We start from the raw sequence: 72,089 nt of genomic DNA on the forward strand, positions 1-72,089 counted from the left end.
ATGTTGTACTCATTAGGGGTATCATAGTGGCCCGAAGGCATAACCATCATCAAAGGTGAAGCTGTACGACGCTGGGTTACATCAGTGAAGAAACCATGGTCTATCACCCGAAGGTGCAGCTGTACGACTCTGAATTATGCCAGAGAAGAGGATATAACATATATATGTACATGCAATGGGTCCATCACCCGAAGGTGAAGTTGTATGACTCCGGGTTACGCCGTAGAAGAAACATATACATATAACATATCACACCGACACTAGCCTCGGGCTAGTGAAGTTGGGGGTATGTCATCAATATCATCAACTGTGTCCTATGGCCATAGACATCTATATACCCAGTTGTGTGTATGTGCTGTATGATAACCCACTAGATAAGTACCTAAAACATACCTCAAAACTCATATCCAATCACCGGAGCTCAAAAGCTCAAAGCCACAACACATAAATCCATGATAATTCACATCCGTAAATCCAGAGAATTTCAAATATGTAAATCCAAAGATTCATAACCTTTAGTAAAATGTCAATTCGATAAATCATTAATATTTCCTTAAAAGCAATTTAATTAATTCATAAGAAAAACTAATGAAAAGTCCAAAAAAACTTCTCTTTTAACGAAAAACCCTTTTTAAAGGTGTAGTGAATAGTGCCAGTTAAAGGTGTTTGTACCATACTTGACCAATCCCGAAACTACTGAGCACCGATCAACGTTATACTGTCAAGGACTCATAAGAGTTTCCCTCCAACTAGGAGGCCAATCACAGTGCAACATGTGTCAACATCAGAAGCCAATCATAGCGCGACACGTGTCAACATCAGAAGCTAATCACAACACGACACGTGTCAATGTTAGAATGAAACTAGAAATTCTCTTCTATAAATAGAGATCATTCTCTCACAATATTTCCTAATGTTATTTGTACTAAATCATTCACTTGTACTCACTAAAGGAGAGCTTGAACCTATGTACTTGTGTAAACCCTTCACAATTAATGAGAACTTCTCTACTCCGTGGACATAGCCAATTTGGGTGAACTACGTACATCTTGTGTTTGCTTCCTTATCTCCATCCATTTACATACTTATCCACACTAGTGACCGAAGCAATTTAGTGAAGGTCACAAACTTAACACTTTCTGTTGTACCAAAGTCTTCACTGATTTTGTGCATCAACAAAAGGTAAAAATGTGGTTTTTCGTTAAAAGTGAACAGTACCAAGAGTGTTTTGTTAAAACTCTCAAATTCATAAATCTCCTCAAGTCATAATTATAGAAATCCATAAAAATATAATATAAAACATACCCAAAACATGAAATATGAAATGCATGCAAACCTAATATTTTATAAAAACATGCAATTAAGAAGGGGTCCACTCACATATATTTTGTTGCCTGGAAGCCTTGCGAACTCAAGAGAATGATATCATTTCCCATCGATGCACCTAAACACATATAGAGGTCATTTAGTAAAACTCTACTAAAACGGTCGAATCTGGGAAAACAGATAGCGGATTTGGATTTGGCACGTCGAAACCTAAGAAGGGACCTTGGGTTACCCCACGTGATGCCACGCGCCAAGATTGGTCATCGAAAAGTTCACCGGAAAAGTTACCGGTGCCATCGTGGACGACGGCGAAGCATAGTACCTCTAGTGCACGCGCCTGCCCACGCGTGGACTAGAAATTTGGAATTTAGGTTCTAGTCGGGCCAGATCTTGGGTTTTGGGTTGCTGGGTTGGGTTTGGGCTAGAGTTAATGGGCCTAAGGTTTGGGCCGGGTTAGTAGATTAGGCTTAGTTGGATCCAATTAGGTTGGGCTGGTTACATGGATCAGGTTTTTGGTGTACCGGTCGGGTTGACCCGGTTAGGTTCGGGGGTTGCCAAACCCAATGAAGAAGAAGGTCGGATTCTTGGCCGAGAAATTCTCGACTTCCTATCGAGCTCAAATCTCAACCAAACTTTGCAACTTAATACATCAAATTGAAGCCTGGGAGACAAGGAATTGAAATGTACCTTTGGTTTCCTCGACCGTGGTTGGAGTTGGCCGGAAAAGAGCTCGAAAGCCGTCGGATTAGCTGAAAAACTGGGGAAGTTTCCCCTGAGGTATTGCTGCATCCAAAACTATCCCACACACGTCAAAACTATCCTAATCATGCCCTAATACAAAATTTAGGAAGTTTGGGAGGGTTTTAGAAGCTCACCGTCGTCGGAAACGGTGAAGGTTCGTTGAAGAATTCGTTGAACAGTGGTAGTGCCACTGTGCAGTGAGAAAAAGAGAAGAGGATGAGCCTCAGCCGTCAGGGGTCATAATGGGGAGGTCTAGATGGTGGTGGGGGTCGCTGGAGTGTGAGCCATGGTGGTAGTGAATATGGTGTCGTCGTTGTGCTTGTGTGCATGTGTCAGAGAATAGGAGGGAGTGACAGAGAGAGGTGAGAGAAATATGAGATGGAGCTAAGGGAAAAAGAGAGAGAGAGAAAGAATTAGGGAGGGGGAGGACACATGACAGAAGTAGAAATGGGGTGTGGGCCCCACAGCTCACAAAACAATACACCAAAATATCTCCCAACGTAAAATTACCAAATTGCCCTTTACGTTCGTAGGTTCGTAAAATCTCCATCTCAGCTCCAATTTTGATTCCGCTTGTGCCCATGTGTTAATAGCGATGAGCACTCCAAGGATACGCCAAGAAAACGCATCTTATGTAACACGACGATACGATCAACAAAAGTCAACGTTTTGCCTCGAAGGGCATTTCTGTAAATTCACACTTTAAAATTATAAAAACCGTAATAGTTGGGGACGGGTCGTTACACAATCCAAATCTAGCATTTCATATCGGTTTCCTTCAATACCTTATTTTAAGGGTTAAACAGGCTTTAACTTCTCTGCACATTATGTACTAGTGTTGTGTTCGTTTCAACGAAAATTTTATAACTTATCATTGTCCATGCAGTAGTGCATTGACTGAGTAGCATTACTACAATATACCTTATCAGCGGCGAAACAAAAACCGACAAGAAACCCAATTTCTGTCGGAAATTTAGCAAAAATCCGACATAAAACAATGTAATGTCGAATAGCGACACTAATGTTGGCATCACAAAAGGGCTTCAGTGTCGGTTTGTACGCTTAATTCGTCAGTACGCAACGTCGGTTAAAAGCGACACTGACACTGACATCAGTTTAAAGCGACGCAAACTTCAGCATTACGTCGGTTTAAAGCGACGTTAATTACCAATTTAATTATAAAATATCCAAACTACCATCGGTTTTGACCGACATTACATAACATATGGATACATAAAATAATTATTATGATGTCGTTCATAAGCGACACCAAATATATTAATAAAAAAATCATTTTCCGTTTTTAATTAATAATAATTAAAAATTATTATATAAAAATAAATCCCACCATATGTCAATGAAAAAACAAACAATTTTAAGCAAACTTCATATTAAAAATAAAATTTCTACCAACTATATATTAAATTTAAAATTAACTACAATTCCTAAAAATGTACAACTCATACAAATTCTTCCCGAACTCTTGCAAAAGATTTTGAACCAGTTGTGTGGTTCATAGTTTTCAACTGCCAATTATGCTTATTTTTTTCGGCAATCTCCTGAAAAATAAAAGAATTTATTAGACAAATTTCAAGGTATAATAAAATAAATCATGAAACGTTTACCGTTGTTTTTTCTTTATTCCAGTATGCCACCATCGAAATATTTCTGTAATCTTTAATCTCTGCCGCTACATGTTTCGAAAATGCACTAGAATTATAACTAATGCATTTTCCAGACGAATCAAACGAACAAGGCTGTTCTTTCCAATTTGGAATTGAGGGTCCGTATCTCTGTTGAGTTGATCCTTATAAATACAGAAAAAACAATTAAAAACCAAGAAACAAAAATAAATTTTCAATTTAAGCATAAAACTAGTTAGAATACAAAACAGAAACTAAAATTAATAATCATAATAATTTCAAAATGAACTACCTTTGAGCTCTTCCTCTTCGAAGGGAAGTTCCTCATAATGTTGATCTTCAAAATGGTGATCCATAGCAAATGGGGAAGGAGAAGAGGAAAACTTGAAAAGGAGGAAGAAAGGGACGCATAGATGAAATGGGGAAGCAGAAGAAGAAAGTCTGAAATTGGGGGAGAAATGAAAGCACGGATGAAATGGGAAAGAGAGGGGTTTAAATATGGGTACTTAGTTTGCGTCGGTTTAAACCGACGCCAACTTCTGACACATTTTTTGAAATTCACATAGCGCTGCTTTAATGAAACTAGCATCGCTTAAAACCGACCCAAACTTCTGACACACTTTTTGAAATTCACATAACGTCACTTTAATGAAACTAGCGTTGGTTAAAATCGACGCCAACTTCTGACACACTTTTTGAAATTCACATAGCGTCACTTTAATGAAACTCGCGTTGCTTTAATGAAACTAGCGTCGGTTAAAACCGACACTAAGTTTCTCCATCCATGTCCTCGTGCAAAACAAACGGGAAATTTCCCGCCTAATATTTCAAATACTATAATTATATATATATATTAATTTTATAATTTTATAACCCTAAAAATACTATAATAATTATATATATAAATTTAACAATTTTATACCCCTAAAAACTATAATAATTATATATATTAAATTAAATTTTAAAAATTGGTGACCATTGGATCGGCTTAAATATACATACCATTCAATTTCTTAAGTGTTATACGTACAAAATAAATAAATTTAAATCTACTTAATATATATATACACACACCGTTGAACTTGATGGGATACGAATTGTATGAAACTAATTTCAACGATCCAACAGTCAAACTTGTTTGTATATGCTTCGAGATTGCATCATCAAAAAATCGCAAAAAACAAACATTCAGAGATCAATTAACGAGACAAAACTTTTCGATGGTTATAAAACGAAAAATCACGATTTAACGGTTATTTTAACTCCGATTTTGATGATTTTTTATAGCTACACTCCTTAACCCTAAATGAATACAATGAATGAGCTCAATCTTCAATTTAAAATATATTACATTATTGGATACCACAAATTCTTATATTATACTTAATGAAAGTATAAATAAACTCTAAGTGTTAGTGAATCTATCATTTTGATGGGATACGCATTCTACGAAACTAATTACAACGATCCAACCGTCAAACTTGTTTATATATGCTTCGAGATCGCATAAGCCAAAAATTGAAAAAAATAAACATTCAGAGATCATGTAAGGAGACAAAACGTTTTTACGGTTATAAACGAAAAATCACGATTTAACGGTTATTTTAACTCCGAATTTGATGCTTTTTTACAGCTACACTCCTTGATCCTATATGAATACAATGAATGAGCTCGATCTTCAATTAAAAATATTTACACTAGTGGGTACCACAAATTCTTATGTTATACTTAATGAAAGTATAAATAAACTCTAAGTGTTAGTGAATCTATCATTTTCATGGGATACGCATTCTACGAAACTAATTTCAACGATCCAACTGTCAAACTTGTTTATATATGTTTTGAGATCGCATACGCTAAAAATTACAAAAAAACAAACATTCAGAGATCATGTAAGGAGACAAAACTTTTTGACGGTTATAAACGAAAAATCACGATTTAACTGTTATTTTAACTTCGATTTTGATGATTTTTTTTACAGCTACACTCCTTGATCCTATATGAATACATTGAATGAGCTCGATCTTCAATTTAAAATATTTACACTAGTGGATGCCACAAATTCTTATGTTATACTTAATGAAAATATAAATAAACTCTAAGTGTTAGTGAATCTATCATTTTCATGGGATACGCATTCTACGAAACTAATTTCAACGATCCAACTGTCAAACTTGTTTATATATGCTTCAAGTTCACATACGCCAAAAATCTCAAAAAACAAACATTCAGAGATCAAGTAATGAGACAAAACTTTTCGACGGTTATAAATGAAAAATCATGATTTAACGGCTATTTTAACTCCAATTTTGATGATTTTTTTACAGTTACACTCCTTGATCCTATATGAATACAATGAACTAATTTGATCGTTAATTTAAAATATTTACAGAAGTGGATACCACAAAATCTTATGTCGTACTTAATGAAAGTGTAAATAAACTCTAAGTGTTAGTGAATCTATCGTTTTGATGGGATACGCATCATTCGAAACTAATTTCAACGATCGAACCGTCAAACTTGTTTATATATGCTTCGAGATCGCATACTCCAAAAATCGCAAAAAACAAACATTCAGAGATCAAGTAATGGGACAAAAAATTTCGACGGTTATCAAGGAAAAATCACGATTTAACGGTGATTTTAACTCCGATTTTGATGAGTTTTTACAGCTACACTCCTTGACCCTATATGAATACAATGAATGAATTCGATCTTTAATTTAAGATATTTACACTAGCGGATACCACAAAATCTTATAGTATATTTAATGAAAGTATAAATAAATTATAAGTGTTGGTGAATCTATCGTTTTGATGGGATACGTATTCTATGAAACTAATTTCAACGATCTAACCAACAAACTTGTTTATATATGCTTCCAGGTCACATACGCCAAAAATGGCAAAAAAACAAACATTTAGAGATTAAGTAACGGGACAAAACTTTTCGACAGTTATAAACAAAAAATCACGACTTAACGGTTATTTTAACTCTGATTTAGATGATTTTTTACAGCTACACTCTTTGACCCTATATGAATACAATGAATGAATTTCAATTTAAAATATTTACACTAGTGGATACCAAAAAATCTTATGTTATATTTAATGAAAGTATAAATAAATTCTAAGCTCTATCATTTTGACATAGATATTTAAAAAAACTAAAATCTATGTCGCTTAGAACCGACGCAGGCTTTAAAACATTTAAAAACAATACTTTGTGTCGCTTAAAAGCGACACCAATACTTTGTGTCGCTTAAAAGCGACGCCAATACTTTATGTCGCTTAAAAGCGACACTGTTTTGTTTAAAGCGACGCTAGTATTTAAAATTATTAAAATATATGTCGGTTATAGGCGACATTAAATGTTTACGTCGGTTTAAAAGCGACGTAGACATTTTATGACGCTTATAAGCGACAGTAAATCCGACTTCATATTCAATTAGTATCGCAACTGTCTTATCTACCACTATATTATATTAAACCGACGCCACCTATTGACACTATAAGGCCCTTTTGCAGTAGGGTAGATTTGCATGAGTAAATTTTGATAGTCTCAGTTAATATAGCCATTCAAACACCTATGGTTCCTATATGTTTTGTAGAAAAACCCTAGATTGGATTACAACTAGGTTGAATTGTGCAATTTGCTTCACATATGTAGTGTGTCTACTGTATAGCACCCTTCCCAAAAACGAAAATAAAGGCAAGGAGCTTTTGGCAGCAACATGCAAATCTTTGACTGGACAAAATGGTTTTGCACAGTAACAAAAATTCCTCCTGCAAAGGAGCTAGCCGGACAATGGAAAGCCCACGAATGCCAGTCGTTTCATGTCAATCATGCATGGTGTTTTAGCTTTGACCTTCACCTTTCAGCCCTTTTGAGGTTTTATAGCTTTTTGTTTTGTTTTTCTAAGTGCTTCTCCCTTTTAGCTTATGGACCAACCACTAATTCTCTTCCATCTTGGCCGGACAGCTCGCATTTTGTATGCTTCACAGCTTTAGGCTGATAAGAAAATGGTTATTTTGTGCATTGTTGATGTCTGTATGTCAAGGCTTTTTGCACAGCTTTTGAGTTTATCACAAATTTACGTTCATGTTTGCATATACAAATGAATTCGTTGGATTTGTATGAAGTGCATACGATACGACACAATGAGAGTTAAACTCTTGTGGTTAAGCAGATATATAAAGGACAATGTTTGACTATTTAAAAATGAGGGAGAATTTCTCCTCAAAACACTTTATACATAATTTACAGATATTTGTGCTTATATGATCGAAGTTGTTAATAGTATTAATCATTCTGTAAAGATCATCTCTACAAAACATAGATAAAAAATGAGATTGTTTAGTCATCGAACAATATAAAAAACAAATGGACGAATTTAATAAAAGAATTATGAACTGTCTATCTATTTACTATAGTTGATTGACTAAACGACTTTATTAATTTTAATTGATTTTTTGCAGAACTAATTTTAATAAAGTGATTAATAATATTAACGGTCGGTTTTAATTATAAACATGACGATCCGTAAGCTGGTCACAAAAGTGTTTGGAAGAGAAACTCCTTGTCATTTGAGTAGCCAAGTTAACTCCAGCTATAAATGTCCTATCATCGAAGCTATAATTTCTACAGAGTTATATATATATATATATATATTTTTTTTTTTGTTAGTACTCTTTGAAAGCGACTATCGACTGATAGACTAAAGTACTAAAAATACTTATGATTAAGAATTTGGAGAAGAAATTCTCTTAGGTAAGCAACCTAAGAGCATTTCTAATGGTGTAGGCAAACAAAGTAAGCATTTCTAATGGTTTAGGCAAACATTTTGCCTAATGACTCATCAAATAAGGTTTGCCTACCTATTTGTCTGTAACTTTGGAGATGATGTAAGATGACAATCAAAAGAGTCTGTGGACCTGGTATGGCTAAGTCAACATTTGGGTTGTAATCTAGTTCTTTACAAACCCGGTCACATGGTTGCAATTTCTGGGAGCCAGTTCGTCGAGTACAAGCAAATTGCTTAATCTTTGAGTTAACACGTGAGCGAAGCATCGATCCAACAGACAATACATAGACATAGCATCCCACCAAATTTTGGTTCTAGTCCTTTTCACATATAGTTTCTTATTTATAGGGTGGTGCTATCCATAGACTTTTTCTACTTTTTACACATTTCTCTTAATTTTAGGCATCAGATGAAATGAATTGAAGAGAGAGAAATTAACAAGAGGTGGGCGAGGGATTAAAAAGAGTGTGTGGATAACACCGTCTCTTTTTTTAATTGTGTTTTGGTGAGACCGTTTCCACCATTTATATATGTAGCAGTAAGTAAATTTTCTTTTGCTACATAGTTATGTTTTGAGGTTTGATCACTTGTGGTTCCTAAATCAGGCGAAACTAATAAGCTTCAAAACCATTCAAAGTGACGTTGAGCGCAATGTTGTGTAGTATCAAATGATGAAGATGACGTTGAGCGATTCTGGAGTTGAGGAACCAAATTGACGAGTTTTGTATAATTTATAGACCATTAGGATAAACAAAACACTTTTTTCAAGATATGATTTTCATTAACTATATTGTCATATCCCGGCCCGGGGTGGATCACTTCCCGGGCCCGCTTCACCACCATAGCATGATATTGGATACTCACATGTGCGTTCACAACATCAATTCACATATATATATGCATCAATATCCATAGGACAACCGATGTGACCCACTCAATTTTGTTTTGCGCCCCTCTAGGTTCTTGATAGCAGAGCTTTGGTGGCCACGAGGAATCCAATGGTGTTCTGACAGAATTCACAAAAGTAGAACTCACCCTCGGGTGTTTCATCTTAGTAATTGTATTTTTTTAAAGCTTCCGAACTGTGTAAATGGTTACGTCACTCTCACGTGACGGCCAGCATACCCTCATTCAGGACGGGGTGTGTCATATATCAACAACATAAATGTTAATGTTACTCTTCAATACGCTTACCAATTGAGTGGTAAATAATATTTTCATCTACAATTAAAATTCTCCTGTATTTGATTCCCTAATTCCTCATAACCAATTGTAAATAAATAAATAAATAAAGCCTTAACAAAGGGTAGTTCTTTCTTTTTCCCTTTGTTCCTTCAGTAAATGGTGAAGATTTTTCCTTTTCCATAACTTTAGCACGTCATCTTAAATCAAAAGCCATGAGATAAAGATTTACTTCTTTTAATGCAATGCAAAAAGCTCACCATTGCCAAGGCTCTCCAAAACATTGCTGTCCATGACAAGGGACTAGTCAAAAAATCAACCAACCACCCAATTGTTTTAAGCACTATCTTCTACAATAGGGACACTCGTTTTAGTCTTTTATACATTTTTGTTTAATTTTGACTGTTGTTTAAGTTTGGTTTATTTAGTTTCAGCCAAAACTAAAGAGGAATGTTTAAGAAGCTGAAATGGGTGTACGAAAATCATCTCTCCAGTAGACACTTATACTAAACTTACTTTTTGACACATATTTTGTAGGGTTCATTCTGTAATATTTTTTTAAGAATCTGAAATATATGTATTTCAATGCATACCATCCTCACAAATAAATTAGATAACTCTAAAATATAGTTAATAAAATTGACAAATACGGTTTAGAAAAGAAACACTAAAATGACTACTGTTGATCCAATGATCATATGGTTTGAATTTGGATGATATTTTTTAGATATAATCTTTGAACGAAGGCTTAAAAATTAAACGGTTGAACTATCGAAATACATTACGAAGTCAGCCTTATTTATAGTCAGATCTCCCCAGCAAAAAGTCAATAACTAGATTTTCTGGGATATGAAATAAATACAGCTAGCTAGAAATATATAGACATTTTTGGCTTCCTCTCAGCTACTAGTTTTTGGTTCAGCTTTCCACAAACCCCATTTGTGTTAGTAGTCTCACTCTACCCTCTCACTGTGTTTTTTGTTTCTTCCAATCAGATTTTATACTGTTTCACATTTAATGCGTTTATTGGATGTTTCTATCAGCTGGGTTTTTTTCTGTTCAGGCACTTGTCAATTTTTCAAGTGTGGCTGCTTCTGCATTTAATGCTGTTTCAGTGAGTTCCTTGGAAGTGGACAAGCCAAGTTTTGATCTTACTATGCAGGAAGTAGAGTCCAAATTCATGGAGGGAGTTTCAAAACACAAGCGTTCCAACAGGTAGCTTTTTCTTCTTTGTGTTTTTTTTTTCTTTACCATTATTTTTAAATTCTACTTTTAATTTTTCATATCCTTCTTCTGTAATCCAAATAATGGTTAATTTTTCCTTAATTTTTTTTGCAAATTTTTCCAATTGGACATGCAATTTGTATCAATAGCTGAACTGGTTTTTCCTGGAGTAAGAATACGGTTATTAAAAACTGAAAATGAAATGGTTATCCAACTACTCTAGATTTTCTTCGTTGCGTATTTTAACAAGTTCTTTTGTTTACTGACAGTGAACCAGTTAAAAGAAAACTTGAGAAAGATGAAGTGAATCAAACCCTCCAAGCTCCTTACAGATTGAAAATGGTAAGAGGTTTTTTTTTAAAATGTTTTATTTATTTGTCTTTATTTGGAATTCTTAATTTTTTTTTGCAGTAGAGTAGCTCACTGTCAGTAGTAGACAATGTCAGATTCTGTGGTAAAAGAAACTCTCTTATTTCTTGCTGGAATCACATGCATTAATTCCTGTTCATTACTCAATTTACCCTTTTCTTTTTACTTATAAGTAATCCTGTTTTGTTCCATACAAGGAAATGGGAAGATACTTTGAAACTATGGAGATGCACCCCACTAGTTCTGATGTTCAAAGTTATTTAAGTCAGGAGGTAAATATTTCAGCTTCTAATACAAGTAAGGTGTTCTTTGATTATATATAGTGTGCATTCAATGATTTACAGTTTCTTTCTTTTGCAGATTTTGGATCTTCGAAAACAGTTGCAGAACCAATTTTCGGTACGCCATGCTTTAGAGAACGCATTGAGTTATCGCCCGTTGTCACCTGATGCTACAACTGAAAACTCACTCCCTAAGGTAGGCTGTTATGTGCTTTAGATGCACTTTATCAGTTTAGGTGTTTCGAGTCTTCGTTTGTATGTTTGTATGCTTCCTAAAGAATTTGGAGATCTGATGTAAACCCTATCAAGATGGAAGAACAAGATTTAAGTTGTTAACTTAGACACTAATATGGTAATTACTCTTTGAGAAAAGGCAAATAAATGATTTTTTAGTCATGATTCTAGAGAGTTTTGCTATTTTTAAGATAATCAGTTGATTTTCCTCTCCCTCGACTTCAGTCTACCACGGGCCTCATTAAGGAAATTGCAGTGTTAGAGCAACAAGTTGTGCATTTGGAGCGCCATCTTCTTTCTTTGTACCGAAAAACGTTTGATCAACAAATATCATCTGAATCGAATGTGGCTGAACGACTCAATTCGTCTCCATTAATCACACGTAAAGGGGTTTCCGCCGAAGTTCCTGGACAAGATGTTACACAAGAAAATGACAATACAGTCACCAGCTCTAATGATCTTCTGTCTCCTCGGCATTCAACTGGAAATTTATTAAAGGAATGCAATGACATATTGGACCAACAAAAACTGTTGGATTCAAGCATTCATCGTTGCTACTCCTCATTGTCTCAGCATTCAACTTGTTCCATAAGAACTTCTCCTAGAACAAAATCTCGAGCTAAAGCTGTAGACTCATACCACTCTTTACCTTTCTCAATGCTAGAGGTAACGGATATGAGAAAATGTACCAATTGGAGGCTATTCATTTCCCTTTTATTTGTCCTTCGTTGTTCCTTTAATAGTTATTATAGTTGCTTGCTAATTTTATGTCCCTCTAATGTGTGGTTTCGATGTTTTTCTCTGCAGCAATCTCAGAGTGCAACTACAAGTGTCTATCCGATGGAACATTATGAAACCTATTTTTCTGATCATGTTCCGGAGACACCAAACAGCATCTCTGAGGAGATGATTAAGTGCATTTCGGCCATATATTGTGAACTTGCAGATCCACCTGTCATCGATCATGATGACTCTTGCTCCCCAATCACATCTTCATCAACGTATGACTTTTCTTCACACAGTCAAGGTGAAAAGTGGAGCTCAAAACGCCGAAAAATTCCATTTTTTCATTCACATTTTGATAAGCCGTTGCAATCTGAAGGGACAGAGGAAATGAGTGGACCGTATAGCAGAATGCTAAAGGTAGAATGGATCTGTAGGGATACAGATAAGTTAGAAGATGTTGAACTCACACTAAAAAAATTTAGGTACGCCAATTGATGCTGAACCCTCAATTGATTTTCATTATTCCATTTGTCAGTCCAGCTGTTATGAATTTCTGGAACATATCGGAACATGGTTATAATTGAATTCCGCAGAAGGGTTTTCGTTAGAACATGTATGAATTTTGATGGTGAAAACTGTGCAAGTGCAGGTCACTTATCCATCGGTTGGAAGGAGTTGATCTCAGAAAGATGAAACATGAGGAGAAGTTGGCCTTTTGGATTAACGTGCACAATACACTCGTCATGCATGTATGATTCCTCAGCCATGAAAGAGTACATAACCTGATGATTTAATATTTTTATTTTCCTTTTGCTATTTTCCTTGAGTCTTTGCGTATATGCAAATCATGTTATCTGCTATCTTCAGGCATTTTTGATATATGGGATTCCACAGAATAATCTGAAAAGAGTTTCAATGCCGCTCAAGGTAAACGAACTTTCTCTCACAAGTTTTGTAATAAGATATGTTGCACCATTCTCCTTACGAGCTTTTGCTTTTTTGCAGGCGGCTTATAGTGTAGGAGGCCACACCATAAGCGTAGACATGATACAAAGATCCATTCTTGGATGCAGATTGCCCCGTCCTGGACAAGTAATCTCTCTTTCCGAAGAAACTAGTTCATATTGTATCCTGTTATTATTTTCCTGGTATACCATATAAACCAATTAACTTGTTAGTTTACATTCTTCTAGTTCCCCATTTATAACCTATTCCTATTGGTTTAGACTTACAGTGTTTATTTCCCTCCAGTGGCTGCGGCTGTTGTTTTCCATGAAAACAAAATTCAAGGTTGGAGATGCCCGAAAAGTGTATGCAATTGAGCACCCTGAACCTCTTTTGCATTTTGCACTCTGTTCAGGAAGCCATTCGGATCCTGCGGTACACACCTACGCTGTTACTCCATCTGCATTTTGCACATGATGTTTCTATTCTTAACCATAGGCTTCTAATACATTATACATCGCATTTGCTGTTGTTGTTCAGGTTCGCATGTACACATCCAAGGGAGTGTTTGAGGAGCTAGAAACTGCAAAGGAGGAATACATCCAATCGAACTTCCTAGTGCACAAGGAACAGAAAATCCTTCTTCCAAAAATTGTGGAGTCGTTTGCAAAGGATTCAGGATTGTGCTCTGCTGATTTGGTAGAGATGATCGAGCATTTTATGCCTGATTTTCAAAGAAAAAACAATCAGAAGTTCCAACACAAAAGAATCTGGAAGGGAATTGAATGGATTCCTCACAACTTTACTTTCCGTTATCTAATTTCAAAAGAAGTAGCATGGTGATCTTTCGCAAAGAGTAAGCGAACGAGTTGATTCTATGACTAGTTTCTTTGCTTTTGTCTCTTTTTCGCCATGGATAGCATGAAGAATTCAGAATGATTATGAATATGACGCTACGCTTCCTGAAGCGATGCCCGCTTTCTCAGCAGAATGATGATCAAATGCGCTCAAGGTTGTTGAGCTTGAGATGGCCTGACACGAAAGGTCTTGGATTACGAAGAACATTAGGCAAACAAGGGGGTTGGAAACTAATGATGTATTGTGTTCCTGTGAGCTTGAGCTTGTTTGATCAGCGGTCTTGTTTGAGTGTCGTGCTGATGACCCTGCGTTCATTAGTCGTCGTCTTTTAAATTTTTTCAGGACTTTCGTTTGTATAAAGAAAATGCAAATGAGAAGGTTGCTAGCATTTTTTTTTTCTTTTGTTTAAGAATACGTGTTTGCCAAATACTATATTTCCAGTCTTCTTAATGGGCCGTCTTGGATTAGAACTTAATGTAAAGACCATTTGGGCTAATTTGTTTGAGTTTGCTTTGATGATACATTATTTGGTTTGTAAATTTGGTTTAAAATTTTAGTCTTTTAAGTATTATCCATTCAGAAACGTGTCATATATTCTTTCACTTATGTTATAATACGTGTGGAGTAAAAAATAATTTTAAAAGGGAGCATTTTGATTTAAGTGCCTTGTTGAACTGCTTCTTTGATTAAACATCTATTACTTTTTAAATTTTGATTAATCTTTTCCTTACTATTTAGGTGCCACGCATAATTTGCCATCATATTTAATGGACCAATTAATTCTCAAATGATTATCCAAAGTTCCTACAATTTAGTAGATATATATTCCAGTACTCAATTTCAGCAAAAAGTCTTTAATTATAAAACCTAGCAGACTTGATATGTTCTTCTACTGATATATACCTCAACTTGTCAATACAAAACCTTGCTTGTTCGTCCTAAAAAAAAAAAAAAACACCCTTGCTTGTTAAAAGGTTCCAATTGCTAGCACTGCATATCTCTTTGAGAAAAAAAAAGAGAAAAAAAAAATTCAAATCGGCATGTACAAAGAGAGGCATCCTAGTACCGGACATCAGGCCACATTCCAAATGCCATTCAAGTTGAGCAAATTGCTCAATGCCTGTATACAAATTCTGCAATGCTTAGAATGCTAATTTTGGTACGTTATTTAACTTAGGTGTGCTATAGAATGCTAATTTTGGTACATAATAAACTATTATGACAAACCATTGGTACATTATACAATTTCAAGGTACACTAGAATGCTAATTTGGTACGTTATATAATTCCAGAGTACGCTATAGAATGCTAATTTTGGTACGTAATAAACTATTGGTACGTGATATACTTTCAATATGGATATAGAACGTAAATTTTGATGCGTTACAAACTACTCATATGTTATACATTTCCAACTTGAGTACGATATAGACGGCTTATTTTGGGACTTGCTAGTAGACCTGTAAACGGGTCGGGTTTATTGGGTTTGAACCCGACCCGTTAAGTTAACGGGTCACCCGAACCCAACCCGTTAAGCTAACGGGTCACCCGTTAACAATTATTATTATTATTATTTTTGCATAAAGTTTATTTTTTGTTATTAAGACTTTACTAAAATTACTAAAATATCCTCAACTAACGGGTGTTAACGGGTCCTAACAAGTCTAACGGGTTGACCCAAAGTGACCTGTTATTTAACGGGTTCACCCGTTAGCGACCCAACCCGTTAAGCATCCACTCCAATACAAATATTAACGGGTTGGGTCCAAAATGTCAGGCCTACTTGCTAGTATGTTGGTAAGCTATAATATATGTTGGTACACTATGAAATGTTTATTTTGATATGTACCAATATGATGGTATGTTATGAATTCCCCAAAGTGATTGTTACCAACTTGACAAACTTCTACGAGCCTTTGTAAAAAAATAAAATAATAATGGGCAAAAACAAATGTTTCTCTCCAATGGTATATACCAATAGTTTGTATATAAGGTATCATACATCATTGGAATCAAATTCAGTTTGGGAGTGTTTACATTCATTTTAAACATAGCAATTATGTACGAACAAACGTACCAATTATATACAAATAAACTTATCCCTGCAATGTTTACGTACCAATAATTTGTAATACCACAATTTTAAGTTTGTTTAGTTTCATATTAAGCATACCAACTACATACCAACAAACATACCTAAATAGCAAAAAGAAAACTAAACAAATCAACTATAATATCTACGTAATTAATTGTACCTATTAATATTGTGTTCACTAGTCAAATGTACCGAACAAACATAGCCATGAACGTACCCACACTACACAACAGAAAAACTAGGAAGTGTAAACATAAATAAATAAAAATATATATTTTGAAATCCAGAACCACATCAAAAGTTAAACATATCAGTAAAGAGATAAAAAGTGTAAAGTTTGTTTTGATAGTTCCTAAAATAAAGGCAATGGGTTTTGATACTAAGTTAATCTCGATAATGCCTAAGTAAATGCTCCATGAGGGCAAATTGAGAAACCAATACATAGCATTATGAGTTTAAATATATAAAAATGACATGTAAATAGCTTAAATTCAATTATGCTGACGTGGCCTCAAATTAAAGCACCTTAATCAAAAGTTCAAAAACTTTAATAAAAAAAATTAAAATACCCTAGATGTTTAGTCAAAACATTTTAAAAATGGAGCGGTAGATTCTCATTCCTGTAGACGACAAATGGATATATATATATTTTTTTGAAAGAAGAAGACAAAATTACTCTCATTAAATGGGCAGGGACCACAAATATTCCACACACAATTTAACATTCATGAAGGCTTGAGCAGCTGACTACGACTACATCAAACTTCCTTACCCATGGCATGGAAAAGTAAGAGGAATTAAAGATATGATTAATCACCAAATCCTATTTTTAATACATTACTAATTGAAAATCACCTTAAACAAGTAAGGAATATCCCTCACAATCAATCAAGGATGTTACCATCATTATGTCAAGATATTCTCTCTTAATTAATATCTTGGATAAGTCTTTCCTCATCCATCCTACGGATCCTACGGATGACTCACCTTGACTAATGAGAACTCTCCACGTGTAGGGTAAAACCTTACACCTAGGCCGACCACCTCTTTAAAAATACGCCATCTCCACCAATTTTTGTTAAGCTTTTTCTATGCATACAAATCCTAAACACTCACTCTTTTAAGAGAAATTGATTTAGATATCGAAGATCCATTGGCCAAACCCCCACCTTGTGGCGTGTGGCTTTGGTCTTTGATCAGAGGTGTTATTTGTTTTGTAAGCATAATTTCGTCAAGATTGAAGACAGCAAAAATTTGCTACCACAACACGTAAATATACTGGTTTGTGTTTCAAATACATTGAAAAATTGCAACTCACCAATACAAAACTACATGAGTAAAAATCTGTACTTTTAAGCAGTTAAGAGGTTTTACCATATGGGTAGTGCTATTCACACACCCATTTTTACCTCCTACACACTTTGTTAATTTTTTGTCAATTGATCTTCTTTCATTCGATCCAATGATCAAAATTTGAGAAGCTGCGTGAGAGGTAAAAATGAGTGTGTAGAGAGCATCACCCTTCTCGTATTTGAGGCCACAAATTTTCCTTTCCTTTTTTGTCCATAAAATTTACTTTACTTTTCAAATTTACCCTCGTTAATGCTTCATTGCTTGTGTATCTGCTATGCAGAAAGATGATTAAGAGCAAGTTGGTAAAGTGTGATGATGGAAGAAGATTAGAAGTGCCCCCTGAATGGTGACTCTCTGCTCTTTATTTCCTCAAAGGTTTTCTTCTACTTCTCAAAGATTCCATCTTTCTTGTGTTTTTGGTGCTTAATCTTTACCAATGGGTAGAAAGTAAAAACCACTTTGCTTTTAGGGGTTAAAAGTTTACTGTTTACGGTTTCAAGTTTTGGTTAACAATTGAAAACTACCAAATTTATCACATTTGTGGGTTTTGTGACTTTTGTCTGTGTTTGGGTGTCATGAAATGTTGTAATGTTTTTGTCAGATTTGATGATCTTTTAGTACTTGTATGTTTTTTTAAGGATTGTAGTTCTATGTTTGTGCTTAGCATAAATTTTGGATGATATTTGGTCCATTAGTATCATAATGTTAAGTTGGGGTAGTTTAGAATGAGATGACAAGCCTAATTAATCCCTTGAACGCAAGATTTTGTATGCTTAAAGATCATAACTTTAATTTCATGAGATAATATCTCTAGATCTTGATGTGTTATATGATTTAGGGACTCTGGAAATGAGGTTATGCTTGTGTTGATTCCTTTCTGTTTGTTGTTTTACATTTTCATGAACTTCCTTGGCTTCCAGTAATTGAACGCGTGATCTCTGATTCTCGAAGTTACTACATTAGTCTGTTAAAGTATGTTTTGTGATCTTTGAACTAAAATATTTGTTCTTTTCGTTAAGTCATAAAAACCACATATCCTCCCAAACAAGGTCAAGGTTGAAGAGCAACAACTGGAGAAAGAGAACTCTATGAGTCCCCAGTACAATCAAGAGCAGGAAAATAAAGGTCGGTAGGATCAAGGAGATGGAGGCCATGGTTCGTTCTCCTCAGGTTTAATTTTCCATTCCATTATATGCAATGTCTTTCTTTTCTTGCCTTAGCTCTTGTTGTCAAACTCCAAAATTCAATATGCTTTTATATGTAGCATTCATAAAAAGAGTGCGGGTGACAATTGAGAGCCTCTGCACAAGGGAAAGCAGAGGGTGGAGGCTACCACCAGAACTCCGGTTCCTCCCTCAGCTCAGCAGTCTAACCATGCAATCCACATCAAACCAGAACCATTCAACGATTAGGAATTAGTTAACTTTCGAGGCTTGGCAACGGTTCCGAGGTGTCATGCTTCATTGTTTGAGAGGGTCTGCTTGCCTCATCCAGATTTAGCCGTATGCCCAAATAGGTCCTCTCGATGGCATGAGTTTGCTTATGGGAAAGATGCTGTTTTTCCTCACTTCAATAAGGCGGAGAGAAATGACACACAAGGGAATGGAGAAGCTCCAAATACTCTGGGTGGAGGCCCAAGGCTTGGGATTTGATTTGTCATGGTTAACTCCTGTTATGAAGTCCGTCCAAGGCACAAGTTCAGTTTTGGAGACGGTTTCGTAGTTGCAAACACGCAAGGAGGGTTTGAAGGACCGCAAGAACAGGCTACATTGCCAACTAACAACACTTACAATGCAGCTGTTTGAAGTTGACAAGGAGCTTGCTGCTGTGGATAAAATAATTTAGGGTAAATTACATTTTAACCCCTTAGGTTTGGGGTCGATTTCAACTTCTTACAACATCTTCAAAACATTTCAATTTCATACATTTACTTATCATGTTATTTCAATTTCATACATCTGTTAGAAATTTCGTTAAGTAAACCGTTAAGTGATGATGTGGCAACTATGAGATTCATATTTGTGCTGACGTGACTGTCAAATTAGTGCCACATGGAAAAAATAATAAATTTGTATGCATTTAATATATAATAATTTACCCTATTTGTTTAAAAAAAAACAAATGAAACCCATCCAAAAAATCTTATCCCTTCCCTCCACTCTCTTCACCTCCCCTCCCATCCAAAAAACCCACCCCACCCCCATCTCCCCCACATCCCCCCAACCCCACCCCACCCCACCCCACCCAAAACCCTAGATTATTTTCAAAACAGTAGGGTAGCACTTCCCCATGGTCAAACATCCTGCAAAACAGCTAAACCATCCAAAAAATATCAGATCGGAATTCCAAACCGGCCGATAATTGATAATCTGACACTCAATTGGCTCAATCGGAGTTGATTTTCCGGCGGATCTACATTCGGACAAAAAACAACAAAAATCGGAATTGGAAAACAGTGTCGTTTCGGTATGCGAGAGAAATTGTACCTTCAAAGCTTCTTGTTGGTTGGTGAGTGAAATGTAAACCCTAGCAACAGCAGCGATGGAGTGGCATGGGGAGAGCACAAAACCCAAAAAAATCCAGATTGTTTGTACCCAAAACCCAGATTTTTCGATTGATTAGAAATAATTTGGGTTTTTTGGATGGGGTGAGGGGGTTGCGGGGGAGGTGGGGGTGGGTTGGGTTTTTTGGATGGGAGGGGAGGTTAAGAGAGTGGAGGAGAGGGAAAAGGTGTCTGGGAAGATGGGTTTCATTTTTTTTTTTTTTAAATTTTTTTTAAATAGGGTAAATTATTATATTTTAAATGCATAAAAAATTATTTTTTTGCCAAGTGGCACAAATGTGGATTCCATAATTCTAACGGATGTATAAAATTGAAATAAAATGATAAGTAAATGTATGAAATTGAAATATTTTAAAGATGTTTTAAAAAGTTGAAATCGACTCCAAACCTAAGGGGGTAAAAATGTAATTTACCTAATAATTTAGCATGGTAACCAAAAGCTAGATCAATTTCCATATACCGGCTTGTGAATGCTAATTAGCTGATTTAGACAAGGGTAATTAGTGTAGTTTTGTGTTCTAAAACTTCATTGTTGAGAGGATTTAGTGCAAGAGTACTAAAAAAGGTTAGACCGTAGATAAAGCGGCTTCTTGAACATTTATGTTTATTTTCGAGCATTTTGAAGGTGAACTAATTTTAAGTGGACGTATTCAGTCGTGATTTTATATAATTTAAAGAAGTTTATAAAAGTTTAGATGTATTCAATCCTGTCATTTTATGCAATCCATTGAAGAACAAGACACTCTACATCTTCACTCACTTATCCATTTATTCAAATAATTAGCAGTAACACAAAAAAGAAAATGCAATTTTTGCCATTAATTTGCATACACATAAGTGGACCTTCACCACGCCCAATGGACTTATAAGTGCAATTGTTGTGATATTTTGAATGTAGGGCTGGGTGGTTAGCATACTTCCTCCTTTTTATTTAGAGCAAGTAGAGATCTAGAGCTCGTTTGGATGTACTTTTAAAATGATTGAAAGCGTTTTTTGTGAAAAAACTTTTGGAAACAATCCTTAGTAAAAATGCTAGTAAATTCTGGAAAAGTACTTAAAGTGCTTTATGAAAGAAGCACATACCTAGTCTTCTTGTAGAAAGCACTTAAAGTGTTTTTGGAATCCAAAAATATTTTCTCTGAAAGTACTTTTAGTCATTTTAAAAGCACATCTAAATGAGCCCCTAGCCAAGAGGAATTTAGCCCTTTTTTCCTTTTTTTTTATTGTTGTTGTTCATTGTTCATATTAATTTTGTTCTACAAGCTTCCTCTGGCTTAAGCATTGAACTCATTCATTTTTTTTCAAAAGATATATAGGTGTTTTGGGACAGGTAATTTAAAGTTAGACTCTCACTTATGTTTTGTACTCTTGCATGTCTCTCTTTGTTTCTCTAAACTTATTTTATTCTTTATTTTTTATTTTTTGAGAGGAAACGACAGCGATTTTATTCATATTAAGAAGAAGGTATACAATCTTCAAAGAGGATATCTTGGATTATATCCGGAGGTTCCTCAAACCAATGAAAATTAAAAAGAAAGACTAAGGTTAACTTGGCCAATCTATGAGCCGCACCATTGGTAGAACGAGGAATGTGGCAAATTTTAGAGGAACCAAAGCCCTGCAGACTCTCCCGGACCTCATCCACCACCAAATACATAGAGGAAGACCCCATCCTCAAGCTCCCAACTCCCTGAACAACTTGCAAAGCATTAGTCTCTGGGAGAATACTTTGAAAATCACGTTGCATAGCCCAACAAAGACATTTTCGAGCAACCAACAGTTCAACCGTATAAGGGTTATTAATGTGAGATACTTGGCGAACGAAACCTCCAGCATAGCTACTGGCTTCGTCACGGAAAACCACGCCAATCCCCTCATTTCAGTAGCAGCACAAAAGGCGCCATCAACATTGATTTTAAACCAACCAGTGGGAGGAGGAGACCATCGGGAAGTCAAGTGTAGAGACCAAGGTTGCGATGTAGGTTGGGCTTTGGTAAAGGCATCAAATTGAAGATTTGTGGAGTAGCTAACTAGAGCCAGATTCTCAAGCTTACCATCCCATAACAAGGCATTCCTGGCGCGCCAAAATTGAATGAATTAGCATCAAGAATAAATTACAAAGAGTGGGAGAAAGAGAACCAATAACCGCAGAAAACCAATCCCAAATGAAGGAGTATGCCAAAGGTTTCTGGCCCAAATTCATGTTGGAGAAGAACACTGCTTGGGCAAATGGACAAGCACTAAACACATGTAGCGCTGACTTCGAAGAGGAACTACACAAAACACAAATATTGTCCACCGCCACCCTTTTTTTCTCCAAGTTCGAACGAGTAGGCAGAATATTGAGACAAGCCTTCCAAGCACATATTTTGTCCTTTCCTGGGACCAAGGCTCTCCAGATTTTGTTCTAGATAGAGGTCTTAAGTGTGCTTTGATTGGATGGGGAGGCAAGATCACGTAAAGAGATGGCAACCTTATAGGCACTTTTGACAGAAAACAACCCCTTAGAATCATAATTCCACATTAGATGATTCGAAGGTAATCTGCCACTTAATGAGATTGAGAGGATCCATGCTGCCTGACAAGGAGGAAATAAAGAGCTAATGAGATTAGTGTTCCAAGTGGCCGACTCTGGGATAATCAATTAGGACACCCACTCCACATCACAACTTGCAGGGGGATGAGAGAAAGGCCTAAAAATGTGAGGTCAATCAAGCCATCTGTCATGCCAAATATGGATAGAACATTCATCCCTACCCTCCATAAAGAACCACGCTCCAAGATAGAATGGGCTTCCAGAATGCCTCTCTAGCAAGCTGATGGAGCCACTCCCAATGGTGCATCTAGAATGTGTTGTGCGGAAAATATTTGGCTTTGAGAAAGTGAGATGTTAGAGAGCTTAGGTTTTGGAGAAGATACCAGCCTTGCTTAGTAAGAAGAGAAATGATAACTCATATATTTAATGCATTTATACCATCAATTTCTAGTCTCTTTGTGATGTTTTTTAGTTAAACTGGTTGCATTTTACCTTATTTTGTGTTAGTGTGCAGTTACATGTACTTTAGGATTAATTTGAAGGCAAAGAAGAGAAAACATACCATTTTTGGAGCTAACCCTTATTCAAACGTGGAGAGAAGTTTAATGGTCTGTTTTAAAGCCCAAATAAAGTTGTTACTTGTTTTGAAGTCCAAATAAAGAATCCAAAGTGAATTTGGCTAGTTAGAAGACCAAGAGCAGAATGTGAAATGAATTGGAATATCTAGCCTGATTTGGAGGAGCCAAATAAGAAAAAATGTTCAAAACCTTGGCATAATGGTTGGGATCACCTTGCAATCAACTGCAGCCTCATTTAGCATATAAATAATTCAGATCACGTTTACATAAGCCCCCTTGGGGGACGCCCATAGCTCTCTCCCTCTCTCTCTCTCACTCTCTCTCTTTCTTTTCTTTCTTTGGCCTTTCTTCCACAAACAAAACCTTATTTCCCTTCACCATCTGTTGCCATCGAAGAAACCACGTTATCGCGCTATTCTTGGAGAAGTTCAACATAAGAATTGCTTTAAGGGGGTTTCTTCTATGAACTTTAGTTTCACTCATGTTGTTCTTGATATTTATATATTTTGTAATCATGTTTTGTAATTAAGTTCATTGTTGGGGATTTAACTGTAACCTTGCAAAACTGCTCTTTGTTATTAAGTTAAAGTATTCAAATTACCAATCTATGTTCTTGTTTTATTCATTGATTTTATAGTTTAATCTTAATGTTTGATCACCATTAGGGCTGCTTATGAATTATTTGATCAAGGTTATAGTACACATCATACTTAATCTTGGTAGACATGTGAATGATTGAAAAAACTGTTATGCATACATCTTGCCATGTGATTTCTTTGGTTCTTTGAAGTTTTCTTATTCTTAATGGATTCTTATTTGGTAATCTAAGTTGAACATTACAACTAGGTTGCAGATTAGGAGTACTTGATCTCAACTACACATCAGATGGATGTTCATAAATGAGTAAAATGAACCCTAGTTGCAAATTGGAGAGTTGATTGCATTTTGACTTAATTTTCATGGAATTGACTTGTAATGGTGAAATCAGTATCCCTAATTCCTTTCCCATCGTTTCTGAATCATTCTATTATTCATATTTGCATTCTCTTGCATTTAAGTTACTTTACTTCTCAAATCAAAATCCAATCTCAATTTGTTAGTTTCATTGTTTATTTAGGGTTTACATAAATTAGTAATTCGTAGAGGTCTAATAAGTCCCTGTGGTTCGACACCCTTACATGTGCCACTATACTATCCTTATATTTGCACTTGAAAGGAACACAACAAGCAACATTAAACTCATAGAGCGAACGGAAGCCAAGACCACCATCATTTTTCGGATGACACGTATTATCCCACAAGAGAAAATGAATGCACCGGGAGGATTCACCCTCATTATGTTTACTTTCTCTTATATTTATCAGTAATGCAAAAAATATGTCATGCCTTAGTTATAGTTTACTGAAAAACATATGCTAGAATTTTTTTATGGACATACTAGGATTTTGTTTGTTTTTGTCTAACAACATTGTTAATTGTCTTCATATGTTCATATCAATTTCTTTTGTTTTTTGTTACACCATAGGTTCAATAGCAATGACGTAGGCGGTTTTGCTATACAAATATGTTTTTTGTTGCACCATAGGTTGAAACATGAAGTTTAAAGACACATTTAAATCTAATTGTGCAAACATTCATACAATTTTGTCTTGATGCATGTATATATTGTGGTAGTAAAAATTTGTTATCTTCAGTCTTGACGAATGTGTAGTTATAAAAAAGATAAACACCTTTAATTAAAGACCAAAGCCGCGCACACCCACGAGGTGGAGGGAGTTTGGCAAATGGATAAGTCAGTTTCTCTGAAAACGAGAGAGAGTTTAGGGTTTGGTTGCATAGTGAAAGCTTACCATAATTTAGTGGAGAATGCAATATTTATAGAGACCGACCATGTGTGTAGGGTGTGCCTTGACATGTGTTGGCATCTGATTGGCCAAGGTAAGTCATCCGTTGGGTGGATGATGAAAGAATTGTTCTAAAGATATTATTTAATTAGATAATATCTTAGGATTATCTTGTAATATCATTGATTGGATATGACTGTGATTACTTACTTGAAGAGGTTGATCTCCAATTAGGAAAGCATAAAGATAAAATTTTCTAACTAATCATATCTTTAATACATTTGACTTTTTTCCTTGCCATGAGTAGGGGAGCTTGATGAGGTTGTAATTAGTTGATCAGACCTTCAAGGATGTTGAACTACGTAAATTAAATGTGGTCTTGGCAATTTAATCAAGCCATTCTCATATTTCGGGAGGGTAAAAGTCCACATATCAACTCTAGGTTTTTTCGAATTATTTTCACAGTAAAAAGAAAAAAGATTTGTGTGCTGCATATAGCATGCCATAATGTAAAAAAGGGTTTTTAACTTTAATCCTTGAAAAAGATTGAAATTTGATAAAAACCTTGTGTTAGATTACATATTGGTTATAATCTCTTGACGCGTCCTTAATTCAGACTAATTAATGTGTATTTTATTCAACGTCTCCCATTAAATATTTTTATTTATTAATATACGCATTTAATTTATTTTTTGGCCGGAAAAAGTTTTTTTAATTTATTAATTTTATTGAACATTCTTCAAACTTGAAAGACTCAATTAATGTACCTAAATGTATGTATTGAAATGTATTATATTAAATTAATGTACCTAAATGTTAGTACTGAAATATATTATATTAAATCAATGTACATAAATATGTATACCGAAATACATATATTAAAATGTATTCAATGATTTAATATACCTAAATGAGGAAGACAAAGTGTCACATCCCGGCCTGGGCCCCCACCACATCCCGGGCTTGACTTCGTCGTAGCACGATATTGTCCGCTTTAGGCCCCGACTACGCCCTCACGGTTTTGTTTCTAGGAACTCACACGAGAACTTTTCAGTGGGCCACCTATCATGGAATTGCTCTCGCGCGAACTCGCTTAACTTCGTAGTTTCGATGGAACTTGAAGCCAGTGAGCTCCCAAAAGGCCTCGTGCTAGGTAAAGATGGGAATATACATATAAGACTTGTATGATCCACTTCTCTGGGCGATGTGGGATCTTACACAAAGTATATCGAAATATATTGTACAACAAAATATATTAAGTTTTTTTTTGTGTCAAAGAAAATATATTATGATGAATGAAATGAAAACTATAATTATAATGAAAGAAAATTAATACATTAAAATTAGAAAGAAAAAGAGAAATAATTAAAACATCAAAATATAATTAATAAATGAGGTGATTAATGTATCAAGGGACTAAAATTAGATTTTGCATTAATGTATCGAGGGGCTAAAATTAGATTTTGATCTTACTCATGATTTTAGTCTAAGAGTTATCTTTGTCATGGATTAAAATGAAGTTTTCTATATAAAAAAAGATATTTTAACGCGCAGGAACACGTGGAGAAATGTTAGTTTTAATAAAAAATCTATCGATTAAAATAATGGTTGTTGAATTTCTTATTGGATCATTTTTTATTTCTCCCAGAATCTAAATACCACTTCCCAAAATAATCTAATTCCTCTAAAATGGAAATTGAATATTATTTTTCTTTTGTTGTGTGGCCTATTCTGGTTTGATTGGTCCTTGTTTAGTAAACAGAGGAATATTCTGTAATTGAAATTCTTTGTTTTGATTATAACTACAGATTAGTAAACATGCAATTAATCATACCAATTAATAAAAAAGAGTATCTGTGCTCCAGTAAAAAAATGCAACACACTGCTCTAAATTAACACATAATTTGTAACAAAAAAAAAAAAAGACTAAATACATACTATTTTGTATTCTTTAGTGGGGAGTTTTGGCATTTCATTGGCAAAAAAAAAAAAACAAACAAAAAAAAGAGTGAAGGGTCACTAATAATCAAATAATAAAAAAGAGAGAAAAATAATGGAAAATGATTCTATCTCATCAAATCTAATCTAGTGGCATGTGAGAGAGAGAACACCAGAATCACTGAAAACGGTTAAACCCAAAACCAAAACTCCAGTACGGTTCTATTTTGGCGGTACTGATAAACCTTCCTTTCCTCTCCTCTCCTCTCCCCAATTGAAACAAACCAGCCAAACCCTTACAATTTCCGCCCCTTCAACTCTCTCTCTCTCTCTCTCTAGAAAGAAAGAAGAGATGGAAGAAGAGGGCATTGGGTTGGTTCTGGGAAGAGCCACAGAGCTGAGATTGAAGATCAGCAACTGCATCCACAAAGCAAATCACCCACCACCCAAGAGAGAAAATGGATTCCACGCCGACGGCGAAGCAGCAGACAAAGTAGCAGAAGAAAACGAAGAAGAGGAAGTGGAAGAGGAAGAGGCACATAAGCTTTTTAACATCTGCGACGCCCTCGAATCCCTTGAGAACCAGCTCTCTTCCTTACAGGTTTGTTTTTCGCCTCTAAACCCAATTTTCTTGATTGAGTTTTCTTTAAGGAGGGAGAAAGATTACAAAAAAAAAAAAACCCTAATTTTTGCTGCACTAGAATGTCATTTACGATTGGGTAACTTAAAGTTTGAAACTTTACATTTTTCATGTATGTAATTATTGTAGTATGCTGTGTTCAATGCTTGAGTTTAGGGTTTAATTTCTTTCCATGTTGGTTTATACATGAACTATTTCTGAATGCTAAATTGCTGTTGTTTCGGTTTGTTTAAGAAAAACAATTACATCAAAAAGAGGGATGGGGGGTGTCGTTTCATGTACAGAATGTTCGAAAGATGTGTCTCACTGGTAGGATACCGATACCCCAATTGTTATATGAAATATATTATTGCTCACACATATGAACCACGGAGTTGAGGATGAAGTGGGTTCCCTCATTCTGGTACCGTAAGGCATGTTTGTCGTTGGTTACAGCAGTGCTCAGCCTATTCTTCGGTGATGCAGGGCTTACTGGGGCTGAGCCCTTGTCTGTGCTTGCACACACCATTCGTTATCCATCAATGGAAATTAAATACGTGGCTGAGTTTGTGTACCCATCTATGGGAACTTTTATATGCTAATTATTTGCATTTTCATGTTAATGTTTAGAAATTGAAAATTAAGAAATGGCATCACCTCCTATATCAGGTCTCGTAATGAAACTTACATCCTATGAAATCACTGAGTGTTGTGCATGCACAGGTTTTAAATTTGTGAAACTGCGGAAGACTTTGCAAGTACCGTGTAATTGGGGCTTAACTTTTGTTTGGGTTTTTTTGGTTTTTGGGGGGGGGGGAAGAGATAAAAATAAAAATTAAAAAAAACCCTAATTTAACTGCACTTGTTTGTCAGATGCAATTGGGGCTTAACTTTTAAATATTTAGTGTCATTTATGTGTATATATGTGTCTCCTAGTTTGCTCTGTTAAATGGGGTGGCTTATGCTTGACTTTGGATTTAATTTCTTTCATAAAACTGTTACTTGGGCATTATTTATTAGGATCTTTAACAGTCTTCATCTTTGCACCATCACCTCCTATAACAGGTTGGGTAGGATGTAAGTTTGAGATAACCGAGGCTGCATTTGTCACATAGGATTGGCTTGGTTAGGATACTCACTAGATTCGAAGAATATGGAAGGAAAAAATGCATGACAACTTCCAAATGTTTTCAAAGTTGAAGGTAGAAGATAGAGTAGTCGTGAAAGAATATTATCCCCTTTAAATCCCCCAAAAATGGAAGGATTAGAAGGGTTACTTTCCTTCATGAGTACTCATCTTCTACCTTCAACATGGACAATATGTGGAAGTTTCCATCCATTTCTTCCTTTAAAATCTAGCGAATTATTTTAGGAAAGTTGCATGTGCAGAAATCTACTTGTAAATCACTTATGACATGAAGAAAATGTGTTTCGTTTTTTAAGCCTAAGCAAAACATAATGTCAATGTCATCATCGAATTGCTAAGCAAATTTTTGCATCATGTAATGGCCATAGCGAACAAAATAGAAGTCAACCTCCCATCGAATTTTTTCTTCTCCTTGTGTTGAACCCATTCGAGGCAAAATGAAAGAATTGAAGGAATCAGATAATTGAAGTTGAAATCATCAATATGTTTATTGATACTCCTTATATAGGCATACAAAACACTAAGATAACTAAGCCCAAAAAGCAGATCATTAGTATTCTTTCCTCGAAAGATCAATCATCAAGGCTTTAGATATTTTACACAACTCTATTAGAGAGAAGCCCAATGATTCAAGGAACCAATGATTTCAAATTACAAAACTTTTACAGAACCCAATACCTATAGTTGGCTAGAAAGGCTGGACTTGTGGTTCATTGAACTTCCATGCAAATGAACTACATGCTTGTCATTTTTGTGCTCACATTAAATTCCAGAGAATTCCTATTTAACCATGGAGGAAGGCATTAGATTTATGTTTACGGAGATTCGTGAATTAGTAATTGACACGTGAATTTTTGGAAATTCTTGAGTCTGAGACATACTGTTCTACATATTGTCAAACCCTTTTATGAGGATGAATGAATTGAAATCTTTTGTCAGCTCTGGTGAGTGATTTTCACGCGCTAGTATTATTTTCAACCATACTGATGCATTACACAAATTATTTGCTTGACATAAATTATTCTGAGTGTCTACATTCCATCTGTTGCTAAGCACTTCTGATTGAATTCTTATTGATGTCCAAGTGTTAACATGATTTTATCATATTAATCATTTTTAATTAGTGATTGGTTGCCCTTTCCAGGGAAACCATACTGCCGGTGAGTTCATCATAATGTTTTTTTATTTATAATTAGAGCTATATTAGTCAAGAATGAACCTGTTTTATGTCTTGGGAAAGTGACACCTTGGATTCACCTATTATTGGAATTTTGAAAATATATGAACATTTTAATGTTTGTGGAAAACGATTTTATAATATAGGTTTTGAATTTTGTTTTATTTTATTTTCAGGCTTTGCAACAGCAGCAAACGTATGAAAGGGAAGTTGCCCTTTCTGAGATTGAAAGCAGCCGCAAGATGCTACTCGACAAACTTAAAGAGTACAAAGGGGAGGAATTAGAAGTGTTACGTGAGGCTTCTGCTTTTGCAGGTGAAACAGTAGAGCACAACAATGATCTTTTGCTTCCTCCATATCCAAGCCGCTCTCCACACACTCTCTCTGTAGAAAATGGCTATTTACCACCTGCACACAAGTCTCCACGAAATGGGATAAGCTGTGGTGATCCGACCAATGGAGCGAAGAAGAATTTGAGCGAGACAGATAAGATGCAAAGTGGATCCAAAAACTCAAAAGGGTTGGGATTTTTCTTAAGCACCGCAGCCAAGACCTTGCTTACTATTGTTGGTGCGGCATCTGTATTAAGCCTTACTGGTTTTGGGCCTAAACTTGTGAGAAGTAATGCCATTTTCAAAATATCCGGTCTTTCTCAGCAACCACAAACTAAAGAACAGAGATCAACCATTGAATGCCCCCCTGGGAGAGTCCTTGTGGTGGAAGATGGGAAAGGGCGATGCGTTGTGAAAGAGAGAGTTGAAGTTCCCTTCTCTTCAGTTGTTGCAAGACCAGATGTAAACTATGGGTGCGGTTAAACGTTTCCTCCTTCCATCTTTTTGTATATCTTGTTTCGTTGTCATAAGCTGTAATAGAGATCTGATCTCTAATGATCCGAGCTGTCCTAATCTTTCACGAGTAGTGCTTCCTAAGCATAGAAGTAGTTCAGGGTATTTGGAGGGTGCTTGGTTCTGGCCGAACTTTTTAAAAATGTACAGTGGAAAATCTGCTGTTTTAAGATCCAATGATTGCAGCGTCAAGTCTCGAGTCTGATTGTTTAATTAGATAATGGTGGAGTAACGAAACCCAACTTCGATTTTACGTACTGAAATTTGTTCTGGGTTCATCCGTTGTCTGTGTGATCTTCCGTATGGAGTTGCTGTCTGTGTGATGCTCCGTATGGAGTTGTGATTGGTTACCTTCTGTGAGCTTAAACCTTTGAGGTTTCTCTTATGAACTGCAGATGTTCTTTTACTAGCTTTACTCGTCCCCACCAATCTCGACTAATAGTTGCCATGAGAAAGTGGATGGAAGTGGGTATTGCTATCCCCCAGTCGTAACTCTGACGAAACACCTCGTGGTGTTGGTTCTCTCTCATGGATTCTTGTGTGGTGATTGGTTATCTGCAGATAGGGGTGGTATTGGTACGGTTACTGTACCAAAATCCATGTACCAATTACCATACCAAATTTTTTGGTATGACAAAATCTATTACCATTACTGTGCCAAAGTTTCGGTATACCGAATTTCGGCATACCAAATAGTTTGGTTGACATGGTATGGTAATGGTAATTACCACTTTGTTTTGGGCCGTTCTTTTGGGCCAAAATTTGATTTTTTTTCCCAAGGCCCAAACGTGTTTTGGCCACTCCCTTTGGGTTTCTAAAACTTTTTTATTTAATTATGAGAATTTTATAGAGATTCATTTAAGAAACAAGAAGTAAATAGATGGAAGAATTGCTGAAAGAACCCAATATCCCTAAAAAAAATAGTACAAAGATTCCTAAATTTAATTTCTACATTCTTTAAAATTGTACAAAAATTAACTTGATAGACGAAGCCAGAGAGAAAGACATCCCAATTTGATGAAGGAGAAGATGAGATGGACTCCGAAGAGAGAGTCACCGAAACTGGAGCAACAGAGATGAAGTCGGTGGTTAGATGAGTGAAAAGATGAAGAGTTGTAGCACAAGAAGGCTTATGGTTTTTATTGGGAAAGTAGAGATTAGAGGGTGAGATGATTGGTTAAATGACTAGGAAAAAAATATAAAGTGCATATATAATGATAATAATACCTAAATATATATAAATAAATAAATGATATAATATTAATAGTAGTGGTACGGTACGGTATATCATTGATAATGGTTTTGAATACCATTACCATACCAAAAATGTATGGTACGGTATTACCGTACCATTACCAATGGTACAAATGTTTTGGCACAACTTTGGTATGGTACGGCTGGTAATTCGATTGGTATGGTAATTTGACAAAAAATTCCACCCTACTTGCAGAATCATTTAATTGTGCCTCCAAAAGAAAAAAAAAGTGATTGAGCCCGACTCAAGACAGTGAGTGAAAGGCGTGGCAAGAGAGCGAGTTTGACTCGTGAACGATCGGCAAGTGAATGACTGATTCTTTTGCGCAAGTACTATTGCAAGAATAGCACTTATAATAAGCACGTATACACAAACAAGCTTGAATCATGTTATATTAACGGGTAGTGTTGTTACTTATAGTCGAAGCTACACATTGGTCAACAATAACACAACAGTCGATATTCAAGATTTCGTTTAACCTGTAGGCTAGAATAGTAAACCTCACCCTAATTCATCATTTGCTTGAACTCCTTATCGCATTTTAAGCTGGATTAGTATATGAATTCCCTGGTTACTTTCTTTCCGCATGAGCAAGCCAAGCTACTCACTAAGACTGCCTCATGCCAAGCAGCTAACTTCGAGACAACTAATTAAAGGCGGACAAAAACTTGGAGTTAACAAGGGCAGTCATTGGCTAAAAAACAAATCGTTTCAATCAATTGACAAAGATAAAAGGAATACAGATAAGAATGATCGGGTATGAGATAAACAATAATCTATACACCTATTGGTAGTCCTGTACCTTGAGTTTCTAGGTATGAGAAGGTCCTCTATTACAAGTAATTTGGAGAGGAAAATGATTTTCACTTACCTTTTTTTGCCTCTCACACACCTTGTTTAATCATAGCAGGCCTTTGTGTGGAAATCATCTCCCATTTAGAGATCATTGTAGATAGGAACGAGTATGTTTAAGTACAGGACAAAAGAATAACGGTGTTGACATCTTAAACCTTTTATTCGATATATATACAAATTATAGACTATCATAATTGTAACTCATTATCCAATCCATAATGATTTAGCATCTAAACCCTTGATATTTACACCTCGGCTTGTCCATTGCCCTGCGGATACCGAGGCATGGACATGTGTTGCTTGATGCTATATTTTTTGAAGAACCTCGCCAAGTCTTTGCCCAGGAACTGTGGACCATTGTCTGTGATGATGGAGTGGGGGATGCTGAAACGAAAAATGATGTTCTTCCATATGAAGCGCTATATGTCAGTCTGGGTGGTTGTAGTCATGGGTTCGGCTTCGACCCATTTTGTGAAGTAGTTGGTTGCTATGATCATGCCTTTAACCCTAATGGCAAGTAGCATTGGTCCTACCAGGTCAATCGCCCATTGCATGAATGGCCAAGGGCTCGTTTACGGGTTGAGTTCACTGGCAGGTAGTGCGGGCACGAGCTTGAAGCGCTAACAGCTGTTGCACCTTTGTACATACTCCTTGGTGCCTTGGTGCATAGTTGGCCAGTAGTAGCCTGTGTTAAGAGCTTTTTGAGCCAGAGAGCGGCATCCAGAGTGGTTTCCACAGATGTTTTCGTGGATTGAGCTTAGAATCTTCAGGTCATTGGGATACGATAGGCAGCGAAGATGTGGTCATGAGAAGGATTTACAAATGAGCACGTTGTTCCACGTGTAATAGCATGCTGCCTTCATCTAAAGCTTTATGGACTTCAGTCTGTTTGTGGGGAGTGTTTCGTTGACTATGTAGCGATGATGGGATTCTGCCAACTTGGAGTTATGCTGATCTGCACCACCTCGACTGCTGGTTCCTTATCTATGCTCGGCTTCTCTAAGTACTTGACTGGGATGAAGCGCTTGAGTTGATGGTCTAAGGCAAAGTCTAGGCTTACTAGTGCGTCTGCGTAGGCATTTTCTGCTTGTGGAACTTGAGTGAGTGTGTACGCCTAGAACGTCGCTAGCTGCTCTTGTACCTTCGTACTCCCCTGAGGTTTGGTTGGTGATCAGTTGGGAATCATAATGGATTGCAAGCTTCTTTAGTGCTAGGTTTTTCGCCAATCAGAGACCTGTTAGTAGGGCTTTATTCTCCGCTTCGTTGTTTGAGCCTTGAAGCTTAGAGTGATCGGCTACACTAGTATTGAATTGTCTAGGGTAGTGAGAATTAGGCCTGCTCCCAATCCTTGGTAGTTAGATGATCCGTCGATGTGCAAATGCCAGAAATCTCCTGCAGGTGGGGCTGGTGCGGCTACAGTGTGCTCGACTGCCTTTGGGGCGTTTCTGGGTTGAGTTGTTGTGCTTGTCGAAATGTCCGCCAATTTTCACGCCTTTAACGTCTTGAGTCTAGATTGTGCATAATATCGCATCATGACGATGATTACATACGTCTGAAGGTACAGTTTGTGTTTCTGGGTTGCAATAACTAGCGCTAAAATCAAAGTCTTGATTTTTGGGTATCTAGTTTCTACATCAAGGAGAGCTTTTAACTGTGTAATACAGATGGTCAGGTCCTTAACTCTTTTCGTATGAGGATAGAGCTTATTGCTGCTTCAGATACCGCTATATATATATGCATAGGTCTTTCGCTGCTTCCGGCTTAGATAATAGAGGTGGTGATGTCAGGTACTTCTTTAAGTCTTGTAATGCTTTCTCGCATTTCGTTGTTCCATTTGTCTCACTATGCGTCCTGATTGCCTTGAACAAAACTTGTATCGGTCGGTAGATCGCAAGAGGAATCAATTGAGAGCAGTTGCTCGTTAGGTCATACCTTGGATTTTCTTTAGAGTGGTGAGGGACTTCATATCCAGGATCACTAAGATCTTCTTTGGATGTGCATTTTACGTTGTCTGATCACTTCTTAGGGTTAAGGAGATGTGCTCAGCGTCTTCTTCGGGTTTCCATCCTGATTCATCTGCTAGGGCATTGTCGACCTTGACGCCATCTTCTTGACCCATATGTTGTGGTTGCTATTTGGTGAAGGTAGAATCATCTTTTTGCACTTCAGCTGCTACTGTTGGGGCGAAAGACTTTTTCTTCGACTCCTTAATAACTTGGTGTACATCTTAGGTGATGTGCCTTATTTCGTCGGGGATTGGTCCCCGCGTTTGCTTCTTGGCTTATTTTTGTCATTAAGTTGTTTATCGTTCACCTTCTTTTGAGTCGGCTCTGCATCTTTGTGTTGCTGCTCAGGCAGCTTTTGGGAGCGTTTGGCTTTATCCCAGATGGAGTGCTTTTTTTCCAAAACATAAGAGTCTGCCAGGGTCAAGTTCTTGCCCATGATTAATTCTGCGAAAAATGGGTGATCTGTTGGGAGCCTCTTTCGGAAGGCTGAGCATGCAATGCTGTCATCGCATCCGACAATCTTTACCTTCTCCACCTTGAACTTCTTGACGTATGTGCGGAGTGACTCATTCGGGTCATTTTTCATGTTGAATAGGTGGTCAGACTTTTTCTTGATTGAGCGGTATGACGAATATTCCTTAGTGAAAACCAAGGAAAATTGGATGAAGTCCCGAATTGAGCATAGCGGCAGGGTGTGGAACCAGTCTTGCGCCTTGCCTTAGAGTGTGATGGTAAATATTTTGCATATGAGAACGTCATTGCTGCAGTAGAGGGTCATGATGCTTTGGTAGTGCATCAGGTGCCTGTCCGGATCTTCATCTCATTTGAACAAGATGAAATGTGGTGGGCTGAACTTCCATTATGGCTCCGTCTGCTCGATCTCTTCTGTAAACGGTGACCTATTCATGTTGGCCACGTTTCTACGAAGGGTATCGTTAGTAGTACCAATGCGTTGGAATTCGCGTAGCTGCTCTGCTACTAGCCTTTGTGCTTTTTCCTCGATTTGCTCCTGGTGGGGGTAGCGGAGCCTTAAACTGCCTCTGGTGTTGACCTGTTGGTCCATGTTGCTCTTCGGTATGTCCTGCTCGTTTGTGTTAAAGTCGCGATGCATGTGGTTCGTTCTGCGCTGGTCGTCATCGCGCTTGGCGAGGGCTGCTAGTGGAACTTGAGCTTTATTGTTCTTGTGCTCTCCTTGGTTCGCCATGTGGCTGCCTACTCCGGTGCCTTGTAGGATGATCTCCTTGTGGGCCTAGCCTTGTGTAGACGCTTCGCCTGGAATGCCCTGAGTGCTTGTCAAAATGTGGACCCAACCTCGAATGCACACTGATTCGTGAGCCAAGTCGGGAATGAATGATTCTTTGCCCATCTAGGAGAGAAAAAAAGTTTTTCCAGGGGCCCAAATGAGAGTGCACATTACCCGAACACACGGTTTGTGGAGGGTTGAACGGCTTTTTGAGGGGACGTCGCTGGAATGAGGCACATTTTTTTGCCCTCGTTCTGCTTTATGACACCTAGTCAGGGGCGTGCTGTGTTTCGATGCACTAAATGAGCTGGTTCACCAAGGTGGTCTGCTGCGTGATAGCACTTTTCAAATTAAAGACCTGCTGGGGCAGGTGGTGCTCGCCATTTGGATTGGAAGAGTCTGGATAATGGGCGTCTTCATTTGTGGTGGAAGTGTAGTGGATTGCAGGTACAAAGCTTGAGCCCAAAACGGGCATTCTTGTAAAAAAGTGGGGTGAAAATAACCCTGAGTCGATTGAGGGACTGGTGGTTGAAATCTGGATCGCCGAAGGTGGCCTCGGATTCAGATTGGATTGGGCCACGGCTTGCGTGACCGGAAGGGTCGCAGAACAGCCTGGTTTAATGGTTGAGCCATGCATGTGGGTGTGCTGGACTCACGCGTGTGGCGGCATACTTTAGGCCTGCATTGCGCGTTAGGCCAACGCTTGCCCTTCTCGAGCCTAGGTTGCATTTACAACAAGTGGAGCTCGGTGTTGGGCTTGAGCCATGGCGGCTTGGGCTGCCTGGCTGGCGGCTTGGGCCTCTTGGGCTGTCTGGCTGGCGGCTTGGGCCTCTTGGGCTAGACTTGCTGCTTAAAGGTCTTGGTCCTCCTGCCTAGGGTTTTGAAGGTTGGGCTGCTGCAAGGGCAGCGGGGCTACTGTTTGTGCCGCGGCTGCTGAGTCACGACAACGGTGGTAGTACGGCTCCGCAGCAATGGGGCTCCTCCTGTTGTCGTGTTGATCTTTGAGGATCGTCGTCATGGGGCTATGTCATCGTCTCCATTCTAAATCATTGTACGTACGGGGTTCCGTTCGTTGTGGTTTCTAAATTTCCTACCATTGTATCCTTTCTCCAAGGATTGATCAAGAAAATTTTCTAGGAAAAATTAATTGATACGACGTGTGAGAAATTCAACATAACAGAAAATTCAAGAAACAAATGCAAGAGGCTTCTTCAAGTATTTGAATTAGCTCTCAATGAAAGCACTAATTTGTCGATGCAAATTTCTACCGTCTTCAATCTTGACGAAAATAAACCTGTAAAACAATTAACACCTTTGATCAAGGACCAAAGCCTCATGCGCCCACGAGGTGGGGGGGGAGGGTTAGGCCAATAGATCTTCGATGCCTAAGTTAGTTTCTCTGAGAAAGTAAAGTGTTTAGGGCTTTTTAGGGGTAGCAAAAGCCTTTGAAATTTGGTAGAATATGAGGTATATATAGGGGAGAGGGTCGGCCATAGTGTTAGGGTTTTACCTTACACATGGCGGCATCCTATTGGCCAAGGTTTTTTGAGAAATATTCTCAAGTTATTAGATAGGAAATAATATCTTGAGATAATGGAGTAATTATCCCTAATTGATTTAAATTGAGATTACTTACTTGATTCGAGTCAATCTTCAATTGGGAATGTATTAAAGATAGGATTTGGGTAATTAATCATCTTCTTCAATGCTTTGACTTTTTCTTGCCAAGGGCAGGTGAGTTGTGGGCAGTCGTATTCAGCTACTAGGACCTTTAGGGGTGTGAGCTGCGCGTGGGAGTATATGAGGAGCTTGCCCATTGAATGAGGGAAATCTTGTCTTTTTTAAGCAAAAGTCTACGTGTTGTCTCTACAATTTTTGGGATTATTTTTGGCTCCGTAAATATTTCCAATTCATTCACTTTGCACCTCTAATAAACTCGCTTGTTTACTTATGGAAATATTCGCTTGTACACATTGTTCAATCATCGCCTTCTTTGCCTTCGAATCCAGGCGATGAGATCGAAATAAGTGTGAGACACTTGCCATAAGGTGGTTGTGCCCTTCATTGAAAATTGTTACGGCAAACTTATCACGACTAGTCACCTTATACAGCGTATGTTTTGCCTTGCAGTTACTTCTATTATCTCCCCTATTACCTTTCCATTTGATTTAGGATTAGTATCCACCCTCTTTTTGCCTTGTTTGCTACAAACAAATTCTTTCCTTACTAGACAATCACATTGACTGCAATTTTTATTACTATGTTCTCGAACCCTAAACCTGCTGCAAGTGCATAATTATCGTAGAAAATGAAGTTTGATTTGTGAATGTATCGTTCATCCGACAAATCAAACTCAATTTTCAAATTTGGTTTCAATTCATCCTCTAAATTTGGTACTATAAATTCATCTCTCCTTGCACCAAATTCATCTCCTTCATCTACATTCTTTCTTTCCTCTATACTTTCGTCTTTTCTAACTCATCCATCATCGAATTACAATTCAATAGCTTGCAGCTTCAAATGTACACAAGTACAACACAAAACCAGTTTTACCCGTATATATCTAAAATCGAATTTCAGGATTTTAAACGATATCCAGTGGTAACCAAGCATTGTGGAATCAAGTTCCACAAATAAAAAGTATCTTACAAACGTACTCGGAATAGATTTTTAGGGAAAAAAAAAAAACTTGGACCAAAATCTCAAAAGGGGAACGAAAAAGTAGAGCCTGCAAAAATTTCGATCAAATGACTGAAGCAGCGGTCGCGATGGCGACAATGGTCTAACCGGCGTTTCTTAAGAGAATGTTTTCGTAGATGTGAGATTTGGACGAATTGACATTCAGCACTGGAATGGAGATCCGGATGTTGCGGATGAACCACCGTTGTGAACTCCAATCGAAATTGACCTTCAATCCACCTAAAATCGCCTCCTCATACCCTTCATCAGCTTTCCATTTCCGTCTATAAGGCGCGCAGATGCGCTTTGAAGCTACTCCCTCACAGACAAAAAATACCCAGTAAACCAAAAAAGGTATACAATCGGGGTCCTAAATGTTGGATGCTAAACACTTCCAGGTTGATCGAAGGAATGAAGCAGCAGGATGCTAACGGCTAGTTTGTAACGGCTAGTTGTTTTTAAGTTATGTTTTGTTACAAGTGTAGGGCTTAGATTAAAAGCTCCAGTGAAGGGCTTAGATTAACTTAGTACTATATGGTAGTTGTGGTTTTTGTCAACTAGCTCCAATGGAGATAAGATCTGACCTTGTATACCAAAACCCTACTGACAGCATATATATATGTTTGCTATGAGCTGCTAAGTGTGCAGACTGCAATAGCCGAAATTCCTCTTTACATTTCTGTGTTTTTCCATAACCAAAAACCCTGTCAAGAACATTTTCTACAAAATATAAACCTTTCAAAACACTAACATGGCCTCAGAGCTTTGTTCTTGATCACTGAAATCTGGGCGTTGTGGAACCCATTTTCGAGGGTTGTTCAGGAAAAAGCTGAAACCCTAACTGTCAATATAAGTTAAAGATGAAAGGAGCTGGTGGAGGAGAACTTAAAGCTCCAGTCTTTTATGGAGAAAACTACGACTATTGGAGGATTCGGATGACAACTATCTTCAAGTCGTATGACCTATGGGAAATGGTTCAAGATGGATATGAGTTACCAGAAATGGAGGTAGATGCTCTAGAAGAGGATCTCACAGAGAAGCAGATAGCTACATTGAAGGAGAACATGATGAATGATGCTAAAGCGTTGGGAATCATTCAAGGTGCTATCTCCGATGTCATATTCCCAAGGATAGCAAATGAAGAAACTGCCAAAGCTGCCTGGGATACCCTGCAACAAGAATACAGAGGAGATGTGAAGGTACGCAAGGTAAAACTCCAGTCTCTTAGACGTGACTTTGAATATACACGTATGAGAGAAGATGAGCCACTTAAAGACTATTTTTCTAGGCTGTTTGATGTTGTGACTCAAATGAAAACTTACGGAGAGGAACTCCCTAATGAAAGAATAGTGCAGAAGCTTCTAATTAGTTTGACTAAGCCTTATGACTCTATTGTGAGTGTGATAGAGGAAACTAAGGATACTGATACACTCAGTGTTCAAGATGTAATGGCTTCCTTGAGAGCTTTTGATAAAAGGCTCGAAAGGCATTCTGATGGTGCAACTGAGAAAGCTTTCCAGTCACTAAACATAGGGTCATCAAATCACTCTAATTAGCATCAAAACAGACCAAGGAGAGATTGGAAAGGGAAAAATAAGAAGTGGGAAGGAAAATCAAGTGGAGAGAACAAATACAACAGTGGAAGCAACAATGGGGGTGGAAAAACCAAACCATTGTGCAGATACTGTGATAAAGCCCATTTTGGTGAATGTTGGTTTAAAGGAAAGCCAAAATGTCACAAATGCAATAGATTTGGCCATTTGCAGAAGGATTGCAGATTAAACATCACTCAGCAAGTGAACATTGCAAAACAAGAACAAGAAGGAAACAATGTCTTTTGTGCTTTTAGTGCCAATGTTGTAAAAGACAGTGAAGTGTGGTATATAGACAGTGGGTGCAGTAATCATATGACTGCTCATGAGTCTCTATTAACTAATATTGATACTACATTCACTGGAAAGGTTAAGATGGGAAATGGAGATATTGTGAAAGCAACTGGCAGAGGTACTCTCATCATAGAAACCAAGAAGGGAAGAAGGCACATTGAAGAAGTCATGTTGGTACCTGGTCTGGAGGAAAACCTTTTAAGTGTTGGACAGATGATTGAACATGGCTATTTCTTGTTGTTTGGAGATACCAGTGCTGAAGTATATGATGACAGAACTTTATTGAATCTGGTTGTGAAAGTTTAAATGAAAAACAGAAGCTTTCCTTTGTTGCTGAAATGCTTGGAAGAAGTGGCAAGGAAGGCAAGCAAAATTGAGTCAGAAAGACTATGGCACAAAAGGTTTGGGCACTTGAATGTGCAAAGTCTAAAAAATTTGCAAAAACATGAAATGGTGCAAGGTTTGCCTCAGATGGATGAAATGAAGGAGGTTTGTGAAGGCTGTGCATTTGGGAAACAACACAGGGACAAGTTCGAAACTGGAAAGGCTTGGGGGGCTGAGAAACCTCTAGAACTAATTCACACTGATGTGTGTGGTCCAATGAAAAATGCATCCATCAGTGGGAACAAGTACTTCTTGACTTTCATAGATGACTACTCAAGAATGTGTTGGGTATATTTTATGAGGTTCAAATCAGAAGTCTTCAATATATTCAGAAAGTTTAAAGCAATGGTGGAGTTACAAAGTGGACATAAAATCAAGAAGATAAGGAGTGATAGGGGAGGTGAATATACCTCACTGGAATTCAAAGCTTTCTGTGAAGATTTGGGACTAGAAAGGCAACTCACAGTAGCTTACACTCCTCAACAAAATGGCACTGCAGAGAGAAAGAACAGGACTATAGTGGAGATGGCAAAATCCATGCTACATGAGAAGAAAATACCCTATTCATTTTGGGGAGAAGCTGTGAATACTGCTGTGTATCTCTTGAACAGATGTCCTACCAAAGCTTTGGAGAAGCAAACTCCATTCGAAGTGTTCAGTGGAAGGAAGCCTGGAGTTAAGCACTTAAAGGTTTTTGGCTCAGTGTGTTATGCACTGGTGCCATCACAACTCAGACACAAGTTACAAGAATCCAGCAATAAGTGCATTTTTGTTGGGTATGGCACAAATGAAAAAGGTTATAGATTGTATAATCTGAGAACCAAGAAGATCAATCTCTCAAGAGATGTAATTTTTGATGAAGAATCATTGTGGAATTGGGAGACAAATGCAGTAGAACAAGACAAAGTATCACTGCAAGTTGATATCTCTGAGCAAAGAACTGCACAAACTGAAATTGGTGAGGTGTATGAATCTGAAGAAGAAAGCTTGCAGATACCTTATATCTCACCAGTTCAAACTCCTCAGAGTACACAAAACTCAAATGCAAGTTCAACATCTCAATAGAGAGGGCAACAAAGTTCGAGTTCAAACTCAAGCTCAGGATCAACACCAATTAAAATGAGAAGCTTAGAAGAAATCTATGCAGCATGCAATTTCTGTGTTATTGAACCAGAGACCTTTGAAGAGGCTGAAAATGACAAGTCTTGGCAGATGGCAATGAGAGATGAAATCTCAATGATAGAGAAAAATGAAACTTGGACTCTGGTGGATAGACCAAGTGATAAACCTGTGATAGGTGTGAAGTGGGTCTATAAAACCAAGTTGAACTTGGATGGATCAGTACAGAGGAACAAGGCTAGATTAGTGGCTAAAGGCTACTCTCAAAAGCCTGGAATTGACTTTAATGAAACATTTGCACCTGTGGCTAGACTAGATACAATCAGGACACTAATTGCATTAGTTGCACAGAAGGGTTGGCAGCTATATCAGTTAGATGTCAAGTCGGCTTTCTTGAATGGTGTACTAGAGGAAGAGGTCTATGTGGACCAGCCACAAGCTTTTGAAGTCAAAGGGTCCGAAAGCAAATTGTATAGATTAAAGAAGGCACTCTATGGCCTGAAGCAAGCCCCAAGAGCCTGGTACAGTGAGATTGATGCACATCTCACTAAGTGTGGATTCAAGAAAAGTCTCAGTGAAGCAACACTTTATACCAAGGTTGAGAACAAGTCAGAAACTCTCATTGTGTCCATCTATGTGGATGATGTAGTTTTTACTGGAAACAGTAAGAAAATGGTGGATGAATTTAGAAAGGAAATGATGAGAAAATATGAGATGACAGATTTGGGTTTACTTCACCACTTTCTTGGAATGGGGGTGATTCAAAAATCAGATTGCATTTTCATTCATCAAATGAAATATGCACAGACATTGTTGAACAAATTTGGACTCAAGGGATGCAAACTAGTAAGCACTCCCTTAATTGCAAATGAGAAGCTCAAGAGTGAGGATGGAAGTGAGTTAGTGGATGCAAATCTCTATAGGAAAATTGTTGGCAGTCTGCTATACCTCACAGCAACCAGGCCAGACATTATGTATGCTGCAAGCCTGCTCTCAAGATTCATGCATAGTCCTACCAAAATACACTTGGGAACTGCAAAAAGGGTACTCAGGTATGTGCAAGGAACAATTGATTTTGGAATCAAATATGAAAAAGGACAGTCAGCTATTCTGGTTGGTTTTTGTGATAGTGACTGGGGAGGTAGTGAAGATGATATGAAAAACACATCGGGATATGCTTTTGCATTTGGCTTTGGTGTGTTCACGTGGGCCTCGGTCAAGCAACAAAGTGTTGCACTATCAACCGCCGAAGCTGAGTATGTGAGTGCTGCAGAAGCAACATCTCAAGCAATCTGGCTGAGATTTGTTCTAAAAGATTTTGGAGAAATGCAAGTTGAACCAACTAAGCTAATGTGTGATAATACCTCAGCTATAGCAATGACAAGAAATCCAGTTTTTCATCATAAAACAAGGCACATAAAAAGGAAGTATCACTTTATCAGAGATGCACTACAAGAAAATATCATTGAATTAATGTACTGCAGAACTGAAGATCAGATGGCAGACATTTTTACAAAGGCATTACCAAAAGAGAGGTTCACATACCTTTGAAGCCTGCTTGGAGTCAACACCAGGAAGAGTTTAGAGGGGAGTGTTGGATGCTAAACACTTCCAGGTTGATCGAAGGAATGAAGCAGCAGGATGCTAACGGCTAGTTTGTAACGGCTAGTTGTTTTTAAGTTATGTTTTGTTACAAGTGTAGGGCTTAGATTAAAAGTTCCAGTGAAGGGCTTAGATTAACTTAGTACTATATGGTAGTTGTGGTTTTTGTCAACTAGCTCCAATGGAGATAAGATCTGACCTTGTATACCAAAACCCTACTGACAGCATATATATATGTTTGCTATGAGCTGCTAAGTGTGCAGACTGCAATAGCCGAAATTCCTCTTTACATTTCTGTGTTTTTCCATAACCAAAAACCCTGTCAAGAACATTTTCTACAAAATATAAACCTTTCAAAACACTAACACTAAAGACCCGGTTCTACGCGTGAGCTTGCCCAATCTTTGCAGTCAAATCTTGACTCGCACGCAAAATCCGCACCTTAGACATGCCCATTTGCTGACAGTGCATTGGAGTATTGGTCGTTGCCCCATCACCACCATGAAAATACAAAGCCCAAATTTTTGGTTCTTCTCACGTTTGAAGGGTTACAGTTTTATATTTCTTTCTTTTTGTTTAAGGATAAGATCCCACTTTTATATGCCAATCAAATGACCTGATTCAATGTTCGTTGGTGCAGCCTAAATAATATATGGTTGGAGTCAGTGATGACAAACTTCTTTTGCCTCAAATATATTATATATCAAAATCTTTTCAAAGGCATGTAGCGTTGGGTGAGATAGAAATGAGTGATTTTCCTAAGTGATGTTATGGCTTGCGTCACTTTAGTTGCCAGGACCAAGAGGCAAGAGCTGAAAACGAAAACCCTAAAACCATGTTCTCCAAATTTTGCCTCAAAGTGGCCCTAGTTTTAGGACACGTGGTACATATAGTGACTGCTGAATACAACCTGTGCGCAAAAATTGAAATCTATAGAGAGAATGGCTCCCCGCTTCCCTGAAGAGTTGCCTCTAAACCTAATCCTCAGTGGGTTTTACTATATATATTCTCTGCCCAAGAATATTGATGTTATTCTGAACACATCCTCAATACAGCTTAATTTCAGATTCTGACTTCTTCAAGTTTTGTAGTAAAGCCTTAAATTGTTATAGCATGGAAGGCAAAGTTTTCACAGAAGAGCAGGAAACACTGGTGGTGAAGTCATGGGGTGTGATGAAGCAGAATGCTGCTGAATTGGGCCTTAAATTTTTCTTGAAGTAAGTCTATTTTACCTAACTTGCGAATTTAGCCAATACAAAGTTATATGATAGCACCAAGTTTTTCCTATTTGTCCTTTCTTTCATCTGCATTAGACTTTATACATGATGTGACAAGAAGGTTTTGAACTAATTGGGGCTTCAATTTGCAGGATCTTTGAAATTGCACCATCAGCTCAGAAGCTGTTCTCTTTCTTGAAGGACTCTGATATTCCTCTTGAGAAGAACCCAAAGCTCAAGTCTCATGCCATGTCTGTCTTTGTCATGGTAATTATAATTCAAGAATAATTAAGCTAGCGTGGTGCTAATACACATGAAGTGACTTCAATCATTAATCTTTAAATTTGTGTGACAGACTTGTGAATCAGCCGTTCAACTGAGGAAAGCAGGCAAAGTTACAGTGAGAGAGTCAACCTTGAAAAGATTAGGTGGTGTCCACTTCAAGTCTGGAGTGGTAGATGAACATTATGAGGTATATTATATATGCTTCACCATAGAATAAAAAAAAAAAAAATTCCTTAAAAAATCATATATATAATAAAAATTGAATCAAATTGTCATACTGTAAGGGTTTTTTTAGCTCAAGTGGTTAAGAATACTGTTATTTACTCGTGCATGCAAGGTCTTTGTGTTGAACAATTTAATTTGATAGGTGGTCAAGTTCGCATTGTTGAAAACAATAAAGGAGGCAGTGCCAGAAATGTGGTCAGCAGAGATGAAGAATGCATGGGAAGAAGCTTACGATCAGTTGGTTGCTGCTATAAAATCGGAAACGAAGCCCTCCACTTAAATGAAGCCCTCCCCTTACGATCAGTGCTACAACTCAAGTTCTTTCTCTCATTTGTAATTTAATAAGATGGAAAGACTGTGCGCCTCTCTTTGTTTGGTTGCTTGTGCTTTTCTTTTGTTTAAGTAGCAATTCTAGTTTCTTTTTCCCCTTTTCCATAACATTTATGTATTATTTTGTAAGATTATGAATTTTAAATTTGAGACAAACTTTAACCCGTTAGCCCAACCCAATATATTGTAGGACACAAAGCACAATTTGTAAGAGTCAATTTTTAACAATTTCCTTTTTTTTTAAATTATAAAAATTATTATTTACACTTTAAAAAATCACTCATAATCTGACTTTGTAAAAATACAAGGAAAACTTTGTATGTAGATGAATGCAAGATGAACTTTTTGAAGTGCTAATAGAAAAATATTAGGGAGATCATATTTTTGTGGACAAGGATTGTCTGCCCTGCCATTTTTCATGCCCTTCCATGCCCTCCTATTTTGTGTGGTCACGGTTAAGCCACGTTAACATTTTATATTATTATTTTTTATAAAGATAATAAAACAAAAATGAATAGTAATATAAAATGTTGACGTGGTTTAACCATGACCACACAAACAGGAGGGTATGGAAGGGCATGGAAAAGAGGAAGGCAGACAATCCTTGTCCTATTTTTGTAACAAACATGTGCTCTCTAATGTGGTAAGTGATGTATAGATGTCACGTCAATTAATTAACTTATCTCATTGAATGTTGATGTATATATGCATGGCTTGGTACATGTGATAGTACACCAATGTGGTATAAATATGTGGTCTCCTAACATTATTCGTGCTAATAACATATATATTTAGTTTTTGCGCTAGAGATAAAAAAAAAAAAAAAAGTAGACGAGAAAATAAGGGATGTAGAATAATGGAGGGATGTGATGAGAGTAAGGAGGGAGAAATGAAAGATATTATATGAAAATAAAAATTTAAAAGTGAAAACAATTTAAAATTGCTTTCTTCTTTTAATTGGTTTTTATTTTATTTTTGTGTCATTCTATAGACTTATTCTGTCCACCATCCTTCATTGGCAGCTCTGAGAAGGAGCTAACAATGCAATGGAATAGGGTCCCTAATGATGTAGGCCAAGATACAGGTCACTTCCAACAAAGAAAGAAAAAGAACAGAAAATATTTCGAATTCTAGAAAAGAAGAATTAAAATTGGAAAATGTTAGATTAATTCAATATGGCGACATAAAAGGTAGCAACAAATATTCTGGTGTTAGAATTAGGACCATGACGCAATCATAGAAGTGGTGTTCAATTCTCCTACAAAAGTGGCTTGAGCCATCTTTTGCAGAAATTCGTCAACAACAACAACTTACTAATAAATGGAGTTCTTTATTGTTTGTCTTTTGGCATTCCAAATAGTGCTTTAATGTTTGTAATTAAAATCGGACTTTTGGTTTTCCGTCTGATTAATGTAATTTAATTTCGTTTTAATTTCTTAAGCCTTTTGAGTTCTCCAAAGGGGTTGTAAATGGCTTATTTGAGCCATAGTTGTCTAAGGCATAGTTGTCATCCATTGTAATCATCTTTCATCTTTCAATCAATTAATCAAATTATCAATTAGACAATAACACTTTGGGAATTTTCTCAACTTTCTGGTGCACTCCAGACTTTGTTCTACAAGGGATTACGCTAGAAACCCTTTTTACTAGCTTCGTACTGCGTTAATTGGTATAAGAGCAGGGATTTGCCCTGTTCTAATGGCAAGCGATCGTGGGAGAAACAAACCTCTCTTTAACGTTGATTGTAGAGGAAGGCTATTTGTGGCGCACCAAAGATCTTCTATGGTGGTTGCAAAAAGTCTTTTGTTGATGGGGAATGCGCTAGAGGATTTGCCTTAAGCCAGACTCGTCAACTTGATATTCAGAAGATTCCTCGTTTTGAGGTTGGCAAATGTATTGAAGATTTTCTTGATTGGGTTGGAGTTGTAGAGAAATTCTTCCAAGAAACTACTATTCTGGATGAGAAGATAGTCAAAATAGCTGCTTTTCATTTAAAGGGAAATATTGCTTTTTGGTGGGATAGTTTGCAAAGGGCACAAAAGAAAGAAGGAAAGAATCATATCTAATCTTGGCGTATTTGGCGTAGGATGAAGAGAGTTATTGTTAAGGTATGGTTCCCGTTTGAATATAATTTGTATCTTTTAAACGTTATTTTCAAAGAAAAAGTAGTGAAGGATAATTTATTTGATGATCCCACATGCCAAGAAAAGATGGAAGAAGAAATTGAAGAAAAAGAAGTTGTTAATCCTATCAAGATCGATGACGACATGGTCATGCAAGTTGAAATTCCCCAAGAACACATCTATGAAAATCAAGGTCTTTTCAATCTGAAAATATTATGATTGACATGGTTGTAGGAGACAAAGTTAACGTGGACTTAAATTGCAAGATTGGGGAAAGAAGTATATTTGGAGTACAAGAATATTCAACCAAGAAGGGGTTAGATTAAGAAGTTGCATATTTTAATCTTCTGTAATAGTTCATTTTTTATTCCAACTAAATAACAAGAAATTGGGTTCTTTGGATTAAAGAGTTTATTTACTCATCATGATTTATATCACCCCTAGTTTTTCTCAAGATGAACTCGAGGGCGAGTTCTTATCAAGTGGAGGAGTCTGATGTAGGACAAGATATGGATCACTTCCAATAAAGAAAGAAAAATAAAAAATAAAATGTTTCAAATTTTGGAAAAGAAGAATTAAAGTTGAAAAATGTTGGATTCATTCGATATGGTGACATAAAAGGCAGCAACAAATATTATGGTGTCAGAATGGGGACCGTGACGCGGTCATAGAAGTGGTGTTTAATTCTCCTACAAAAGTGGCTTGAGCCATCTTTTGCAGAAATTTGTCAATATCAGCAACTTACTAATAAATGGAGATCTTTATTGTTTATCTTTTGGAGTACCAACAAACAGTGTTTTAATGTTTGTAATTAAAATCGGACTTTTGGTTTTCCGTCTAATTAATGTCATTTAATTTGTTTTAATTTCCTAAGCCTTTTGAGTTGTCCAAATGGGTTGTAAATGAGTTATTTAAGTCATGATTGTCATCCATTGTAATCATTTTTCATCTTTCAATAAATTAATCAAATTATCAATTAAACAACAACCCCTTGGGGTTTTTCTCAACTTTCTGGTGGACTCCATACATCTTTTGTAAATAATGTTAATAATGAAATTTTTTGTTGCAGTCATATTTAGAATATGAATGTGATTGTGTAAATCCTCGGAAATCTGGGAATGTATCTTATATTCCTATTAGGATTAGATTACCTATTAAATGTTGTAATCCTAAAGGGAAATGTTTTACCCTTCCTACTACTATAAATAAAGGCACAATGGGGTGGAATAACACACACCCACAATTACACATCTCTCTATTCTTCTCTCTATTGCCGCACCCCCTCTCTCTCTAAGGCCTCCATAATTGTTCAGTAAATTATGCCTACAACACGTTATCAGTACGCTCTTGACGATGCACTGACAAGAGAGTTTGATCTTCAATCTGGGGAGTATTACATCTTTAATCATTTTTTCATGATTAATTTAATTATTTTATTGAATTGATCTACATGCTATTGATTCAATTTAATTTTTCTATGTTGAACGTGATACAATGAATTGGAGATGCAATTTCGACTTTCGGAGAAGGATCTTCTACAAATTCAAAGGCTTATTCGTTTTCTGCTACTCAGGTACGCTTAAAATAAAGGAAGATATTTGAAATGACCCATGAAGCATGAAAACATTCCCCATGATGCATGAACCCCCTACATTTATATTTACCTTCCGATATATATATTGTATATGTTTCATATATTTGTCAATATATATATTTGTTTCATGCATTACGCAATAATTGCTATATGGAATTTGTGAGTCAAAGAATCGAAAGAAATTAGAAGCATATTAGGGTTTTCCTAAACCCTAAAGGATTTGAAAAAAAAAAATGGGGGAATCAGGACATGGTGTGGCACCCCACCACACCATCATTGTGCAAATAATCACCAGGCCTAGGCCTGGATTTTACCTTGGTAGGGCCTGCAGCCCTGAGCCTATGCACACTGGCCTTGGCTCGCAGCCATCCAACCTGCTCAATTGTCTGGCCTGTCCTCCCATACACACGTTGCAACCTTTTTGGTTGCTGGGTTTTGTTGCTCTGGCCCGCATACATATAGCCAGCATATGCTGGGCTTGTCCCTGCGCCACCTATACCCAAGCCCGTGACTTGCAGTCACTATGGGGCTGCTTTCACGCAACCAGCCTTCGCTGGGATCCCCGTGACAACCCACAGGCCAGCTTGAGCTAGACCTGTCCGTGCACTCCCTTGTGGCCCAAAACACGACCCAGCTGCGGCTAGGGTCTCCCATTCCTCACCCATGGCCTGCAGCCACCACCAAAGGAACATTTGGGCCTCGCCTTATGCTTAAGGCACACAACCCGTGCCTCTTAACCCCCGACATTAAGCCCAATTATTTTTGGGGCTCTATTTTCGATCTAATAATATTATTTTAATATTATTTTGCTTCTACGATCGACCCCGAATGGTCCCGATCCATTGAATTAATTAAAAGTGACCTACAGTCCATTAATCTGATAATGAATCCAAAATTATTGACTTGAAGATCACTTTTGGACATTAACGATTCAATAATTTATTTCTCTTCTTTGAACCATCACATACTTTCGTAGTAACGATGCTCTCACACTTGAGTTCCCGAAGACAACTCAAATCCACTACACTAAGTTAGTATATTGCATTCTGAGTTTCTTGCAGGAACTTCTCATTTATGAACTAAACGTTCATAAACTAAATTGCACCTATAGTTTCAAATTTAGTGCCATATAACAATACACCTATGAAGACCCGACGTTTTTCATGAAAACCATGTCTTACAACTCGAATGTTCTAACTTTGATGCTTATGGATGATTCATTCCCATAGCACTGGTGCGTGAAATTACTTGACACACAAATTAAACCCTCTTTTTGACAATTGTAGTATAGATGTAAGTAGGGTATCGTTCTAGGCCGGGGATTAGGAGGGATTGCTAATCTATTCTAAATTAATTTAAAAATATTAAATAAGACTCAAGGACACAAAACTAGGCTAAAAACTCTAATAACTCGAAACACACTTAAAATGATTCAAAATAATGAAAACAATCAAATTAAACACTAGGACTGAAATGGACGGAAATTAAATTAAAAGACTAACAATAAAGAAAACTAACTAAATAATATAATTTAATAATGGATGGGTGTTTGGTTTTGATGAAAAGTAAATTAAACTTAATTAAATTACAGAATTGATAAAAACATAAAATTAAGGTGAAAAGATAAATGACGGACTAGCTAGAGGGTTCTTCTCCACACATTACACATATGCAACCTAAATTGATTTTCAGTTGTTCTTTCAATAAATTGTGAATTTCAATACTCCAGATTAACCGTGAACAGCACTTTTTTAATCTTCAAGTTTTCCTTAAGTTATTGAATTGGACGGGAAAACGCATACAACAATTCAAAACATTCTTCAAAAGTCCCCTACGTGAAAAGCACAATAGAGATACAATCAAAGATCATTAAACTTTGTGAAAACTATAAGCATTGACGAGGCATTCGTAACTATGAAAAGCATGATACTCTTGCCAAGAATTTACTTAACGTGATTGTGACTAGCAACCTTTACTACTTGTGAAAATAAGTTCATAACGATTAGGTGAAATTCACTTATATTCTAGCATCAAATTCATGCATGTAAATTAAGTATGCATCCTTAATCGATATACAAAAATAAGTTATCTATCAAGCAGTTAAGCAAATTAAATCACAACTCAGAAATCACAACTGAAGGTAATCAATTCATATTACAAATATATTCATGGTTTCGAATTAACCTCTAGCCAAAATAAAATTAATTACACATTATTAAAAACAGAAATAAAATAAAAATTTAGAGAGAGTAAACCGAAAGAAGGTGATCTGCTGCATCTGCCTGTCTTCCTCTCGCTGACAATTCCCTGAACTGCGTCAGTTGCTGCCAAAGGGCAGCTCCTGTTCTTCCCCGCGTCACCACCTCCTTGTGGAATCTGTCCCGTCTTCTCCTCTTCCCCGCGCTCACAGCCTCTCGGTTTCTCTGCTTCTTCCCGTGCGCTGCTAAGGGCAGCTTTTTCTTTCCCAGCTGACTTTCTTTCACGCTGCCAAAGGGCAGCGTTCTTCCCCCAGCTCTCAGTCAGTCCGCCTCTCCCTATTGCCCACGCTGCCCAAGGGCAGCCCTCCTGCTGTCCCACGCTGGTTTTCAAACTGCCCCCGTGTTTCCCTCCTCTCTGACCTCCTGACCTTCCCAAGCTGCCAAAGGCAGCTTTCTTCCTGATTTTTTTTTTATTTCTTTCCTATTTTCTTTTTCTGCTTCTGGCAGCAAGGCTGCCTTTCTCTCTATCCCGTACTCACCTTTCCTGCACCTCCTGCGCACTGCTGCCAAAGCAGCCCCCCCCAGTCTCTCCGCTTGTCTCTGCGAGCTGCCCAAAGGGCAGCTCCTTTCTCCCTGAGGCTCCCGCTGACCTCTGGCTTTTATTTTTTTATTCCTTTTTTTCCTGGCAGCCTCGCTGCCCTCTATCCTCTTTTTCTTTCTGCTGCTGACCTATATCCCTGCGTGGACTCTCCACCTTGGATCCCTCCTGTTTTCACGCCAGCTTTTTCGCTGCTTTTCCTAAAAACATTTCAAGTGGTTGTTGTTCATCCCATGTGTCTTCAAACTTGTGTCCCGTGCTTTTTGACTTGCCCTTTCCTTTTCACGCTTCTCTGTCTCCCGTCTCCTATCTTTTCCCTAGGATTCTTCTTTTTTTTATTTCCTTTGCAAACATCATAATAATGACAGGGACAAACATTGTTTATAAAATGTAAATTAGTATTATCATGTGACAATAAAGGGTAAATTTGCATAACAGATCCTATAAGCACAAAAATAACGTAAATAGCTCAAAAATATAAGGAACTAACCAAGAAAAGACGAGTGAATTCGAAGTAAAAATATATATAAATATGATCCGATCAAGCACTAATCACAATCTTGTTCCCTTAAATTCAGTGGATTGTCGAACCGTCACAAGTTTGATTTTCCTGATTTGGACGTTTTCTAATAGAAACCACTTTAGGTGGGGTACAAGACGTGAATCTCCACTTGACTATCAAGAAGCTGAGAAACCATTGATGCCAACAATGGCAAGGAAGAGCTGAATAAGGCTCTGCCATAATCTTCATTTGAAGACTTATGCTCAAAGCATTACAAATGGAAATACTCCCCGAACGAGGATTCTATGGCTCTTTGGCTCGTTTCTATAGACCGTCTAATCATGAAAGGAATTGCCTGCAGCAAACCATGATTACGTCCATGAATTAGTACAACTGAATTTTATAAATCCAATCGAATCTTGACTGGAGAATTCTTTTCTTGTCATTCCATGTTTCTAACTCGCTCATGAAGCAGCAGTGTAGAAAGTGGAAATTTACCAAATTATCGGATCTGATTACTACCACAAACGTGAGAGAAAGGTATGGACCCAGTTTGGCTGGAGTCTACCGAATGGCTCGACATAGTTCGGTCAAAACCTAACCAAATGGTGATTCACTGCTTCGGCAGGGATACACTGAATGGCATATTCTTTCACAATACAATTTCGAGTTTGTGTTCACAAACATATAGTATAATCAGGGCCTGCCAAGGTGTGGCATCATGCCCGAAGCATGATCCTTGGTACATAAGACCTAAAACTTCAAGAATAAGGGATAATATTCTCGAACCACAACCTTGCAAGAATCTACTCTCGTCTTGATGGAATAGATCATTGGTTATGCACCTGTTTGTGCCCCTAACAATGTTGTTGAGGAGTACCATTCTAGTAGTCAATATGTGAGATTGATTTTGCTCCATCGAATATCGTTGGTAGAGCAAAACTTCGACATGGATGGCCTTATTGGCCGAATCCCCTTAGTAAATTTACTTTGTGAACATTTTTCCATGTTCTTGGATTCAAGTTTGGTGTATGTTTTACTTATGGATAATCTTATTGATATTGTCCTCGAATATGAGTTAATTGAATCATGTTTCTTAATACATGTGACCGATTCAATTAAACACGTGATTAGGTAGGAATGTGGGAAAGTTAGTTGTCTGGATGAATGAGTACTATGCACACTAACTTTACACCTAAATCACATCTTTAACAACGACTTCAGGTCTATCCAACCTGATTAAGAGCATTGGCACGCTCCTCGTTGTATGAATGATACTGAATTATCATTTAAAGGACCTTAAATTCTTCCTGACGTTGAGTTTTTAAGGATATTCGAGATGACAATGATCATAAATGAAACCATTGAAGAAAATAGAGTGAAATATCTTTGCACCACCTCCAAAAATGAGCCTGAAGCTTTGATTTGGGGCCAATGGGTTGTCTCCCAACTGGGAATACACCACATGTGGCCGGCCTATAGCTTGGTGATTGAGCAGTTTACTTGCTTTGGCTCGACCTTTTGGGACACTTAGGTCGAACAATGATGCTACAACACATCTCCTTATCTGAAGTAAGGATTTTATGCCTACAAGCACACTTTGCCAATTCTGCTCATTAGGGAAATTGATTTTCTATATAATTTCTTGCAAAGATACGACACGACTCCATTTCGCAGTGGATTCAAGGGAGGACTAATCCAACCAAAATGCGGACCATATAAATATTTATGGTTTTGGTTGATGAATCGACAAACTGGTCACATGTTTGTCCACACACATTACTGCTAAACCTCTTGGCCGATTAAGGGTTCACCACCCTACTTATCCCTTAAGGTCTGGAAGACTTGATAATGCTAGAGAGTTTATATCAACGATTTTCGATAAAGTATTACATGTCATTTTGGGTTTTCAATTGAACATCGCATTCCCATGTTCACCCCAAATAGCCTAGCCTAGTGATCATAAAGCGCAATTTAAATGATCGCCCGAATTTTGGTAAACGTACCAAGTTTTCGATCTTTGCCTAAGGCTATGCAATCTTGCACGCAACTATGTTGGTCCGCCTTGAGGCCCATTGCCACCCAACCTATATGACGTTACAGTTGGTTACTGGGTACAAACCTGACGACTTTCGTATTTACGCATTTGGGTGCGCATTCCATGTGCCAAGTTGCGCCGCCGCAACGTACCACCATGGGTCCTCAAAGAAGGATGTGTATCTTTTGTCGATCATGATTCTCCTTCACACTAGCTCTCTTTGAGCCCTTGCACACGATCTCTTTACCACTTATTTGCGGGTTGTCACTTTAATGAGACAGTTTTCCCACCGTTAGGGGGAGATAAGAATGGCACGAATTTGCATGGACGTTGCCCACTATGTCTCATCTCGATCCCCATACCGCACAAGTGTGATAAGCAAGTACGACGAATTCTAGATTTCAGAATGTTGCTCCAGACGCATTCTTCTGATCTAGCTAAAGTGACGAGATCATATACCAGTTGCAAACATGCCTGCAAGGATAGACGTACTTAACGGACGTCAAGTCAACATCCCTGGAGGGTGTGCCGCCCATGTTAGACGGTTTGGATGCCCCTGTTAGACGGTCCGGTACACCGGCGGATAGCCAATCATTATGTCTTGGCCTGAAGCACAACATATCATTCAGTTCGTAGGATTCACTTCCTTGGAAGAAGAAGACACGGCACAACAATGAATCTAAACTCGATCGCTGTCTCAAATCATTTCCATCTCATGAGATTAATCCGGATTACTCCCGAGACTTGAAGTTCTTGGTCCAGTATACTAGTTTGGATGAGAAAATGGAATTGAAATGAGATTATCATCGATGATGTTTTCACTTATATGGTAGCTAACGACATAAATGAAAAGCGATGATATCGAACCGTGTTCCGTTGATTAAGTGACAACGTAGAACTGATTGGACAACTAAAGTTACAATCCAGGTCAAATTCCTTACCAAAGTGTGTATTGGACCTGTCGTTCCTACATTGCCCAAGGTAACTCCGTTGTGTTACAAATGGGAAAGGAAGCGTTATGAGATGAATGAACTAGTGCGATATGATGCACACCTTACGGCGCAAGGTTTCTCTCAAACGTCATGTGATTGATAGTAGCATTATGAAATGCGGTTAGTGTTTCTCCATGGGGATATTGATACGGAGAATTACATGTAAGTTCTCGAAGAATTACATGGGTTGGTTCAAATAGTTCCAAACCCACGAAACACCCTCTTAACTTGTTTGAGGCGTTCACTTACAATCCGACAGATATGGTATACCCGTCTTAAGTGATTATTTGATCAGTTAGGGATGAATTATGCCCTTGCGGGTTAAACTATGAAGTCTTATTCCAAATTGCTAGAGTTACAGTTTATGTCGTTAAACACGAATCTCACTAAGACTCTGGAAGAGCTTGAGAAAACTGACTCGCACCTGAAGATGGAATTTGAGAAGAAGGATCTTGGGAAAACTCACTTATGCCTTGACTTGAAGTTAAAGCATTGTTCTGATGGTATTTTGGTCTACTAGTCGAACTACACCCCGAATGTGTCACATTTGAGTATACCTTTGATCGTCCACACGTTATATGCAAATGAGACCCTTGAAGAGGTTATGGAATCCAAAATTCCTTACCTAAGTTCAACTTTACACTTAGTTGTACTTAGCTCATTGTATTTAGACAGGACGTCTCATTCACTATTGATCTTGGTAAAGATGCAGCACCGCGCCTACACGCAACCACTGAATTGGTATTAAAGACATACCCTGAAGGTATTACATGGGCAAATCCCAACGCATCTCAGCGGATCCAAACCCCCTGATCCTCAGAATGATGCTTATCTTGTTTGTTATGCTGACGTTGGTTACTTATCAAACCCGCACAAGGCAAAATCCCCAAATGGTTATGTCTTTACCATTAGGGATATCGCAATATCTTGGAGGTCCACGATATGACCTTAGTTGCGAAATCTTCGAATCGTTCCAAGACTCACCTCACTTCACTACGCCACAAATGAGGCATGGTTAGGAGTTCTTGTTGAGCATATTCGAAGTACTTGCTATTTTTCATCTATCGTTGAGTCCCAACAACGATCCATGAAGATTATGCCACATGTATCAACCCGACCAAACCATGATACATCAACGAAGTCAACGCCAAGACATATTGCGTCTACATGTACATCAGCAAAGCATCAAGAGATTGAAGTCATGCAAATCGATACCAGACAACCTTGCCGACCTCTACACGATGTCACTGTCGAAGTCAACCTTCCAGAAGCTTGTCTGAGGAATTGGTATGCCTAACTACTCATATGCAATGCTTGTAGTTCTCATTTGGAAGTTATGTCAAACTCAGGGGGAGTATCCAGAAGTATACTCACTTGATCTTAATGTACTCTTTTTCCCTACGAGTAGGAGCATTCTGGATTTTTGCTACCTAACTAGGTTTTAACGAGGCACCCATCGTGGGCTGATCATACCCTTGAGAGCTCTTCTACTTGCGTCCAAAAGACGTATAGTTTTGACTTAATGCAACTTCTCAATTTTCTTCTTAGACTATAGGTTTTTCTCCCATCTTGGGTTTTACCATAGCGAGGTTTTGTGAGTTTTACTTTTTATGCATTCTTCCGTTGATTTGAGACTCGCATTTGCCCATTGTGCCGACGACTTCATCAACTATTCTACCTTATCTGCTGAAGATCTGATGCGATGGTTTGTTGAGTATTTACACACTCAAGGGGGAGTGTTGCAGTCATATTTAGAATATGAATGTGATTGTGTAAATCCTAGGAAATCTGGGAATGTATCTTATATTCCTATTAGGATTAGATTACCTATTAAATGTTGTAATCCTAAAGGGAAAGGTTTTACCATTCCTACTACTATAAATAAAGGCACAATGGGGTAGAAAAACACACACCCACAATTACACATCTCTCTATTCTTCTCTCTATTGCCGCACCCCTTCTCTCTCTAAGGCCTCCATAATTGTTCAGTAAATTATGCCTACAACATTTTTAAAATTTTCAGCTTTTTTTTTTCGTGCATGGCTAATTTTAGTTATAGAATTTTTTTATGATTTCATTATATGATGGATTTATACATCTTTTGTAAATAATGTTAATAATAGTCTCATTTGGCGTAGTACGAAAATATAAAGGTTTTGTTTATTATTTTTGCACAGGCCCCTGAAATCTGAGGCCTTGCCATCCTTCCTACCCTTCTTCCAATAACCTTCCTTTCCCGTGCATGATACTCCTCTATCTATCCCACATACAATATCTATCCCACATACAATGAAAACTAAAAACGAACTGTTATTAAACATACGCAAGAGCCCAAATTGTTCTCCCCTATATGGCTAAATAATCGTACGAAATTTTGGGATTATTCTCTCTAGTTAAAAAAAAATTACTTCTCGATGAATCCTTGTTGTTTTATTTAAAGCCCTTTTAAAAATCGTTTAGATTTCAACAATTAGAAATGCACAATCATGGAATAAACTTTTCTCTAGCTAGCCCAACAATTGCAACATTAGTAGATTTGGACCGTATTATCCGACCGGATGTAACATCCTCTGGTTCCTACTTTTCATTTTTACAAAGGTCCAAATTTGACTCAATTTGTGTAAAAACGAATCTAAATTGTGTTTATGTTTCTTATTTGCTGGTAACCCACCCCGAACTTTTTATTGTGTAAATATAATTAATCTGTAATGGCTAAAGTGTTACATGTATTTTTCTTGGCCTCTACTATAAAATTTAGAGTGCATGTTTATCAAAAGTTTTATTTATGATATTAATACATTTGTAAAATCTCACCATAAGCCTTGAAATGAAGTTTTATGGAACAATTTATGGGGTTTCCAAAAATTAGTCCTTGAAAAAGATTGAAATTTCAAAAAATCTAGTATTAGATTACATATTGATTTTAATCATTTGAAGTGTACTTTTATTAAAATTCATATTCTATTTTTGTTATTTATTGTGCATTTTATAGTTCTTCCAATTATAAATAAACCTAAATGAGAAAACATTAAAAGAAATTAGTGACACATAAGAAAAATATGTAAATACATAAGTGTTCAGAAATGACTGTATCAAAATATGTTACATTGACTTGTTTGTACTGAAATATCTACCTAAAATGGTTACAGCTAAATATATCATAATGAATTAAAGTACCTAAATGTTTAATGGGCAAAAAACTCTAATATCCTTGACCCACAAGAAAACCATAAACAATAATAAAATAACTATTTTCCAACAGTTCGAACCGAAATATAATATAATGAATTTGTGTAGCAGTGGAAAACCAAAAAAAAAAAATTAATGAATTTACGTACCTAAATGTTTTAATGAAATATATTTATAATGAGTTAGTGTACCTACCACAATATATTATAATTAATTAGTATAGAGTTAGAAAAAGAAAAAATATGAAATTACCAAAAAAAAAATGACATGGAAATAAATGTGCCAGGCATTAAACTCAATTTTGAATCTTGTGCCAGTCATTAATCTAAATTTCATCTTATTTTAGGATAGAATCTAGTTTTCTAAAAATTTAAATGAATTGTTATTGACACTCCAAAAAAGCTCATTTGCACTCCAAACTTTTTTATAATTAGAAAGAAAAATACCTTGTGAGGAGTGTATAATAAGATTTTTGATAACAATTTCTAGATTTATTTATAATATTAATTCATGATAGAGAATAAACGTATTAAGCGAGGGGACCCCATTTTCTTTTTCTGCACAATGCTTTGAAATCTCAAGGTGGTCCTTGATATCTATAAATAAATAAAAGAGAATTGTTATTGGCACTTCAAAAATCTCATTCTACACTCCAAACTTTCTATATGTGGAAAGAAAAATACAATTGTGAGGAGTGTATAATAAGATTTTTGGAGTGCCAATAACACTTCCCAAATAAAAAAGCCAATTATTTTTCATACTCTCTGTGGTGAGGCCATACTTTTAAAGTGACCCCTATAATAAAAAAAAGATATTAACTGTAACCTTGGGTGTAGTTTGTTAACAATAATTTTCCTCTTTTTTGACAAATATATGGTAAAAGTTTCATTTCATTTTCATTGATTGCATGAATAATCATGAAGCACCACATGCACACGAAATATTTTACAACTAATGGAGAGAAAAACTAGAAAGTCACAAAATTCATACTATTGGACGCACCGTTGTCATTGTCGATGTGAATTTCCACCTTCCTTTGATTGAGGAAACTGTGCAAAACAATCAACACATTTGGTCAAAAATCAAAAGCCTCACGTACCCACGATGAGGTTTGGTCAGAGGACCTCTGATGTTCAAGTAAGAAACTTTGAGAGAATAAGTGTTTGGCTTTTCTGTATAGCAAAAGGCTTTTAGGGGTAGCTAAAGCTTACTGAATTTTGGAGATAAAGTGGGTATTTATAGTAGAGAAGAGGAGAGGGGCCGTCCCTTTAGGGTTTGCGGGTGGCCGGCCCTAGGGTTGTGTTTAAGTGGGAATATTCCAAGATATTTGTAAATAATATCTTGGAATAATTAACTAAATATCATAAATAGATAATTAGGATTACTTACTTGAAAGAAGTTTTCTCTGATTAGGAATGTATTTATGATAAGAATAAGGAATTATTCTATCATAAATGCCTTTGAGTTTTCCTACAGGCAAAGGTGTCTTGAGCAATCATGGTTCTCTGCTTGCTCTACCTTAGTTGGACATGGTGAATACGAATGCTTCATGCTCATTTAATAGGGACAGTCTTGTCTTTCTTGAGAAATAATCCACATGTCAGCTCCATGATTTTTGAGATTAATTTTTGCTCCACGGTCATCATGCATACCACTTCCCCACCTCATAACCTTTGCCCTCCATTCCCACTTGTTAATCTCCATTGTCATGAAGCCTAATTGGCCCTCATAAATAAAACCTCAAATTTTCCCTATTCAATTTTGATCTTTTAAACAAATGGCTCTTGAAGTGCATCACCTAAGCTACCCATAGCACTTTTTAGTTTATTTTTTTTATTTTTTATTTTAGACCTAATCTACCCAACCCCTTACCCACACCCTCACCACTAGGCTATTCCTAATGGCTAGATTAGAGGATACTGACTTGAATAGCTTAGGGATTATTTGATATCATTTTTAGATCTAATTATTAATTTTTTTAAATAATGAGTATTAAGTAATTGGGCTATATTCATTGTTTTTAAAACAATAAATTGAATTAAAAAAAAAAAAGATACCATATACGTCTTAACACTACTGATATGAATTCAAGAAAGTATAATTCTCACAAGAATTGAAATATGCAGAGTCGAGAGAAGGAGATGAACAATGGAAGAAGAAAGAAATGTGTTAGCTGAATTGATAGAATTGGAAAGAATACAACAGTATAAGTTGTTACTGAATTGATAGAATTGGAAAGAATACAACAGTATAAGTTGTTATACAGTGCTAACTACCTAGATTGTTTGTTATGCTTTATCCAATCCACATCATTACACCATGGCAAACTAATCTCAAGTCAACCAATGTACTAGTGACATCTGGACCCTTTTGTTTATTACTCCCCCTCAATCTTAGCTAGGATATCCCAGATTGAGATTGGTACAATGTTGGACAAACACAAGACTATGCAGTCCCTTAGTAAGACCATCAACAACTTGATTTTTTGTGAAAATGTAATGAACATTGAGATTCTTCTGTTGAACTCTCTCTCATTCAAGAACGAAGAGGTAATCAGTGTCAAGTGTTGCATCCTTGAATGAAACATTGGATTAATATTAAGGGTAATGCAGAGAGGTTGACACATTGAAGAGACGGTGGAACCTCTAGAAATTCATGCAAATATCTTAACACTGATCTAATCCAACATATATCAGTAGCATAATTAGTCAGTTCTTTATATTCAACTTCTGTGAAACTTCAAGAAACAGATGTATGTTTTTTGGACTACCAAGAAATTGGGTTAGAGCCAAGAAAATCTACATAACAAGTGGTGGACCTTCTTGTGTGTTATGCCTATTGCCCAATCAACATCTAAATAGGTTAAAGTATGAGTACCAGAAGAAGAGGAGTAAGTAATGCCACATTCTATAGTCATTTTCAAGTACCTAATGATTCTTTTATCTAGAAACATATGAGCATCAGTAGGATTAGTCTTGTACTGACACACTATATTAAATGAGTGTGCTCTATCAGGTCTTGTAAAGGTTAAATACTAAAGAACTCTAGCAAGACTTCTATAAAAGCTGAGATCAAATAAAGGTTCACCTTTAAAAATTAACAACTGAGTATGACGTTTGGAAGGGGTGAGTGCTTGCGTATAGTTTCTTATACCAGGCTTTTGAAGAAGTTCCTCAACATATTTAGATTGACTAACAAACAAATCACCATTATCTTTGACTTGCATCTGTAACCCAAAGAAGTAGGCTAGTCTTACAATATCCTTCAAATAAAAAATTTCAATGAGTTGATTTATAACATTCTGGACCTTTGTTAAACTTGAACCAGTTAGGATGATATCATATACATAGAGAAGTAATATGATAATATCAATTCCATTAGACTTCACAAACAAGCTGGTATCAAATTAAGAGGCACTCCCAAAGAAGTAAAACTCCTGTAAACTTTGAATTCCAAGCTCTTGGAGCTTGTTTAAGTCCATATAAAGATTTAGCCAACTTAAAAACATAATTGGGACATTTGGATCTACAAAACCTTATGGTTGTTTCATGAAAATGTCTTCCTGTAACTCACCATACAAAAAAACATTTTTGATATCCAATTGTCTAAGCTCCCATTTATGACATGTAGCAAGAGCAAGAATCAACCTAACTGTTGTATGCCTCACTACAAGACTAAAGGTTTCAGAATAGTCCAAACCATGCTTCTGTGTATAATCTTGAGCAACCAACTCAACTTTGTATTTAGCAATACTTCCATCTGTGTTCTTCTTAACTTTATAAACCCATTTGATATCAGCTATTTTCTTATCACTTGGAGGAGGTACCAAAGTCCATGTTCCTTGAGTTTCAAACTTTTCCTGCATTGCTTGCTACCAATAAGAATTAGTTGTAGCAATTCTAAATTTCTTAGGTTCTTCACAATCCATAGTTTCAACCAAATAAGAAACCATCACAACACATATAATAATCATCCAATTGAAGAAACTGTAATTCAGGTAAAAATTAATAATATGCAGTATAATCTTTCCTGCTAATGATTCTTGATTGCAATCTAGTTTTCATAGGATGCACTTTATGTACTTCAGAATTAGAAGAACTCATAAAGTGTTCATTATCAAAAACTGAGATTGGAATAAGTACCTGAAGCTGTGTAGGATCTAGGATAGGTAACAAAGGTTGAGGTTGATCTTGTACTGAAGTAGATGAAGTATAATGTAGTGTTTCATATTCTTGTGCCAGTTCTTCACTTTGAGTAGTCACAGAAGATGCAGAAGTGATGCTGTTACTTTCTTATAATGAATTATCAACTGATATAGGCTAAACCCTATATGTACTTCTATTTGTAGATTGTCTATCAGGCTGAATGTGGACAATGATTGAGATGTTGCTAAAGATGAACTATGAGTAATAACAAATGGCACTTGAGACATAGACTGTGTAGGAAATACTGACTCATCATAAAGAACATGTCTTGAAAGAATAAGTTTCTTAGACTGCAAGTTATAGCAAATAGCACATTGCATATCCCAAAAAATACACATACAAATGTCCTTAATTGAAATTTGGTAGCATTATAATGCTTAAGATATGGATACATAGTAGTACCAAAGATTTTCAGATCCTTCAATGATGGATGTTTGTCATATAGAGCATAAAATGGTGAACTCATATGAAGAACCTTACAAGGCATTCTATTGATGGGAAATATAGCACATGAAAGATACTAAAAATCTTGAGACAATCCTGCAACACTCATCAGAGTAATTGCAATCTAAAAATATGGAGATATCTTAGCTCAACCAAGCTATTTTGCTAAGGAGTGTAAGGGTAAGACACCCTATAAGTCATTCTTTTGTCTTGTAAAAATTCTTTAAATGAATTACTTGTGAACTCACCACCTCCATCAAATTAAGATTTAATATTGACTCTAAATTGTACAACAACAACAACAACAACAAAGCCTTTTCCCACTAAGTGGGGTCGGCTATATGAATCCTAGAACGCCATTGCGCTCGGTTTTGTGTCATGTCCTCCGTTAGATCCAAGTACTCTAAGCCTTTTCTTAGAGTCTCTTCCAAAGTTTTCCTAGGTCTTCCTCTACCCCTTCGGCCCTGAACCTCTGTCCCGTAGTCACATCTTCGAACCGGAGCGTCAGTCGGCCTTCTTTGCACATGTCCAAATCACCGGAACCGATTTTCTCTCATCTTTCCTTCAATTTCGGCTACTCCTACTTTACCTCGGATATCCTCATTCTCAATCTTATCCTTTCTCGTGTGCCCACACATCCCACGAAGCATCCTCATCTCTGCTACACCCATTTTGTGTACGTGTTGATGTTTCACCGCCCGACATTCTGTGCCATACAACATCGCTGGCCTTATTGCCGTCTTATAAAATTTTCCCTTGAGCTTCAGTGGCCTACGACGGTCACACAACATGCTGGATGCACTCTTACACTTCATCCATCCAACTCGTATTCTATGGTTGAGATCTCCATCTAATTCTCCGTTCTCTTGTAAGATAGATTCTAGGTAGCGAAAACGGTCGCTTTTTGTGATCTTCGCTAAATTGCTCCGGTCATTAGTGTGGATAAGTATATAAATGGATAGAGATAGGAAAGCAAACACAAGATGTACGTGGTTCACCCAGATTGGCTACGTCCACGGAATAGAAGAGTTCTCATTAATTGTGAAGGGTTTACACAAGTACATAGGTTCAAGCTCTCCTTTAGTGAGTACAAGTGAATGATTTAGTACAAATGACATTAGAGTACAAATGACATTAGGAAATATTGTGGGAGAATGATCTCGTAATCACGAAACTTCTAAGTATCGGAGTGTGGTATCGACTTGCCTTATCTGTCTCATAGGTAGATGTGGCAGCTTCTCTGGAAGTACTCTTCCTCCATCCAGGGGTGGTATCTTTAACTGGTGGAGATGCACAAGGTAATGTATCAATTTCACTTGAAGCTTACTTGTAGTTTCAGGCTTGGTCAAGCGCGATACAAACCATGTAGTAGGAGTCCCCCAAGTCGCCGAGCTAGGGGATTTGCTGAAAGAGGTGACAGACAAGGTAAGCAATCAGAGCTCCGGCTGATTGTTCACCTTCTCCCCATCTTGCAGCAGCATGAAGGATAAAGAGAAGAAAAATGAGAAGAGATGATATGGGATACTTTTGCTTTTGAAGAAGTAACTTTCCACAGGCTTATTCTTGAACTGAGCTGGAGGGTTTTCTGGTTTCCTCCAGAGTATAAGGCCGACTGAAGAATTTGAGGGTCAAAACAAGTCCATCAAATCTAGAGTACGTTCGACCCTGCTGATATGGGATACTTTTGCTTTTGACAGAGTAATGGATGGATCGGCACGTGTGCTGTTACGCTTGTCTCCACATGCTTCCTTGTATCCTTCGCACTTGCCCTATCTGTTCCTCAAGCAGATGCGGTATCTTCCCTGGCAACATAAGATGTTGAAGATGAGTACTCGAGAGCAATGCCAGGTAAGTAATCAGGTAAGGGGTTCCAGGCTGTCAGTTCCTGGCTGGGAGCTTGATTTCAAGTGCTGACTGATTGCTCTCTTTCTCCTTGTCTTGCAGGTAAAAACAAGGCCAAAGGAAAAGACAGGGAAAAAGCATGATATGGGATACTCTTGCTTTTAACCCTGATGATATGAGATATTCTTGCTCTAGTATAGCTTGTTTGCAGAGGTATTATCGGGGGGAAAGAAAGCTGAATATTTCGAAAGGCTTCGTTGGGAGTGCCCTCTCAGATATGAGGAAGGGTTGAGCATTTTTGCAGGTCTGCCTGTCCGTTGGGGATGGAGGTCGACATATATAGGAGTCTCCCTAACAACAAGTAGTAATGCTATTCCTTTACCCTGCTTGGTCATAGCACGGTAGTGGGAGCTGCCAGCTTCACATGTTTTAACTCTGTCAGAGCACTTTGAAAAAGTGGTATGTGGTATCTGGCTCTCGAGATTCGGAGAACGATGCTTCTTCGATTTTTGAGAAAGCAATCATGGTGGGGGTCTGGCTCTCGAGATTCGGGGAGCAGTGTCTCTTCGATTTTTGAGAAAGTAATCATGTTGGGAGTCTGGCTCTCGAGATTCGGAAGGCGGTGCCTCTTCGATTTTGGAGTAAGCAATCTTGTTGGGAGTGTTTTCTCGGATGTGAGTAAAGGTTGGGCATGTTTGCTAGTCTACCTTGCCACGAAGCACGGAGGTTGACACACAGGGACTTTCCAATTATCCAACAGTGGTACTGTTCCTTTACCCTTGTGGGTAATAATATGGTAGCTAGACCTTCAAAATTTATGTGTCTAAACTTTGTTAGTGCTGTTTCTTTGCTATTCTTTTACCTTTCTTGGTCAGAGCGATGTAGTGGGAGCTGCAAGCTTCACGTGCTCAACTTTGGCAGAGACTTTGACAAAGTTATCTGTGGTACCCATGAGCTATTGTTGCGTGTGGGAAGTGGGTGATTGAACAATAAGATTCATGTGCTTTCTACTTCACCAGAAGTCTTCGACAGAATGCCCATAATTTCCGCAAAGCTGAGTGTGCGTGTGACAGGTGCTGACAAGGCTCGAAAAGAAGGTGCCTCTTTGATTTCTGAGATCGGCCCTCGTGGTCTCTGAGCAGCCCAGCTTTTGAGAAAGCGAGCGCCTCTTCGATTGATTCGGAGAACGATGCCTCTTCGATTTTTGAGAAAGCAATCATGCTGGGGGTCTGGCTCTCGAGATTCGGGGAGCAGTGTCTCTTCGATTTTTGAGAAAGTAATCATGTTGGGAGTCTGGCTCTCGAGATTCGGAGGGCGGTGCCTCTTCGATTTTGGAGCAAGCAATCTTGTTGGGAGTGTTTTCTCGAATGTGAGTAAAGGTTGGGCATGTTTGCTAGTCTACCTTACCACGAAGCACAGAGGTTGACACACAGGGACTTTCCAATTATCCAGCAATGGTACTGTTCCTTTACCCTCTCTTCGATTTTTGAGAAAGTAGTCATGTTGGGAGTCTGGCTCTCGAGATTCGGAGGACGGTGCCTCTTCGATTTTGGAGCAAGCAATCTTATTGGGAGTGTTTTCTCGAATGTGAGTAAAGGTTGGGCATGTTTGCTAGTCTACCTTGCCACGAGGCACAGAGGTTGACACACAGGGACTTTCCAATTATCCAACAGTGGTACTGTTCCTTTACCCTTGTGGGTAATAATATGGTAGCTAGACCTTCAAAATTTATGGGTCTAAACTTTGTTAGTGCTGTTTCTTTGCTATTCTTTTACCCTTCTTGGTCAGAGCGATGTAGTGGGAGCTGCAAGCTTCACGTGCTCAACTTTGGCAGAGAACTTTGGCAAAGTTATCTGTGGTACCCATGAGCTATTGCTGCGTGTGGGAAGTGGGTGATTGGACAGTAAGATTCATGTGTTTTCTACTTCCCCAGAAGTCTTCGACAGAATACCCATAATTTCCGCAAAACTGAGTGTGCGCGTGACAGGTGCTGACAAGGCTGGAAAAGTAGGTGCTTCTTCGATTTCTGAGATCGGCCCTCGTGGTCTCTGAGGAGCCCAGCTTTTGAGGAAGCGAGCGCCTCTTCGATTTCTGAGATCGACTTTCGTGGTCTTTGAGCAGCCCAACTTTTGAGAAAGCAAACACCTCTTCGATTTATGAGATCAACCCTCGTGGTCTCTAAGCAGCCCAGCTTTTGAGAAAGCAAACGCCTCTTCGATTTCTGAGCAGGCGCCCCTTCGATGTCTGAAGCTCCGTCGAGTGCAGCTTTTTATAGGGGCTGGCATTAAGTTCCAAAGCACACTTGAATCTCCACCAGTAGAAGCTCCATTCTTGCACTTCTAAGATCTTGATTTGTCCGACCTCTTCTCTCTTCAATACCTTTGAAAAATGTCTGGCCCCTACGACCGTCGTTTTGACTTGAACCTTGTTGAAGAGGCAGCCCCGCCTTCTCCAGACAACATATGGCGCCCATCCTTCGTCTCCCCTACTGGTCCTCTTACCGTTGGGGATTCCGTGATGAAGAATGATATGACCGCTGCGGTGGTGGCCAGGAACCTTCTCACTCCCAAAGATAACAGACTACTTTCCAAACGGTCTGATGAGTTAGCTGTTAAGGATTCACTGGCTCTCAATGTTCAGTGTGCAGGTTCTGTGTCTAATATGGCTCAACGCCTATTTGCTCGAACCCGCCAAATTGAATCATTGGCGGCCGAAGTGATGAGTCTCAAACAGGAGATTAGAGGGCTCAAGCATGAGAATAAACAGTTGCACCGGCTCGCACATGACTATGCTACAAACATGAAGAGGAAGCTTGACCAGATGAAGGAAACTGATGGTCAGGTTTTATTTGATCATCAGAGATTTGTGGGTTTGTTCCAAAGGCATTTATTGCCTTCGTCTTCTGGGGCTGTACCGCGTAATGAAGCTCCAAATGATCAACCTCTGATGCCTCCTCCTTCTAGGGTTCTGTCCAATACTGAGGCTCCGAATGATCCCCCTCCGATGCCTTCTCTTTCTGGGGCTCTACCGACTGCTGAGACTTCTCCTAAGCAACCTTTGTGAATGCTCCATCTTGTTTGTTTATTTTGACTCATGTATATGTACATATTTGTAGCTTATCGGGGATATCAATAAATAAGTTTTCCTTCATTTCAACGTATTGTGTTAAATACACCAAAGCCTTCTTCGCTAAGTTCTTTGAATTTTCTTTTGTTGAAGCTTGTATGTTGAAGCTTTCTGAGTGGAGCATGTAGGTTGGGGTAGTGTTCCCTTAATTTTTCGAGTGAGGAAAACTTCTCGGTTGGAGACTTGGAAAATCCAAGTCACTGAGTGGGATCGGCTATATGAATCTTAGAACGTCATTGTGCTCGGTCCTGTGTCATGTCCTTCGTTAGATCCAAGTACTCTAAGTCTTTTCTTAGAGTCTCTTCCAAAGTTTTCCTAGGTCTTCCTCTACCCCTTCGGCCCTGAACCTCTGTCCCATAGTCGCATCTTCTAATCGGAGCGTCAGTAGGCCTTCTTTGCACATGTCCAAACCACCGTAACCGATTTTCTCTCATCTTTCCTTCAATTTCGGCTACTCCTACTTTACCCCGGATATCCTCATTCCTAATCTTATCCTTTCTCGTGTGCCCACACATCCAACGAAGCATCCTCATCTCCGCTACACCCATTTTGTGTACGTGTTGATGCTTCACCGCCCAACATTCTGTGCCATACAGCATCGCCGGCCTTATTGCCGTCCTATAAAATTTTCCCTTGAGCTTCAGTGGCATACGGCGGTCACACAACACGCCAGATGCACTCTTCCACTTCATCCATCCAGCTTGTATTCTATGGTTGAGATCTCCATCTAATTCTCCGTTCTTTTGCAAGATAGATCCTAGGTAACGAAAACGGTCGCTCTTTGGTATTTCTTGATCTTCGATCCTCACCCCTAACTCGTTTTGGCCTCCATCTGCACTGAACTTGCACTCCATATATTCTGTCTTTGATCGGCTTAGGCGAAGACCTTTAGATTCCAACACTTCTCTCCAAAGGTTAAGCTTTGCATTTACCCCTTCCTGAGTTTCATCTATCAACACTATATCGTCTGCGAAAAGCATACACCAAGGAATATCATCTTGAATATGTCCTGTTAACTCATCCATTACCAACGCAAAAAGGTAAGGACTTAAGGATGAGCCTTGATGTAATCCTACAGTTATGGGAAAGCTTTCGGTTTGTCCTTCATGAGTTCTTACGGCAGTCTTTGCTCCTTCATACATATCCTTTATAGCTTGGATATATGCTACTCGTACTCCTTTCTTCTCTAAGATCCTCCAAAGAATGTCTCTTGGGACCCTATCATACGCTTTTTCCAAATCTATAAAGACCATGTGTAAATCCTTTTTCCCATCTCTATATCTTTCCATCAATCTTCGTAAGAGATAGATTGCCTCCATGGTTGAGCGCCCTGGCATGAACCCGAATTGGTTGTCCGAAACCCGTGTCTCTTGCCTCAATCTATGCTCAATGACTCTCTCCCAGAGCTTCATTGTATGACTCATTAACTTAATACCCCTATAGTTCATGCAATTTTGTACGTCGCCCTTATTCTTGTAGATAGGCACCAAAGTGCTCGTTCACCACTCATTTGGCATCTTCTTCGTTTTCAAAATCCTATTGAAAAGGTCAGTGAGCCATGTTATACCTGTCTCTCCCAAAACTTTCCACACTTCAATTGGTATATCGTCTGGGCCTATTGCTTTTCTATGCTTCATCTTCTTCAAAGCTACAACCACTTCTTCCTTCCGGATTCGACGATAAAAAGAGTAGTTTCTACACTCTTCTGAGTTACTCAACTCCCCTAAAGAAGCACTCCTTTCATGTCCTTCATTGAAAAGATTATGAAAATAACCTCTCCATCTGTCTTTAACCGCGTTCTCTGTAGCAAGAACCTTTCCATCCTCATCCTTGATGCACCTCACTTGGTTTAGGTCCCTTGTCTTCTTTTCCCTTGCTCTAGCTAGTTTATAGATATCCAACTCTCTTTCTTTGGTATCTAGTCGTTTATACATATCGTCGTAAGCCGCTAACTTAGCTTCTCTGACCGCTTTCTTCGCCTCTTGCTTCGCTTTTCTATACCTTTCACCATTTTCATCGGTCCTCTCCTTGTGTAAGGCTTTACAACATTCCTTCTTAGCCTTCACCTTTGTTTGTACCTCCTCATTCCACCACCAAGATTCCTTTTGGTGTGGGGCAAAGCCCTTGGACTCTCCTAATACCTCTTTTGCTACTTTTCGGATACAACTAGCCATGGAATCCCACATTTGGCTAGCTTCCCCCTCTCTATCCCACACACATTGGGTGATTACCTTCTCTTTGAAAATGGCTTGTTTTTCTTCTTTTAGATTCCACCATCTAGTCCTTGGGCACTTCCAAGTCTTGTTCTTTTGTCTCCCTCTTTTGATATGTACATCTATCACCAACAAGCGATGTTGATTAGCCACGCTCTCTCCTGGTATAACTTTGCAATCCTTACAAGTTATACGATCCCCTTTCCTCATTAGAAGAAAATCTATTTGTGTTTTTGACGACCCACTCTTGTAGGTGATCACATGTTCTTCTCTCTTCTTAAAGAAGGTGTTGGCTAAGAAGAGATCATATGCCATTGCAAAATCCAAGATAGCTTCCCCATCCTCGTTTCTCTCCCCAAAACCATGGCCACCATGAAAACCTCCATAGTTGCCTGTCTCCCTGCCCACGTGTCCATTTAGATCTCCTCCTATAAATAACTTCTCCGTCTGAGCAATTCCTTGCACCAAGTCTCCAAGGTCTTCCCAAAATTTCTCCTTCGAACTCGTATCCAACCCTACTTGAGGTGCGTACGCACTAATCACATTGATAAGTTCTTGTCCTATTACAATCTTGATTGCCATGATTCTATCTCCTACCCTCTTGACATCTACAACATCTTGTGTCAAGGTCTTGTCCACGATGATGCCAACACCGTTTCTCGTTCTATTTGTGCCCGAATACCAAAGTTTAAACCCTGAGTTTTCTAGATCCTTTGCCTTACTACCAACCCACTTAGTTTCTTGTAGGCACATAATATTTATCCTTCTCCTCACCATAACTTCCACTACTTCCATAGATTTTCCCGTTAAGGTTCCTATATTCCACGTTCCTAAACGCATTTTGCTCTCTTGAACTCTACCCTTCTGTCCTAGCTTCTTCACCCTCCCCCGTCTAATAGGATCAAAGTACT

General features: G+C 37.8%; 3 protein-coding genes across 5 annotated transcripts; all 3 read left to right on the forward strand.

Moving 5' to 3' along the window:
- The first annotated feature begins 10,522 nt into the window (after positions 1 to 10,522).
- Positions 10,523 to 14,896, forward strand: LOC126584835 (uncharacterized). 3 transcript variants are annotated; one of them, XM_050249199.1, is made up of 12 exons: positions 10,523 to 10,639; positions 10,760 to 10,911; positions 11,190 to 11,262; positions 11,487 to 11,561; positions 11,650 to 11,766; positions 12,030 to 12,470; positions 12,612 to 13,012; positions 13,180 to 13,279; positions 13,398 to 13,457; positions 13,536 to 13,622; positions 13,782 to 13,910; positions 14,016 to 14,896. In XM_050249199.1, the coding sequence occupies exons 2-12, from the start codon at positions 10,853 to 10,855 to the stop codon at positions 14,316 to 14,318; spliced, it is 1,845 nt and encodes a 614-aa protein (XP_050105156.1). In that variant the 5' UTR covers positions 10,523 to 10,639; positions 10,760 to 10,852; the 3' UTR covers positions 14,319 to 14,896. The 3 variants fall into 3 exon arrangements, with proteins under 3 accessions (XP_050105156.1, XP_050105155.1, XP_050105157.1); XM_050249198.1 differs by having other exon boundaries at positions 10,561 to 10,911; XM_050249200.1 differs by lacking the exons at positions 10,523 to 10,639; positions 10,760 to 10,911 and adding an exon at positions 10,976 to 11,089.
- Positions 14,897 to 27,378: 12,482 nt separating this feature from the next.
- Positions 27,379 to 31,220, forward strand: LOC126587336 (plastid division protein PDV2-like). Its single transcript, XM_050252374.1, has 2 exons — positions 27,379 to 27,841; positions 30,360 to 31,220. Exons 1-2 carry the CDS (start codon positions 27,593 to 27,595, stop codon positions 30,996 to 30,998), a joined length of 888 nt encoding a protein of 295 aa, XP_050108331.1. The 5' UTR covers positions 27,379 to 27,592; the 3' UTR covers positions 30,999 to 31,220.
- A 13,608-nt stretch (positions 31,221 to 44,828) lies between these two features.
- On the forward strand, positions 44,829 to 46,270 carry LOC126587337 (hemoglobin-2-like). The gene is made up of 4 exons (XM_050252375.1): positions 44,829 to 45,274; positions 45,427 to 45,541; positions 45,630 to 45,746; positions 45,927 to 46,270. The coding sequence occupies exons 1-4, from the start codon at positions 45,171 to 45,173 to the stop codon at positions 46,062 to 46,064; spliced, it is 474 nt and encodes a 157-aa protein (XP_050108332.1). The 5' UTR covers positions 44,829 to 45,170; the 3' UTR covers positions 46,065 to 46,270.
- Positions 46,271 to 72,089: the final 25,819 nt, after the last annotated feature.

This window comes from Malus sylvestris, chromosome 10, assembly GCF_916048215.2.
Source record: "Malus sylvestris chromosome 10, drMalSylv7.2, whole genome shotgun sequence".
Taxonomy (NCBI): domain Eukaryota; kingdom Viridiplantae; phylum Streptophyta; class Magnoliopsida; order Rosales; family Rosaceae; genus Malus; species Malus sylvestris.

What these genes read in the sequence shown, in the direction of transcription:
- LOC126587337 (XM_050252375.1), top strand. Translation starts at nt 45,171, where the DNA reads ATGGAAGGCAAAGTTTTCACAGAAGAGCAGGAAACACTGGTGGTGAAG. An exon ending in GGCCTTAAATTTTTCTTGAA is followed by an intron (nt 45,275 to 45,426) that starts GTAAGTCTATTT and finishes TTCAATTTGCAG; the next exon opens with GATCTTTGAAATTGCACCAT. An exon ending in TGGTAGATGAACATTATGAG is followed by an intron (nt 45,747 to 45,926) that starts GTATATTATATA and finishes TTAATTTGATAG; the next exon opens with GTGGTCAAGTTCGCATTGTT.
- LOC126584835 (XM_050249198.1), top strand. Translation starts at nt 10,727, where the DNA reads ATGTTTCTATCAGCTGGGTTTTTTTCTGTTCAGGCACTTGTCAATTTT. An exon ending in CTGAAAACTCACTCCCTAAG is followed by an intron (nt 11,767 to 12,029) that starts GTAGGCTGTTAT and finishes CCTCGACTTCAG; the next exon opens with TCTACCACGGGCCTCATTAA. An exon ending in CTCACACTAAAAAAATTTAG is followed by an intron (nt 13,013 to 13,179) that starts GTACGCCAATTG and finishes GTGCAAGTGCAG; the next exon opens with GTCACTTATCCATCGGTTGG.
- LOC126587336 (XM_050252374.1), top strand. Translation starts at nt 27,593, where the DNA reads ATGGAAGAAGAGGGCATTGGGTTGGTTCTGGGAAGAGCCACAGAGCTG. An exon ending in ACCAGCTCTCTTCCTTACAG is followed by an intron (nt 27,842 to 30,359) that starts GTTTGTTTTTCG and finishes TTTTATTTTCAG; the next exon opens with GCTTTGCAACAGCAGCAAAC.